At 33.2% G+C, this 64,174-nt stretch overlaps 1 long non-coding RNA gene across 1 annotated transcript; it reads right to left on the reverse strand.

Annotated features, from left to right (window-relative positions):
* Positions 1–5,627: 5,627 nt before the first annotated feature.
* Positions 5,628–12,791, reverse strand: LOC114337121 (uncharacterized). Its single transcript, XR_003653537.2, has 3 exons — positions 12,659–12,791; positions 7,002–7,199; positions 5,628–5,783 (listed from the first exon to the last, which is right to left on the reverse strand). It is a non-coding gene; the product is annotated as an uncharacterized LOC114337121 (long non-coding RNA).
* Positions 12,792–64,174: the final 51,383 nt, after the last annotated feature.

The raw sequence follows: 64,174 nt of genomic DNA on the forward strand, positions 1-64,174 counted from the left end.
CAATTGTCAATTCGGTCATGGCTTACTTAAAATTTAAATAAATTTAAACACCTAAAATAATTTGCTCTGAAAAATGAAAATATCTCGAAAACTAATAAATTTGGGCATAGGGAATGTTATATAAAAATTAAAGTACGTTAATGTTACTTTTCAATAGTGATATAAAATATAGGGTGTTCCATTTAACATTACTGAGAAAATAATGTACTTGCGTTTTGACTCACCCTGTATTTGATATAAAGAAAATTAGCAATATCAATAATTCTTAAAGATTTTGACAGTAAATAAAAAAATATGGCATTAATAAACCATTGCTGTTGTGCTTATTTTTATTTATACAAGGAGTTGAACTTGTTACGATTTTCATACAAAATTGATTATAACTTTGTAAATACCCTATATAACATTACAAACCTTTATATTTTTGTGATGGAGAAGTTAACAGAATTTCGAATATAAAATAAAATATAGGGTGTTCTATTTAAAAAAACAAAAGTTAGGTCTGTCACTGTGTTATCGAACGCCCTGTAACATTCTAACTGATTTTGTAATGTGAAGCTCAAAGTTGGCTAAAATTTGTGTTATTAACTTTTATTGCTATCTATTCCTATAGCGGAGCTATTGAGCTTTACCCTACTAATCAATCACTCTGTATTTTGAATTCAATAATCAAATATACACAAACAACAGTGCAGGACTTATTATGGGTACTCCTCTAAGCCCATCGCTTTAAGATATATTTATGAACCAGCTTGGAACAACAATTTCTAAACATCCCGTATTTAAACAGTTCTTACATTGGTGGAGATACGTGGATGATATCTATGATACCTATGATACTAGTATCTTTTACAGGAACTAACAGGCAACTTGACCAATTTCTATCATACATTAATTCACTTGATAATAATATTGAGTTTACAATAGAAACCGAACAGAATAAATTAAACTTTCTAGATGTAACAATTACCAGACTACACAACAAACATGAGTTCTCCGTATATCATAAACCTACCCATACTGACACAACTATACACAATTCATCATCCCATCCTACACACAGAGCCGTGCGGTACATATTTTCAATATGATGCAAGTCTTCGAAATGCCGCCCCTTAAGCAGCGTACTCACTGATAAAAATTTGCGACGCACTAGCTGTTCGTCGCAAATATTTGCGTGCTCAAGGTAAATTGTGCTAATGTAAACGTGTTCAACGCATAAATCGGACTCAAGAATTTTCGACGAACACAACGCATATGCTCCATCGGTTGCCGGTTTTTAAGCCGCGTCTACTAATGATTCGCGTTTTACCAGTGAGGGTGAGAGTCCGGCATTAAATATTATTGAAACACATTTTATTTTTATTAAAAGAAACTACACAAAATGAACGAAAATTTCATTTTAAAAACAGAACATACTTTAAATTAAATGAAATATCTATTAACACTACATTAAGTGGGTAGGCACAAAATTTGCTTACAATGCTTTTTAAATGCATTTATATTTTTTTTCGAATCCTGAGAAAATTAATTAGTATTTTCGAAATATTTAAATATAGAATAAAATATTATATTATTACCGAGGGCCGAAAGTCATTGAAAATCTCTATAAAAAAAAGAGAAAATTGAGTGTAATTTTTAATTTCAAATATCTTATTCAAAAGAAACCTTTTGTTTGTTCTTAGGGACTTTCGGCACTCGGTAATGTAATATTTCAATCAGCGTTTAAATTTTTTAAAAATATTTATTGGCTTTTTCAGGATTCGAAAAAGTGAATGCATTTAAAAAGTATTGCAAGCAAATTTTACGCCTATGCTCTTAAGGAACATTTACAAAAATTATAATTTCACCCTTCGAACTTTAATTTTGGAAGACTCGTATATCAGATTGATGTAGTCTAGTGGGGATAGATAGGTGTAACACCTAGTGAGAACTCTATTGAAATAAGTGTTAAATTTTTTAGTTTTGTTCTTATGGAGCTTTGTAAATAGTTTTTAATTTTGAAAAACTTCTTTCCCCACTAGTTACCGAGTGTTAATAAAATTTTTAGTTTACAACTACAGTTGGGTATAAATAAATTAGGTCATATTGGCACAAATAGTTTAAAACCTCTGGTTTCATGGAGTAGTTTGAAATATATACGCAATTCTTTTAGAAGATAATTATATCATCAGATTGTTTTCTTTTTGTATTCAAAGTATTGAATGAAAATTAATACACAACATTTTTCTAGTCCCTTTTCTTCACAAAATTTTTATTATGAGTTTCTAGAAGCCAAAATCGATCATTCAAAGAATTAGCTGCAATGTCTAAAATATAGATGAACAAATTTATTTTAAATTTAGCTTGATCTGTTACGAACTCGTCCACATATTTCGTAGTCAAATAAACGTTTTTTTCACCTGGCCCGAATTTCATTTTCAGCTTAAAATTGGGAACTTATATGAAAATTTTCTGCAATTTCATTAACTTTTCCTTTGGCCATTAACCATGTTGTCTGTAACTTTTCATTTTTTCTATAGTTTCTGACATTTTTACACAATCCGACATTTTTTTTATTTTACTGATTATGCCTCCCCCCTTGTGATGCCGCCTGATGCGACTGCCTCGCCGCATCATAGCACGGCACGGCCCTGCCTACACAACACAAACTAGCAGCCTACCATAGCACGATACATAGCAGTACATGATACAACCGAAAATCATTAAATAAATAGCAGTAAACAATGGCTATAACGAACAAACAATTAACAAAATTTTAAACCAAAAACTCCATAAGAAAGCCCTGAAATTAGTCTATCCACCACCACAGAAAGAACCCAGTACCTTCTGCTCTATCACATATACTTTCAAGATAACAACAAAAATAGCCAAATACATAAAAAAGAAAGGAATATCACCAGCTTTCAGAACTAACAACAACGTAAGCAAATATATTAAGAACAATAAGAGCCGAAAGAGAAAACAACTACAGAGTGGTGTTTACAAACTAACTTGTGGTGACTGTCCGAAAACTTACATCGGTCAAACTGGCAGAACCTTTGACAAACGGATAGCAGAACACAAAAGGTCTTTCAACAATAGAAAAACAGACACTTCTAGATCATAATAATTATTTTAATGAACAGTTTCAAATTCTGCATATTCAAAATAAAGGCCTTAAACTATATTTCTTAGAATCTATGGAAATTAATAAATTGAAAAATACAAATATAACTCTGAATGACCAACTCGAGACAAACAGCTCCCCACTCCTCAACCTCTTCAGTTAAATACTTTAAAAAGACAAACCCATAGTATCTAAATCACTTGAGAAAGGCACTTTGCCGAAACAGCTGTAGTCACATAGTTGTAATAAATGTTGTGGAAGTATAGAAAACAAACGTTTTCAGTGTTTTATTGTTAGATAAAATGAACTTCCGGTAACAAGTAATGGTCGAATCCATCGATGATCATAGTGTTGATTGACTGAGACTTGTTTGAGCAAGCTGCCAAAAACAACACAAACCATATATCGAATTTAAAATAACTATAACAATAAAATGAATAAAAAAATCTTTCTACATACCATTTTGACCGAAAACCAAAACACAGCCCAAGCATAAAACGGATAGTAGGACAAACTTTCCCATGTTTGCTGATTTTTTGTCCTTTGTTAGAATAAACGTCTTTATATACTAATAATTTTCAAAGGCAAAGATTTTGTTAACATATATTAACAAACTTAAATTGTGTGAAAAGCAAATACTGATGAATATTTTATATTTTATAGACATAGATACAGAAATTTGGCTTTTGCAATTTAGATTATTACACTAAATTTTAAATAATGCATAGATTAGGTAACCATGCATTACGCCTTATACTGAATATTCAATTTCATCAAAATTATCGTCAAAAGTAGGATTAATTAGTCCTTGGAATCTTGTAGATGTTCACAATTTTGATTTTCCAAGCTTGCGTGTGGTGAAGTGTACTGGTATCAAACATTCAAACAGCACAATTAAAAATAGACAATTATATATCCAAACCCGTACATATAAGAAGGAGTGTTCGACAGGGATGTGTGCTTTCCCCTCTTTTATTTAACATTTATTCGGAAGCCATATTTCAAGAGTCTCTGGAAGATTCAGAGATGGGAATCAAAGTTAATGGAGTATTGATTAACAACATACGATATGCTGGTGATGCTGTCTTAATTTTTGACAACATAGCCGATCTTCAACAACTTGTCACTATAATCGAAAAATACAGTAAGCGAATGGGATTAGAGATTAATACCAAAAAGACCAAATTCATGATCATCTCCAGAAACTTGGATGCACTTGAATACTCCACCATAACATGAATACCAAGTGCATTGAAAGAGTGAGCAAATTTAAATACCTGGAAACGTGGTTTGTGAAGACTGTGAATCGGACAGGGAAGTAAAATGTCACATTGAGCAAGCTCGACAAGCTTTCGTAAAATTCAGGAAGGTACTGACCTGTTCAAAGTTCGATATTCAACTGAGACTAAGGATTACTAAGTGCTACGTATGCTGCTATATGGCGTAGAGAGCTGGACACTCAAAACGAGGGATATAAGATGCCCCACTTCAGCTTTAAAGGCGCTGCTGAACCTTCCTCCCCTGCAGTTCTGCATAAGGAGGAAGGCTGAAACCACTGCCTTAAAGCTGCAACAGATACAAATAAGCGTCTGGATCCCGCGTATGAAAAAAAAGTTGATTAATAGCAAGCTGAAAATTTGTTAATAGCTTAAGGGTGTCTAGTCGGACAAACTTTGATATATAGGAACACTGGAACAGGGGCAGTTTTAATTGTGGAACAGGTTAAAAATTTGGAACGGTCAGACCACGAAAACGTCACATGTATTTTGTCCGACAGAACTTCCAATTGATTTGTCACCATTTCATTAAACTCTCATGCAAAAATCAGACTGCTATTTATCACCTGTCGTAATTCCTATCATTTGACATATTCTACACGTTCCACTCATTATAATTCCCATTTGGTGATAAATAGCAGCCTGATTTTTGCATGAGAGTTCAATGAAAGGGTAACAAATCAATTGGAAGTTCTGTCGGACAAAATACATGTGACGTTTTCGTGGTCTGACCGTTCCAAATTTTTAACCTGTTCCACAATTAAAACTTCCCCTGTTCCAGTGTTCCTATATATCAAAGTTTGTCCGACTAGACACCCTTAAGCTATTAACAAATTTTCAGCTTGTTATTAATCAACTTTTTTTTCATACGCGGGATCCAGACCTATTGTATTTACATAATTTAACATGTTTATAAATGAGATGAAAAATTTCCATATCATTTGTAAATATTAAAGTATTAAGGTTTATTGGGAAAAAACATTTTAAATCTTTTAATTCCTCATAAAGGTCGTTTATGTTATTTATGTGTAAATGACATTCTAATATGACATGTGTTAGATCTCCGATTTTGCCACAAGTACAATTGGGATATATTTATCTTATAATGTGCTGTTATATTGAATCTATAAAGAAGACGTTAGAGGCTATCCAAACAATAAAAGGGAAGCCTTTAGAATCATTTGAAAGAAAGATATCTTCACAATCGACAAGCAATGTTGTTGCTTTTTTAATAAAACGAATTTTAAGTATTAATAACAATAATTTAATGAACTGTATACATTATAATAACATATTAATTATTAAAAATATATATGTGTTTTGGGATGTGATGTTTTGTAGCTGTACTAAATCTGTTATAGCTGTAGTGTAGGAAGGTCACAGTGGCTAATATTAATCTAAAACAAATACAATGAACAAAGGTTTAAATTTACTTTTAAATATTATATACTGTATATGGTATTAGATTTCTTTCTAACGCATTAAATTGTATGTGACAGAAAAAAAGGCACGTCGGTCACTACAGACATGTATAACATAATTTATTCTAGTTGTCGATAGATTGCGCTATAGTCGAAAAAAAGTTATTTACGAATTATATAATATATCTACGAATATAATCTGTACAATTTATAAGAGTATACAAATCAAAGAAAATACCATTTTATAAATACAATAAACACAATTGATGTGTTTTTATGCCAAATTGCAAATAAAATGTGTCAGAAAAAACTACTGTTGTCAGATTTAAGTAAAATGTCATGCTAGAATAAATGTTATAAGTCTGTATTATCACGGACTTACCTTTTTTTATATCATTTGTGACACACTGAAAAATGCCCAGGAAAAAGACCATACCTACCTATTCGGAAAATTTAATTTTACATAATTTAATTACCATCAAAATTTCTACAGATATTCAACTAATATATTGTTATTCCACAAATATTCCTTTAATTCCACAAAAATCAAACGAATTTGATTAAATTCATATAAGTAATAAACAACTGTCAAAAAGTTTATGGTGTAAACGTTCAGTTGGTGTATATTCCCACATGACACATACGCGAAGGTGGCGCAATGGGAAAGAACTTCGAATTTCGATCGGTGGGATCGACGGGAAGCGGGTTCGATCCCCAATGCAAGTGAATATTTTTTATTTTTTTTATACATTTTATGATTGAAAGTATATTATTATATATTTTTTTCAGAAAATACGTATTTAGTTAAAATTTTTGGCAACAATTATTGTTCAGAAATCATTTTTTTTTGGCATTTTTCAATATGTTTGTGTGTGTTTCATTCTTTTATTATTTTAATTTTTGGTATTGTTTTAATAAAATTTTTTGGAAAGTAGTAAGTATTAAAATTAGTTTAATAGTTAAATTAAATATAAATAAACTGTTTAAAGTATACTGATTTCGTTGAAATCATATAATAGAAGTATAACTTCTTACGAGCGTACAAAGTACACACATTCTTTTTTTTTTAATTCAAGTCTCTATTTTATTTTGTTTCACTTGTTGACCAGTTCGCATTTCGATTATTTAAAAAAATTTTCTAGAATCCTGAAATTAATTACTACTAAAATTTTCTTAAAATATGTATTTACATACTTTTGGGACAATCTTTCTCTTTTACGCATTTATTATCCACTGTGTTCCTTATAAAACCATTGTCTATGTCACATTCGCATGTGGGAGAGCAGAGGCCTCCACAAGAAAAAGGTGGAGGTCGTGGATGCCTGTTCTGACAGGTTGGTACGGTATGGCAGGCACTGTTGCAGTAGATAGCTTCATTTGGAGGACATTTTTCTGTAACGATAAAGAATTAAATTATTCTAATTACAAATCCACAAGGAAAAAGGTCTTTCTGTAGCTGGCTGTATACCATATATTAAAAAAAGCAAGTAAAATTACCAGAGAACAACAGTTCTCGCCAGTGGCGCACACCCACACCCCCCTACACGCGACACTATATACACGAAATTTTCGATTTTCTAAATCTGACTGATTTGAAAATCGGGCCAACTCCCATCTCAGGAAAAGACTCACCCATTCCTATGTCAACCATCCATTTTGGTCCAAGAGTGTGGATTTTACGGCCCTTCCTATTTAGGGTCTGTTTTTCGTTCTCGTCCCCAAAACTCCCAAAAACTTCGAAAATTTAAGTCCAACCTTTGCGGCTTCTAATGGTACTGATCATTACCTTTTCAACGCATGTCTAATTTTGAAAATCGGTTATACCATTCAAAAGTTACCGAGCTCAGAAATATGACTCAATTTCTATTTAAAAAAGGGAAAATGTTTGTGGATATGTATATGTGACTGGAAAAGTTAAACCGATCTGAATTTTTTTCTGTGTTTGAAGACGGGTTCAGAGCCGATTCAGAACTGATGTAGTTTGTGACTTTTGACCACCCATAAGCCAGCTATAGGACTTGGTAGGTACAAAACGGCATATTTTTGGGGGTATATAGTATATAATATATCTTCGGTTCAAGAAGAGACAGAACTGCAAATACACCAAATCAATAGTGTTGAGTTAAGTTTTCAAATAGTGTGTAAGACGTAACGATCAGACGTACACAAAGCTCAGTATAGCCGAAAAACTGAAAAACTAAACTTTGAAAATTTTGGTTTTTCGACAATTACTCAAAATTTCAACCTACGCATTGCGCCAATAATTGAGCGTTTGTAGAAGGACTCTAGACAAATCTAACGGTGTATACCTCATATCCGGGAAAATTCGAATTTTTAAGTTATTTTTAGTATTTAAGGTGCTTCATAGGTATGATCAAATTTATTATCTATGGAAAAAAGGTTTTTTAAGCTCAATAATTCCTGTAATAGTTTCAGTTACCATACTTGACCTTAGATGCATCAGATACTACTTGTCCATACGTTTCAAACTTCGTTTCTGGTGAAGATACGACGTCGAAACGAAAGATATAATATGATTTTGGGCCCGGAATGCCAAATATGTTATCCATAACTTGATAAAAAGCATAGTTTGCTAACTTCGTTTCTGGTGAAGATACGACGTCGTATCTTTATGTTTAGCGATCAAAATCAGTTAAGCCGTTTAGAAGGTATTAAGCTACAAAAGTATAATCCAATTAACGATTATTAACGAAATGGTTTATGTAGTTGTAGTGGTTACGACGCTAAATTTGATCTGGCAACGGGCAATCCAAGTTTATCTACCGGCAATCCCAATATTTTTTTTCATTCTCTTTCGAATAGAAAAAAAATCTAGTGTACATTCGATGGACACTAGATCATTTGGGAGGTAATGCAACAAAGGCGATCATTTATAAAGCTTAACGTGTAGTAGAGAATAACTTTGAGAAACTCCTGATACAAGAATAAAAAACGGCTAAACGGCGTAAAAATGAGTGGCGCATACAATATTCCAGCTACAAAAGATCTGATATTCTTGTTCTCATGATCATTTTTCAGTGCGTCACAGTTTTTCGATTTCTCTCTAATGCATTAAGTTAGATGAGACGGAAAAAGCGGTAGCTCCGTGATTAAATACAAAAATAATGCAGCATTACAATGGTTATATACATAAGATGTCTATTCCTAACCTACGTTTGATTCGTTGATATTTAGAATGCGCGTTTTTTCTAGCCAATCAAATACACGTATTACGAACATTTGACGAAAACTTCGTTCATTTTGGCCATTTTTTAGAAGTGTCAAAGAGTCAAGTGACGGTTATTATTCAGGTCAGTATTTTGTGTACCTGTCATTTTGAAATTTCGAATTCGACTTCCCTTGTGTTTCACAACGTCTTTGTGCATTTTTTTGTGTTTTGGTTTAGAATTTAGTTCGTTAAAAGTTAGTCATTGGCGTGAGGAGACTAGAGACATTTGAGATGTACCGAAGAGTGCTAAATATCTCATGAGTAAATAGAATAGCCAACGTGGAGGTAATGAGACTTACGCATAAGGAACGAGAAGAACTAACAAATAAGAAGAAAACTGAGATATATGGGACATGTGATGAGAGATGTATATCTAATACTCCAGGTCATTATGCAAGAAAAAGATCTATAGTAAGGAGACGTAACTCATGGCTGAAGAACCTTAGGAACTGGTTTGGATGTAATAACAATGAATTATTTAGAGCCGCGGTTTCAGAAATAAAGATCGCTCTGATGACTGTCAACTTTTGAAGCGGAGACAGCACCTAGAGAAGGAGATAAAAATATAATTAATGGATAGTTTTGTGTCATTTTTTAATGTTTCCATATTTATAAATTTAATTAACAATATTGTTTACTTTTTAATTTTATTCCCCTTTATAAAAAATACCTACATGTTAACATATTGTGTAAAAATCAAATCTACTAAATTACTAATTAGTTTAATTCCACAAGCTTTTCACCTATGGCTAAGTACGATTGTGGCATCTGTCAGATTCGTCAATAATTACATGAAATAAGTCTCGACACACCCAATACAGTATATGACGTCATAATTAATGACGCACTGAAAAATGATCATGAGAACAAGAATATGAATATTACGTGACGCGAAAATGTATTTTCATTTTGATGCAAAACAAAATTCTAGTTTTATTTTAAAAGATTTTTCAATAATATTTGCTAAATTTGAAGTAAACGCGCCACACAAGAGATTCAAAATTCAAACTGTATCAAAGTTACTCTTTTGTGGCGCGTTTTACTTCAAATTAAGCAAATATTATGGAAAAATCTTTTAAAATAAAACTAAAATTTTGTTTTGCATCAAAATGAAAATACATTTTTGCTCCACGTATTATTCATATTAGATCTTTTGTAGCTGGAATATTGTATGCGCCACTCATTTTTACGGCGTTTAGCAGTGTTTTATTCTTGTCCTTTATAAAAGGTATATTTATTAAAATTTCTTAAAAAGGGCTACATCACAAGCAGAACTAGTTTTCAATCTGATAACAAAATGCTCAAAAGATGCTGACATGCAAACCACCAAAATGAAAATATTAGCCTAAAAACCCTTTAAACTTAATCAGTCGTGGATAATTATTATTATATGGATAATTATATCATAATTGTTAAATTAAACATGGATCCACAAGATATTACATATTATATTATGCCCAGACTACCATCTGACCTGAAATTGAGTTGTTCACATGTTGAACAGTTGCCAACTACTGTTCAACACCCTTTATTAATAATTTTAGGAACTCATATACAGGGTGTAACAAAATACAGGTTATAAATTAAATCACATATTCCGGGACCAAAAATAGTTCGATTGAACCTAACTTACCTTAGTACAAATATGCACACAAAAAAAGTTATAGCCCTTTGAAGTTACAAAATGAAAATCGATTTTTTCCAATATATCGAAAACTATTAGAGATTTTTTATTGAAAATGGATATGTGGCATTCTTATACCCCCCCCCCAAACTTTTGTGTACGTCTCAATTAAATTATTATTGTGGTACTATTAGTTAAACTTAATATTCCTAAAACTTTTTTGCCTCTTAGTATTTTTTCAATAAGGCAGTTCTTATCTAGTTGAGGCTTATTTTTTAATATGTTTACATAAAATTTTTATGGGGGTTTTGTTATTTTAAACCCCCCAAATGTTTGTGTACATTCCAATTAAAATATTTCTGTGGCACCATTAGTTAAACACAGTGCTTTTAAAACTTTTTTGCCTCTTTGTATTTTTTCGAGAAGGCACCTTTTATCGAGATATGGCTTCTTTTTGAATACGGTTCAAAATATACCTAAAAATGTAAATCATACATAAATTTTCATATTATTACCAAGTCTCCATAATCGTACTTAACCATATACAAATATGTGGTGGATTTGACAAATATTCAAAATATCTCGATAAAAACTGACTTTTCGAAAAAGTACTAGGAGCCAAAAAGTTTTAAAATATTAAATTATTCTAATTAAAAAGTAAGATTGTTTTTCCTTCGTATTGCAGCCGAATATATAAAAATGGTACACACATTTTTATTTTATTTTCTTATTACTCAGTAGAGTAACTATGGTGCATCTTTCAGTTCCTAACCGGCTGCAGACGGGGGATTTGAATTGCAAAGTTTAGAATTCCTTCCCTATCGTCTTTACTGCAGCATCCATATGACTTGCAAATTGTAGAAGTCTTGGAGGTGTATACATGGGGATGTACCAGTAAGTTTTCAATTTAAAAATCTTTTAGTAATTTTTGATATTTTTCAATATTAATTATTTGCTATTAGGATTGAAAGCTTGCTTCGTATTTTTAAAATATTGTGTTTAAGTAATGGTACTACAATAATAATTTAATTGGAACGTACACAAAAGTTTGGGGGGGGTTTAAAGGAACTAAACCCCCATAAAATTTTTATAGGGTGTCCAAATTTCACTATAATTTTTTCTGAAGATGCTACTGTCATAAGAATGCCATGTGTCCATTTTCAATAAAAAATCTTTAATAGTTTTCGATATATTGGAAAAAATCGATTTTCATTTTGTAACTTCAAAGGGTTGTAACTTTTTTTATATGCACATTTGTACTAAGGTAAGTTACGTTCAATCAAATTATTTTTGGTCCCAGAATATGTGATTAAATTTATGACCTGTATTTTCGTTACACCCTGTATATGTCACCAGGTGTTAGGTATATGACCCAGATATTGTAGGTTTCTTATTTTTATGGAATTCAATATCTCCCTGCTGATTTTTCTTAGTATTTCTTCATTGGTAATTCTGTCTGTCAAGGAGATTCACAGCATTCTTCGATATGTCCACATTTCAAATGCCTCCAATCTATTAAGACATTGTTTATTAAGAGGCCATGTCTCCACACCATACAATTTATACTTTGGTATATTAATGTTTGTCCCTAAATAGTTAAATTCTGAACGCTCTCTATCGTCTTATGATTTACGTGGAGATTGATGTTTCTAATATTTTTCTTTGATATTATAACCAGGAATTTTGTTTCCTTTATGTTTAGTGACAGACCAAATTCTTCACTCGTTGCAATAAGCTTATCTAAAATTCTGTGTAGATCTGTAATATTTTTTTCTGGATGAAAAATCAAATAATTGATGTTAAAAAATAAGCACAAAGCTGTATTTAAGATAAAAGTAGCAAAAAATTACATATTGTAATTGAAGTACGTGGAAAGACACAACAGAGAAGACTGAGAGTAGAGAGATCAAGGATGTCCAAGAAAGACATCCAGAAAAGAAAAAAAAAATAGGTTGTTTAGAAAAGATCGTAAAAATAAGATAAGAAACATATATTTACCAGTCTCTTCTCCTACCGACAACGATACGAGAACCAAAAGAGTAACAACAAAAACAATCTTCATGCTTAATACTTTTTAAAACAATGATTGTACACATAAAAACAAAAAATATCGTAGGTATATATTATAAAAGATTATCAGTAAATTTGTTTAATATAATGTAAAAATGTAAGGCATTGGCATTATTCACATTCACATTAACGTCATGATATATGTTGGAATTACCCAATGCTGACAAGTTCTATAGTAATTTATTGAGAAGTAAATATTTTTCTTTGTTTTCACCGATGACATTACTAGTCTTTTTTTGTTGAAAAATGGACATATTTACTCGCAAATAACTCAAAAATTATTAACTTAGAGAAAAAAAAAAGAATGTGTGTACTTTGTACGCACGTAAGAAGTTATACTTCTATTATATGATTATATGATTATAAACGAAATTAATATACTTTTTATTTATATTTTATTTAAATATTAAATTAATTTATACTTACTACTTCTCAAACATTTTTATTAAAACAGTGCCAAAAATTAAAATAATAAAAAAATAAAACACACACAAACACACTAAAAATGCCACAAATGATTTCTGAACATTAATTGTCGGAAAATTTTTTAACTAAATACGTATTTTCTGAAAATAAAATTATATAATAAATATACTTACAATCATAAAATGTATAAAAAAAAATAAAAAAATAAAAGTTTCTATTGGGATTCGAACCAACTTACCACGCGGCTGGTATTTGCGTTGTATTGGGATTCTCTCGCATTAAAACTGCGCCACAGAGACAACTTGTCATTATGTGCGAAGATCGTCTAACTAAACAGATTAACCTTTTGACATTTTTAACTTATGTAAATTAAATTATTTTGATTTTGAATTGAAATGATTTAGAATTGAAAAAATACAACAAAACATAGAGTAAGAAGACAATATATTATGTAAATATAAATATAAATTATGTAAATAAAAATATTACATACTACTTATGTATTTTGGTAGGTTCAAGGTAGGTATCGGAGCCCGTATAACGACTAATAAATTTCGCAATCACTTGCGTCGTGCAAAGTGGCTATGTTCAAATATCATAACAAAATTTGATCAACTATTTATAAAACACTTACCAGTGAAAGATTCTTTAGCTTTGAATAAGCGAGATCTGCGGCACTCATACTAGGCACAGTTTGATGAGCTTTCACATTGGCATGAAACAATCATCTCTTCTATGTAAATAAGTCCAAAAATATAATATGAAAACTATTTAAAAAGGCAGTATAACCATTAACTAACTTTTTGTTTGTTGTTTCTCTTCCTACAAATTTTAAAACGCAACAAGCATACATTATAACCAAACGCAGTCCCACAGCTGTGCCACAGCTGCCATATTGGATAATTTTTGTCATGTCATTTGAACATCCAATCAGAACAAAGTTATAATGCGCATGCGCCCGGTCGCTAGGTTTTCCCATATAAAATTTCACCGTCATTACGCCCGTAAAGAAGTATAACTTCAAAAATGCTGTAGAACAAACGTTGCATAGAATTAGTCAGTTTATCCATTTCCGGACTTTTTTTAACACTAGAAAGTCTGGCTTAGCATACCTACCTAGAAAGCCCAAAGGGATCATTTTGGCCCCACGTTCTTTAATCAATTAAAACTCAGTTTAAAGAAATCATATCTACTCTAGACGATAGAATCTGATTTTATTTTTTACTTTCATTGTTTAAAACATTCGCTGCCTATCAAAAACATTCGGAACAAGGAACACCATACAGTTTGCAGTTTTTGATATTTGCCACACATTGCCTTGTTACTGCCGTGGCAATGATTGGAAGTATGATTTCCTTGACAAAATATTTTCAACTGATATTTTTTTTATTTTTGGATAGTAACAGTGATAGTTGTTGGTAGACCTGGTGTTGTTAGGCGTAGTTTCAAATTTCGGGAAGCAGGGTATGGGACCCATAATTCTTCACACAGCCGAAGAATAAACTTACGAAGACTGAGTCTACTTTCAGTTATTTCTTTATAAATAATCCATGCATTTATTGCTTCCAAGTCATCCAAGTCTTCGAAGTCCAAGTATTATAAAACACGTACATAGGCCATCGTCTTGAATTTATTTTTGTAGTATAAATTTGGACCTCTACACCAACAATTGTATCTTTGTGTTCACTTGTGTTCACCAACAATTTTATCTTTATTACGTAGATGATCAATACCAGTATAAGGGTAACCATTTACAATAAACATACATAAATATAATTTTACCCATCCGACAGGAATTTGAAAGAAAGGCTCGTCGAATTTCTCAGAAAACGATAATAACTTACACAGGGCCAATTTGGCCCCTTTACACTTCTATGGTAGATTTGTTAGAAAAACCATTTAATAAATTTAGTAAACAATATTATTTTGTGTTAAATAAGGCTTTGTATCAAAATATCAAAAGTCATAAAATATGAAATTAATATTGCCTCAAATAAAAAAACTACAATAACTTCAAATCGCAACAGGGGCCAAATTGGCCCCTCCGACTTTCTAGTGTTAAACGTATATTTTGTATATGAGAAGGGATTAAACTCACCCTCAAGGCACAAGCACACATCAGCACAATATCACTTTTTTTAACATAGAAGCTATGTGTATGTCAAATTTCATATCAATTCATACCAAGTCGTAAGCGGATATATGTATAATACACTTTTATAAAAAAGAACTTTTTTTATAATAAAACATTTTTATTATTTACAGGAAAGAATATAAAATTATTTAACGATAAACGATTTAACAATAAAATGCTTAAAATTCCAAAAATTATACTCTAATAAAAATAGATATTTTATGAAACAGTTCGTTAAGTATGCTTTTTGCGAACGCACGCGATATTTAGAGTACGAGCGACAACGGAGTGAGTGCTATAAATCGCGTAAGTTCGCAAAAAGTACTTCACGTACAGTTTCATACAATATTTTATCTACGATAAACAAATATAAAAACTGTAACTCTTCGTCACTGGAATTCATTTCTATTCTACAATTTTTAGAAATTTGACATTTAAAAATTCTAACTACTTTCAAACCACAAAACTGTCAAAACTTTTGTTGTAATTCATTGGTCATACTGTCTTTACCATGACAACGCGAAAGATAAGGATTGCGACCATGACAACGCGAAAGTTAAAACAGTGCGAAAAAGTAAATCCCATTTAAAATACATTGTTACTTCACACACACAATGACAGTTTTCACAAACTAAAAACTTATACATATTATGACATAGAGTAGAAAAAGTACTTTTTATAATATCACGGTTTTGTTATTGTACATGTACATATTTATGTAGGGCACAACATATTTGAAAATAATAATTAACATATAAAATATAAATTTTTAGTAGATGTATTAACTGATATTTATAATTATGATTCCAAAAATTACACTAGTATAAAATAGTATTTTTTAAAATACCAAATACCACTGTTGTTTAAAACGGTATATATAATTTTAAGTATATAAAGTTTAAATTATTTATTAAAACAAGTAAAAAAAGATACGCAACAGCCGGGTTCCAACTGGGGACCTCTCGATCTGCAGTCTAATGCCACTTAGGCACCATCAATTTGTAGATATCGATTTATTAACGTACTTTAAAATATCATTGCAGTAGTCACATTTTTAAAATAGTTTGAAATTAAAAAAAAAATAATTTATCCATACAGCGTGATTGGTCAGTAAAGCTTTGTAGATCCATTATAAGTAATAGATAGTAATAAAAGTTAATAACAAAAATTGTAGCCAACTTTGATTACATATTGATAATCAATAATCGTAAATTGCAAGTTTTAGACAATTATTCAGTCATGGCTTACTTAAAATTTGGAAAGATTTAGACCCGTAATTATTAATAATTTTGCTCTGAAAAATGAAAATATCTCGAAAACTAATAAATTTACACATAGGGAATGTTATACAAAAATTATAGTATGGTAATGGTACTTTTCGATAATGATATAAAATACAGGGTATTCTATTTAAAATTACTGAGAAAATAATGTACTTGCGTTTTGTCTCACCCTGTATTCAATATAAACAAAATTATCAAAACAAACATTTACGAAAATTTTGACAATAAATAAAAAAATATGACGTCAATAAATCATTGACCTTGTGCTTGCTTTTATTTATACAGGTAGTTAAACTTGTTACGATTTTCATATAAAATTTGTTATAACTTTATAAATACCCCGTATAACATACCAAACCTTTATATTTTTGTAATCGAAAAGTTATGAGGATTTCGAATATAAAATAAAATACAGGGTGTTCTATTTAAAAAAAAAACATAAGTTTGGTCTGCCACTATTTTATCGAACACCCTGTAACATTCTAGCTAATTTTTTAATGTGAAGCTCAAAGTTCGCTACAATTTTTGTTATTAAGTATTATCGCTATCTATTACTATAACGGATCTACGGAGCTTCACCCCACTAATAATTAATCACCCTGTATAATAGCAGTTAAATATTGCATTGTTAGCTAGTTCTAAGCTATCCTGAATATTTCAGGTGTCTAGGTAGCCTAGAACTATTTTTAAAATGGATTACAAAATTTGCGGAGTCCGTGACACCAACCAAGCCAAGTATATAAAAAGATTTTAATAAAATCCAAAGATGGATTGAAAGATCAGGGACAACATGGGCTGGGAAGAGACTGATTGGCAGGAAAGGTAGATCTCTTTACTACACTCTTTTCTACTACTACTACTACTACTACTCAAAATGTACAAAGATCTAGTAAAATGTTATGAACAGATATTATTTTAATTTTCTTTTTAATAAAAGACGTATTTGATTTGCACCTCGTACAATAAGAGTAGATTCAGTTAAATTTATGCGTCATCCTCTCCTATTTCTTGTCGTATATACATAGGTACAGAAATTCAAATATTTCGATTTCCTTAGTTTTATCACTTTATGTTGGTATCATTTCAATTTTCTTTTTTTCTTATTTTTCTAAATTTGTTTTTACCCATAACTAAGGTACATTTATGAATAAAACATTTATTAATAAAATTAACAATAATTTATTGAATTTTAATTATTTATAATAAAATATTATTAACATAATATACCTATTTGTTTTGTGGTGTGATATTTTGTAACGATAGTAAGATTGCTTAAGGTCACAATGGTAACTAATGTTATTCTGAAACAAAAAAAAAGGTTTTAAATACACGTAGGTATAGAGAAAAACCACTTAATTATAATTTAAAACAACATGGAGTAGTCAAATTTTCAAAATAGATTATTTGGCAAATATTATTATTCGTTCTTCACGACAGTTCCTATTGTAACTATTAATACAACTTTTATCTTTATTTTAATTATATTGGTACCGGCCCTCGGTAATAATTTAATATTTCATTCTGCTTTAAAATTTTTCAAAAATACTTATTAGTTTTCTCAGTATTCCAAAAAAAATTAATGAATTTAACGAGCATTGAAGCAAGATTTTGCGCCTACCCCCTTAATAAAATTGATTAATCTCTGAAAGATAAATAAACGTATCACTTTTCGTTTTTCTAAATAGTATTTTTTGAAAAAAAATTTTAATTCAAAAAACGAATTATTTTCAAATCGATTTTCTAGAAAATGGTGTATTCTACCGACTTAAAGCAAGAGAATATTTTAATACTAGAGTACCCCACAATTTAATAATCCAGTGTCAAAAACGCTTAAAAGTTAGAGACAATAACCGTTGCCCTACCCAAAACGAACTCCTATAATCAGTACTAAAAATTAGCAATTGTGTAAATCGATTTATCTCTGGAAGATTGCAAATAAGCGTGCCAATTTTCGGTTTTCTAAATAGAAGCGTTCTGGAGGTATTTAATTAAAACTAATTACAGGACGCCATCTTCAAAGAGCTCTAGCTCCCTTAGGAATCATTTCCGTACTAGGTGACTTGGGTTAAATCGTTTTAAAATTATCTGAGGAACCTCCGGTTAACGTTTGTCGTGAGAGTTTCTGGACACCCTGTATATTATTCTGGTTTATTAGGGTCTTACGGTTTCTTTCAGTTTCTAGATCTGTAAGCATATTAGTCTCAACTTCCTCTCGTTTATCTTGTAGACAGATTTGTATTACGATTATACAGTGAGCACGTAAAGGTTGGTATAAATTCATTTTTTCATGAATGGGCAATTTTGGAAATAAATCCTGAAACAGGTCAATTTTTATTTTTAATTTACGACTTCTTGGCATATGTATCATACTAGTGACGTCACCCATCTGGGCGTGATGACGTCATCGATTATTTTTTTAAATGAAAATAGGGGTCATGTGAAAGGTAGATAAATTCTCTATTCAGCAATATAAATATTAACATAATTATTTATACAGTGTGTCCAAAAAATTTGTGAATTCAATTTATTGACATAAAAAGAAGAATGTGTGTAATTTATTTAATTCAAAATACATTTTACTGCTATCATAAAAGGGGAAAAAATGTTTATTTGGCAAATAAATATTGTTTTTTTTAATTCAATATTAAAGCAGCCACCCACCTGCATCTTGACAGTTTGAACATTTAATTTAAGCAAAAAGCAATGATTATTTTTCAAATAAACATTTTTTTCTGTTTTCTGAGAGCAGTAAAATGTATTTTTAATTAAATAAATTACATACATTCTTCTTTTTATGTCAATAATTTTAATTCAAAAAAATTTTTTTAGATACCCTGTATAAATAATTATGTTAATGTTTATATTACTGAATAGAGTAAATTCAATTACCTTTCAAATGAGCTATCGCACCACCCCTATTCTCATTTAAAAAAATCATTGATGACGTCATCACGCCCAGATGGGTGACTTCACCAATACGGTATATATGCCAAAAAGTCGTAATTTAAAAATAAAAATTGACTTGTTTGGGGATTTTTTTCCAAAGTCGTCCATTCTCGAGAAAATGAATTTATTCCAACCTTTACGTGCTCATTGTATAAAAAAATCTCTAGAATCCTTAAAATAAATATTATTAAAATTTTCTTAAAATATTTACATACTTTTGGGACAATTTTTTTCTTTTACGCATTTATTATCCACTGTGTTCCTTATATAACCATTGTCGATATCACATTCGCATTTGGGAATGCAAAGGCCTCCGCAAGAAAAAGGTGGAGGTGTTGGCTTTCTGTTCTGACAGGTTGGTATGGGGTGGCACGGGTTGGTGCAGTAGCTTCTTTCATTTGGAGGACATTTTTCTGTAAGGATAAATTAAATTATCTCTATATCTATCTTATCCCGTCTAGACCGACGGTCTAGACCAGTCATGTCAAAGATACGGCCCGCGGGCCGCATCCGGCCCCCGGGCCATACCAATACGGCCCGCGATCGCAATGTGTCACAGAAAGAAGAATCATGTTTTTTAGAGCTTTTAGACTTCACTCGATTGCTCTACGGAAGTTTTAAAATGCGTACACTACACTACATTTATAAGTCATTTCAAAGGCAGCGCGTGCCTAGACAAGCGAGAGAGATAGACAGTAACACCATCTCTTAGCGGAAACACCCTATTATTTTTGTTGAGAACAATAGAATCTTCCATGCGCTTCGAGTCTAGACTAGAACCTTCCTTATCGATATAAAAGAAGTGCGTCGACGTGTCACGTGAGTCAGTTGCGAAGTAGTGGTTGAGAAGGTATTGTACATTTGTTTGTGTCGTGCGTGTGCGATATCCATAATTGTGTCGAGTTCCATATTTGTTACGATTTCGGCATAATGTCACAAAAACGTTGATAGTTGATAGTGAACGTAGAGTTTTTCAGTCTAAATGGGAAAATGCATATTTTTTCATAGAATGGACAGGTAAACCACTGTGTTTGATTTGCAATCAAACAGTTGCTGTTTGTAAGGAGTTTAACTTGAAGAGACACTATGATACGAATCATAAATCAAAATTCGATTGTTACACTGAAAAAATAAGAATGGACAGATTGTCATCTTTAAAATCTAAACTTCAAGGTCAACAATCGATGTTAACTAAAGCTAATACTGAGAGCGAAGATGCCCTGAAATCAAGTTTTATTATTGCATTAGAAATCGCGAAGAGATCAAAACCTTTCACTGATGGTGATTTTATTAAAGACTGTATGTTGAAAGTTGCCGATGTTTCATTTCCATTTCAAAAGCCAATAATTCAAAATATTTCGCTGTCAAGAAACACTGTTGCTTCAAGAATAAATGATTTATCTCAAAACTTGGTTCTTCAACTGAAGGAGAAAATTAAGGAATTTACAAACTTTTCACTGGCTGTTGATGAGAGCACTGATACTGTTGATACAGCTCAACTTGCTGTTTTTATACGAGGTATTAACAGTAACTTTGAAATAACTGAAGAACTATTAAAGTGCGTTCCATTGACAGGTACTACAACAGCAAATGATATTTATTCTGCATTGGAGCATTTGATGGCAGAATATGGACTCGATTGGAATATACTTAGCAGCACAACTACGGATGGCGCTCCTGCCATGGTTGGCCAACATTCGGGCGTTGTAATTAAATTAAAACAGAAAACATCAGGAAATTTTGTGGGATTTCACTGTATAATTCACCAGGAATCATTGGCATCCAAACATTTAAAAATGGACCATGTCATGCAACCTATAATTAAATTAAAATTAAAATTAAAATAGTAAATTTTATAAGGAGCAGAGGACTAAATCACCGACAGTTCAGGCAGTTTTTACAAGATTTGGACGAAAAGTTTTCTGATGTCCCTTATTTCACCGAAGTTCGTTGGCTCAGTCGAGGAGTAGTTTTAGAAAGATTTTTTGCATTACGTGACCCTATTCAAGCTTTCATGTTAGAAAAAGGCAACCCAATTGATTATGACAATGACTGGTGGGTTGATTGTGCCTTTTTGGTAGATATGAATAAACACTTGACTGATCTGAATGTAAAGTTACAGGGTAAAAATCTGATTGTCACTCAAATGTACTCATGTATTCAAGCCTTTGAAACAAAGTTGAGGCTGTGGGAAAATCAGGTAAAACATCAAACTTTGGATCATTTCCCTCATTTAAAATCATTTGGCACAGTGGATCAAAAAAAATTGGATCAATATTCTCAACTTCTGCAAAATCTTATCACGGAATTCAACAATCGTTTTGAAGACTTCCACAAAATGAATGAAATGGAATTCCCAATTTTCAACAATCCATTCAATTTTGAAGCTTCACAGGCACCAGTTCATTTGCAAATGGAGTTGATAGATCTTCAATCGGACAGTATTTTGAAAGAAAAATTTAAAGAGGTTAACGCACTTACATTTTATACACAATATTTCAAGAGTTTGGATAACTACCCGGAATTAAAAAAGCATGCAGCACGCATTCTGTGCATGTTTGGTAGCACCTATTTATGTGAGCAGATGTTTTCCGTCATGAAAATAAATAAGAACAAACATCGCACAAGACTTACAAATGAACATATCCAATCAATTCTTAAAATAAATACAACGAATATGATACCTGACATCAATGAGCTTGTCAAAAACAAGAGAAGTCAGGTATCTGGATCCTCGAGCTCAAAATAATTACCCTCTTTTATAACTTTGATATGATTTTTAACAACCGTATATTATAAGTATACTATTAAATAAAATGTTATAATAATTCAGTACATTTTTTTTTTATTTGAATCTGGCCCGCCGACACATTCTGAATTTAACATATGGCCCTCTGCAAAATTGAGTTTGACACCCCTTGTCTAGACGGTCCTGTTCGCTGAGGCGCAGTCGATCGACAAGTTTAGTGGATTGACGATCGACGGTTCGAGCCTCAGCCCGGTCATTTAAAATTAATAAAAGGCTAACGTCGTAGCATAAAATTCAATAATATCTACGACTTGGTCTAAAATAAACTGGTGTCTGATCGGCCTATGGAGGAGCGGTACGGCAAGGGATAAGGGCTGGCAGAGGAAATTGAAATTAGATGTGTGGTGAGACAGGGATGCGTATTGTCGCCGGTTCTTTTTAATGCCTACTCGGAAGAGATCCTAAAGCTCTTGAGGGTGAGAGGGAAGCAGTACGCGGAACGGATGTTTTTCTCTTACAAATGCCGTATAAAGAGACAGGACAAGAATAAACACGTCAAGACCAAAAAATTAAACCTTGGCCATGCGAAACATGGACCATACGACAAAGAAAAGCGATTATGAGAAGAATTGAAGAATGGAATAAGATTAAGAGGTTAACATATCAAACTACTGTATTCTCTACTCTTCTCCAGAGTGTTCTCTACTCTTTTGTACCGTGCTGAAGGTTGGACTTTAACGGATACACTTCTCAAGAAACTGGAAGTCTTTGAAATCTGGGTGCATCGGAGAATCTTACAAATAATAATTGATGGATTCGACCGTTACTTGTTGGAAATTCATTTTATCTAACAATAAAACACTGAAAACGTTTGTTTTCTATACTTCCACACAATTTATTACAACTATGCGACTACACCTGTTTCGACAGAGTGCCTTTCTCAAGTGATATAGTTTACAATGTGTTTGCCTTTTTAAGTCTTTAACTGAAGAGGTTGAGGAGTGGGGAGCTGTTTGTCTCGAATTGGTCGTTCAAAATTATATCCATATTTTTCAATTTATTAATTTCCATAGATTCTAAAAAAGATAGCTTAAGGCCTTTATTTTGAATATGCAGAATTTGAATAGCTTAAGGCCTTTATTTTGAATATGCAGAATTTGAAACTCTTCATTCAAAGAATGATTATGATCTAGAAGGTGAAGTGCGTATGTAGAAGTGTCTGTTTTTCTATTGTTGAAAGCCCTTTTGTGTTCTGCTATCCGTTTGTCAAAGGTTCTGCCAGTTTGACCGATGTAAGTTTTCGGACAGTCACCACACGTTAGTTACCACAGTGTACAAACTAACGTGTGGTGACTGTCCGAAAACTTACATCGGTCAAACTGGCAGAACCTTTGACAAACGGATAGCAGAACACAAAAGGGCTTTCAACAATAGAGAAACAGACACTTCTACATACGCACTTCACCTTCTAGATTATAATCATTCTTTCAATGAAGAGTTTCAAATTCTGCATATTCAAAATAAAGGCCTTAAGCTAATTTTTTTAGAATCTATGGAAATTAATAAATTGTAAAATACGGATATAACTCTGAATGACCAACTCGAGACAAACAGCTCCCCACTCCTCAACCTCTTCAGTTAAAGACTTAAAAAGGCAAACACATTGTAAGCTATATCACTTGAGAAAGGCACTCTGCCGAAACAGCTGTAGTCACTTAGTTGTAATAAATTTTGTGGAAGTATAGAAAACTAACGCTTTCAATGTTTTATTGTTAGATCTTACAAATAAGTTGGGTGAAAAGAGTTCACAACGAAGTTATTTGGAATCGGATGGGAAAAGTTGCGGAATTCGTCAAAACAGTTAAAAATCGAAAACTTGAATATGTTGGCCATGTTATGCGACACCCAAAGAGATATACTATAGTCCATTTAATAATACAAGGCAAGGTAGACTAAAGAATAGGGTTAAGTGGAAGAAGAACGTCATATCTTAAAAATCTGAGAGAATGGTTTAACATATCCTCTGCATCCCTTTTCCGAGCTACCGTCAACAAAATTACTATAGCCATTTTGATAGCCAACGCTCGATAATCGAGTACGGCACATGAAGAAGAAGAACATATTAAAAGGCTACAAGAGTGATAGAAATTAAAACATATTTCCAAAAAGAGCTTTGGTTTAATGAAGAATAGAAAACGATGAAGAAAAAATACGATGACCAAATGCTAAAAATGGAAGAAAATTACAACTAAGGTAACACTAAAGGAGCATATAAATTCCTAATAAAACAACTTTTAGAGTAGTTTAATGCGCAAAAGCGGCAACACGAAACAAAAATATCAAATAGGAGCTAAAGGAGCTAAAAATCAAACATTGAATGTTAAAATATAAGCATAAGGGTGTATTCAAGATAAAAGTAGAAGAAAAATTGTATATTGTAATTGAAGTAAGTGAAAAGGCAGTCCAAGTAATAAATCCATAAAAGAAAAATAAATACTGTGCGTATAAATATGATAGCATGAAAGAACTAATAGTATAAGAGCTGTGAGACATTTTTGAGTAGGTATTTTAGGCAACCTGAAAATTTTTCAGGTGACTTTTCCATGATAGCTTAATACAAAAATGCCGGTCTGGCTGGAGCGTAGCGGTTATTTTCCCCAAAAATCCCCCCCCCAAAGTTAAAAAAGGGTAAAAATTGTTATTACAAAAAATATCATTGACGTGACTTTAAAGTAAATTTAAATATTCAAATATAAAGAAAATAAACAAGCCAGGCGATTTGAGGGCGATTTTAACTCTGCAAGATATTTGCATGGGCGTCCCAGGATTATTTTCAGGGGATGCATCTGAACTTCAGAAGATTTCATCTGAATCTGTACATATTATTAACGAGTATAAAATATACAACTATACATGCATAGCTATGTACATTCCTTCCGGACAGGGACGTGCAATTGTTATTTTGACAGGGTATTTTTTAATATTAAAAATAAATATTCTAAAAAAGACAGGTTTTTTTTGGTGAAATTTTCCAACTGCCATGTGATCAAACAATTTACGCGTGCATATAAATGAAAAGCGCTATAGGTAAGCACCAGTATGAGAAAGAGCGTATACCGATAGCTCTTTGCGTCCTCTGTTGTAACTGAGCGAGTCCGTTCGCTCAAGAAAAATCACGTGACGACCTGGCGATACCCATGTTGTTGTAAGTAATTTTTTTTATTAAAGGAAAATAATACGGACTATATAATAGATTTTGCAAATATGATAGAAAAAGACAAATTTATTATTATAAATATATAGGTAGAAAAGTATAAAACTATAAACTAACTTAATTCTGTGTCCGAATCTTGTACTTCTTCAAACTCCTCATCTGAGCTTAAATATTCGTTCTCTTTTTCTTCGTCAGACTCCACTCGAGACTCAGATTCCTCTTCTACCTGATCTGTAAATAGTTGTAATATGTATTTAGAGTTAATTAAAAATTAATTAGTGATTAATTAATTGAGTCGCTACGTAGTCTTACTTATGTAACCAATACTTATCATATCAGGTTTTTTATTTCTTAATATAAGACCAAAGTAGCTCATTTTTTTCCTTCATAGTGTTGAGTATTTCTTTTTCCTTTTTCATCTTTCTTAATGTTTCCGTGTTTGCTATGTGTTGTGTCCATGATATTTTTTACATTATTCGATAACACCACATCTCACCAATGGCAAGTCTTTCTTCAGATGCGCCCGTGATTGTGCAGGCTTCGACTGACGAGTCTGACGAAGAAGAAGAGAATGAATATTTAAGCTCAGATGAGGAGTTTGAAGAAGAAGTACAAGATTCGGACACCGAATTTATTTAGCTTATAGTTTTATACTTTTCTACCTATATATTTATAATAATAAATGTGTCTTTTTCTATCATATTTGCAAAATCTATTGTATAGTACGTATTATTTTCCTTTAATTAACAAAAAGTTACTTAAAAAACTATAGTATATAATAGTTACTCTAACGTTTCGAGGCACAACAACATGGGTATCGCCAGGTCACGTGATTTTTCTCGAGCGAACAGACTCGCTCCGTTAGAACAGAGGACGCAAACAGCTATCAGTATACGCCCTTTCTCACACTTCTGCTTACCTATAGCGCTTTTCATTGATATGCACGCGTAATTTGTTTGATGACATGGCAGTTGGAAAATTTCACCAAAAAAACCTGTCTTTAGAATATTTATTTTTAATATTAAAAAATACCCTGTCACAATAACAATTGCACTTGCCTGTCCGTAAGGAATATACATAGCTATGTATGTATAGTTGTATATTTTATACTCGTTAATAGTATGTACAGATTCAAATGAAATCTTCTGAAGTTCAAATGCATCCCCTGAAAATAATCCTGGGACGCCCATGCAAGTATCTTGCAGAGTTAAAATCGCCCTCAAATCGCCTGGCTTGTTTATTTTCTTTATATTTGAATATTTAAATTTATTTTAAAGTCACGTCAATGATATTTTTTGTAATAACAATTTTTGCCCTTTTTTTAACTTTGGGGGGATTTTTGGGGAAAATAACCGCTACCCTCCAGCCAGACCGGCATTTTTGTATTAGGCTATCATGGAAGAGTCACCTGAAAAATTTTCAGGTTGCCTAAAATACCTACTCAAAAATGTCTCACAGCTCTTGGACCATAATGAATGATATCATAAATAGAGCAGAATTACCAAAGGACTGGAAGAAAGACATTATATTACCAATACACAAAAATGGAGACAAGATAAACTGTAATAATTACCGAGGTATCACCATAGCAAGTATCCCTGGGAAGGTATTCGCAAGAATAATAGAGACAAGAATAAAAACCCAAATAGAAACAACTATGGAAGCCACACAGTGTGGATTCAGGAAGGACAGAAGCACGCAAGACCTAATATTCACATTAAGACAAGTAAGTGAGAAGATAAACTAGGAGAATATAGATAATACATATGTGCTTCATTGACCTGGAAAAGGCGTTTGAGAGAATCCGAAGAAAGGACGTATGGAAGACACTAAAAAAAGGGGAGTCGACAGACACATAATAGAAGTAATAAAGGATATGTACAAAAATAATACAAATACAGTAAGAACCAATAACGAGGAATCCAGAGAATTTACTACAAGTCAAGGCGTCAAACAGGGATGCGTGCTGAGTCCACTGCTATTCTTAGTGTTACTGGATGAAGCTATAAGGAAAGCCAAGAGAAGAATGAGAAAACTAACATTAGGATACTGGCAAATGAAACGGACTCAACTATCGGAGCTACTATTTGCAGACGACATGGTATTGATAGCAGAAAACAGAGAAGACTTACAGAACAATCTTGAAATCCTAGAAGAAGAACTATCAAACATAAATATGAAAATTAATACAGAGAAAACAAAAACAATGATAATTTCAAATACGAGGAAGACACACGCAATAGAATTAGACGGGAAACAACTAGAGCAAGTGAAATATTTTAAATACCTAGGAGTAATAATCAAATCAAATGGTAAACAACACATGGAAATAAACGAGAGAATGGGACGAACAGGAAGCTTATTTAACGCTATGAAAACAACATTTTTGGGGAAAAAAGAGATACCGGAGAAAGTAAAAACGGCAGTCGTTGAATCAGTAGTTAGACCAACAATCATGTATAGCAGCGAGACATAGACATTGACGGGGAGACAAAAATCCAGAGTCAATGCTATGGAAATGAGGTTCCTGAGGAAAATAGCAAACAGAAAGAGGACAGACAAAATACGAAGCGAAACAATTTGACAAAACTTAAAACTAGAACCAATTAATGAAAAAATAGTGGAGGGACAACTTAGATGGTTCGGGCACGTGTGTAGAATGTCGAACGAGAGGCTTACAAAACGAGTGTTCGAAACGAGAGTGCAGGGGAAAAACAAAAGAGGAAGACCAAGAGTTATGTGGGTAGATGAAATCAGGAAAGAAGTCGAGAAGAAGGGATTGACATTGGAAAGTGCAAGAAACCTAACGCAAGATCGGAAAGCATGGAGACTACAATGCCAAACTCAACTCCACCATAGCCTTACACCTAAAAATAGAAAGGCTTAGGACTAAGTAAGTAAGTAAGGTATAAATAATGACAAGAGGAGAAAACAGGTTGTTTGTGACAGTTTCTAAAAGTTAAGAAATATATTTACCATTATTTTGTCCTGCCGACAATGATACCAGGACCAACAGAGTAACAACAACAGCAATATTCATTCTTAATACTCTTTAAAACAATGATTGCGCACCTAACAACAAAAAATGTCTTATATATAAAATATTATCAGTAAACTTTTTTAATATAATGTAAAAATGTAAGACATTGACATTGTTTATATTAGCGTCGTGAAAAGGTTGGAATTACCCATCTTTAACATGTACATTACAAATTTATTGAAAAATCATTTTTCCATATATTTCATGTATGGTAAACAAGTATATGGTAAACAAAAACAATTCAACACAGCTATACTAAAAGATAATATGACACAGAAGAAGTACGAATAACCAGCAGACTAAACGAAGAACCAGAAACACTAGACCCGGAAGAAAAGTGGGAAAGCATAAAAGAAGCAATTTTAAACACCAGTCAAGAAACATTAATTAAAGTTAATAGAAAACAAAAAGCCAAAGAATGGTATGACGAGGAATGTCAAAAAATAGCAGAAGAAATTAGAAAATAAGAATAAAAATTAGTATAATATAAAGTGAAAGAGGAAAATTTCCGACGGGGAAGATCGACACGGGATCAAATATTTACAGTCAAACAGATCTTGAGAAAATCATGGGAACACGATATTGATGTTCACAACGTGTTTGTAGACTTCAAACAGGCATACGACTCAGTAAAAAAGAACAGACTATACTATATATTGGCTGAATTGGCAATATCACAAAAGCTAATAAGACTCATTAAAGCTAAAATGGATGAAACTCAGGCATGTGTACGAATACAAAACCATCGGACAGACTTTTTCAAAATTTAGCAGGGACTAAAGCAGGGAGATGGGCTGACCCCAACATTATTTAACCTGGTACTGGAGTATGCGGTTAGGCAAATGCAAACTGGATGAGGAAACCTACTGACCAACCGAACGGTTCAACTGGCCGCTTATGCCGATGATATTAATATTATGAGTAGAACATCAACAGGAGCACAGGAAACATACGCAGAGTGAAACACACAAACAAAAATGCTAGGTCTGGAAATTAACACAGAAAAAACAAAAATAATGACTCAGACGAGAAGAAATATAGACCCACAAAACATTATACATGAAGATGTCATTGAAACGGTTGGAACGTTTACATACCTGGGAGTAGAACTATATGCGGACGGATCAGAAGATAGAGAAATACGAAAGAGAATAACGCAGGCAAACAGCTTATTTTGCCCTCTCCCACATATTTCGGTCTAAAATGTCAACCGAAATACAAAGATGAGAATTTATAAAACCTTAATTCGACCATTGGCAGTGAAGCCTGGGTCCTGAAAGAAACATCCAAAAACAAACTCGACACATTCGAAAGGAAAGCACTGAGGAGAATACTAGGACATGTGAGGGAAAACGGAATCTACAGAAGTCGATACAACAACGAGCTTAATCAACTTTATAAGTAAACACCCCTGTCAGACTTCATTAGAATACAAAGATTGCAATGGGCCGGACATGTGATAGGAATGGTAGAGGATAGGCTACCAAAAAGAACACTGAATGTTAGAATGCAGGGAAAGAGACCGGTTGGAAAGCCAAAAAAGCGCTGGGAAGACACAGTAAACAGCGACGCACAAGCCTGTTTAGGAGTCCGTGTATGGAGAAGAGCAGCCACAGACAAGCAAAGGTGGAGGAGGCAAAAATTAAAGGTGGCTAAGGCTCAATTTGGGCTGTAGTGCCGTAGAAGAAGAAGAAGCTTCAGAATTAAACACAGCAAAAGATCTCTAAGAAGTAAAAGAAGAGGAAGAAAATATGTTGGTATAAAGAGGACTACTAAAGAAGCTGATAGATAAAGTCAGAAATCATGAGATTATTAGACAGCTGAACCAAACAAAACCATTAGTATGATAATACATAAAAACTGGAATATTACGGTCACATTATGAGGAACTGATTTGATTCAGGGAAAGATCTGAAATCAACGTGGGCCTAGCAAAAGAAGAACTTCATTCTCTCTCCTAAGGCGGTACAGCGTAAGTCGGGCCCTGGGCTCCCCCAGCATCCGTCTCCATGTATCTCTGTCCCTGGATGTTCTGTTCCAGTTGTCCACCCTCCATGAACTTCATTATTTAAAGTTAACACAATCGAATGGACAATCGATTAATCGAATAATCTAGAAAAATATCTTTAGGATGGGCAGCGTATGGCAAACTAAGAGACGTGTTTAATGAAAACAATCCCAATAAATGTAAATAGAAAAGCATTTAACTAGTGCGTACTTCCGGTTCTCACTTATGGAGCTAAAACACTGACCTTGACTAAAGCACCACTAAGAAAATTACAAGTAGCATAACGAAAAATAGGAAAGATCCATTCTTGGCCTAACTTTGAAAAACAGAATACGAAATGATAAGATATGGCAAGGAACTGGAGGAGAAGACATCATAAAACGCACTACGAAGTTGAAGTGGAAATGGTCAGAACACGTCGCAAGACAGAGAGGCAACAGATGGACATAGAAGATTTTAGAGTGCCGGCCAAGGGCAGACAAGCGAAGTCGTGGAAAACCACCTACCAGATGGACCGACGACATTAAAAGAATAGCGATAAACTCGTTTGCAGCTGAGCAGGATAAAGAAGGATAGAGACATCTTGAGGAGGCCTATGTCCAACAGTGGACAAATTTGGCTGTGTAATGATGATGACAAAAAAAAATGTGTGTGTACTTTGTACGCACGTAAGAAGTTATACTTCTATTACATATTATGTGATTTTAACGAAATTGATATAATGTACTTTAAACAGTTTATTTAAATTTTATTTAAATATTAAACTAATTTTAATACTTACTACTTTCCAAACATTTTTATTAAGACAATACCAAAAATTTTAAAAAATAAAAGAATAAAACGCACACAAACACATTGAAAAATGCCACAAAGAAAAAATGATTTCTGAACGGTAACAACTGTTGGCAAAAATTTTAAATACGCATTTTCTGAAAAAAAAATTATATAATAAATATACTTACAATCATAAAATGCATAAAAAATAAAGAAATAAAAATTTGCATCGGGATTCGAACCCGCGAATTTGGGAACGCTTTGATTTGTAATCGAAGCCTAGACTCACTCATCCAATTACTCATTATTTGTCATGTGGAAAAATAGGTCAACTGAACGTTTTACTGTTTGACAGTTATTTTGAATTTAAATCAAATTATGTAGTTTGATTTTTGTGGAAGAAAATATTAAAATATAACAAAACAGTAACAAAACAATATATTAGATGAAGATTGGTAGAACTTTTGTTGGTAATCAAATTAAGCATGTAAATCAAAGTATTACATACCTACTAGATAAATAAATCTACGCCAAAAAATCATAATTTAAAAATAAAAATCGGACCTAATTTCGGATTTCTCTCTAAAATCCCCATTCTTGAGAAAATAAATTTATTCCAACCTAATCCAAATGTATAATTACAATATGATTATAATAAAAACTACTTACCAAATTATAATGAGTCCTTGTCCAAAATAGCCCAAAAATATATATGAAAACTATTTAAAAAGGCAGTTTAACTATTAACTAACTTTTGTTTGTTGTTTCTTTTCACACAAATTTCAAAACGCAATAACCATAAATAATCTAACTACAGCTGTACCACAGCCGCCATATCGAATAATTTTTGACATGTCATTTGAACATCCAATCAGAACAAAGTTATAATGCGCATGCGCCCGGATCGTAGGTTTTAACATATAAAAATTCACCCTCATATCGCGCGTAAAGAAGTATAACTTCAAAAATCGACTACAGTATTAGTTCGTATGTATTTAATAAAAATTTATACAAAAAACGCAGTTTTTCAATAAAATAATTTTATTAAAAGATCAATGTCTAGATCTTTATTCACTCTGGAACGCACTGTCCTTTGGTATCTCTGCAGTAACCAGGAGAACATCTACAATGGCTGATGCATATCTTGGGGCACATGTTTGTACATTCAAATTGACCCGATTTATTTTCACATGTTGGCTCTTCTTCGGGACAACAGGGCAGACATCCGACGTACTCGTTTGGACCACATTTCTCTAAAAATAAACGATAGATGATAAATATATGTTTTACTTTATTAATGACGTAAACCAAGAGAATGAACAAAAAAGGATGCTGCTGAACAAGAAATAAAGAATTCTTTGGAAATTAATATTTTTTCTTAAGAGCACACAGTAGCGATCAACAGGTAGCAACAAACTCGGTCCAAGATTGCGAAAGTTCTGAGAACTTTCAAAAGTGAGGCAACAGTGCGTCGGTAATTCGACACTGACAGTGACGTTTAGACTATCAAAAACAATAATTTTTATACACATAGGCGCGAAATGTTGCCAAGTCAGTGACGTCCGATTTCTTGTTATAAAAAAATAGATTTTTAGTAGTTCCAATGTGACACAAAATCTAGGCACGGGATAAAAAAGTTTATTTGAAGAAAGTGTATTTTTTGTCTTTCTTAATGGTGGTACAGGCTCCTTTTTTCAATATTTTGTTTAGTTATAGAGTAATTTCCACATACTAACATATTTCTGAAATTGGGCTCTGTACCGCCATTGTTTATTATATTACGAATATGTGTGCCAAATATCTCGACAAAATATTCAAAATTAGAGTCGCAATCTTGGAACACGTTTGTTGCTACCTGTTGATCGCTACTGTTTGCTCTTAAGTCGCTATGGCACAAACCATTTCCGTTAAAATTGTGCAAGAAATGGAGTGACAATCTTCCAAAAACTTCTTTGTTTTTTATGTGTTTACCTCAGGCGCGCTGTCCTGGAAGCTATATAAATAGTAGCAAAAAGAAATTGTGCAAAAAAACGCAGATTTTTGAACTAATTTTATTCTTCAATCTAGCATTAATTCACATTTCATGTCAAGGTAGTTATTAAAGATATTAACAATCTTGGACGCATTCGCCCTTGGTGTCTCTATAGTAACCAGGTAAACATCTGCAAAACCTTATACAGATTCTGGGGCATTTTTTGTTACATAACTGTGGCAATTTATTTTCACAGCTAGGCTCTTCTTCAGGACAGCAAGGTTTACATCCAAGATGTTCATTTGGACCACATGCCTCTAAAAATAAACGGTAGGAGATAAATACAAATAATTTCAAAAGTTATGTATCACCTAAATTATGCTCATTTTCATAGTAGTCAAGTAATGAAGCTTAAAATAGGATAAAACCTCGCAATTTTTACAGAATGAATCAATTTGCTTGAAAATTTGAGAATAAGTAGTGGATAGTCCAAGGATCAAAATCTATATGATGCTGAAAGGCGCTTTTACAATGGGAGTGGTTGCCACCCCACCTCGGAGGTGGAAATTTTTTATTATATTTTGACCGCAAAAGTTAGTAAAAACATTCATTCTAAGCAAAAATCGTTCTATACACTTTTTTGATAAAATTAACAGTTTTAGATTTATCCGCTATCGAAAGTAATAAGCCGGACTCAAACGACTCGTGTACTTGGCGAATAATCGTCACTACGTATACTTGCCATGTCGTCTGAGTGGGTTACTCGTACAATTATTTGTCACTCGTTGCCACTCGTTCGTCTTCCCACTGTTATCGGTAAAAATGACCCGAGTCAAAGGGATCACGAGTATTCGCACACTTGCGAAGTACATACTTGTCTATACTTGCAGAGGCGGTCAAACGAAATGTATAAATAATTGGCATTTACTGCGACTATTCATTTAGACCAGTGCATTTAGCACTAAAAACACCGGAATAAAATCGATTTTTAAATACACCACCTAGAGACTTGCTAGTTTTGCATTGTGTTCAGGATGATGTCAGGAAAAAAGTCTACAATAGAAAAATGGGTGGAAATGCCTAATTAATAATTGCTTTTTAAAGTTCTTAACATGCACTAAAAAGTGCATAAACATGTCAAAATAAGCATATTAAGGGCCAAGTTTTGTTACTCGCGAGGTTTTTGAGGTCGCTGAACATGACTACGCTATCAGAACCTACCCCCGGAGCACCTGGTGCCCAGGGTCACTGCTAGGGCACATCATCTCTGGAGGTTCGAGTGCTAACCCTAAATTGATGCAATGAGTTTATATGGAGGTTTGTGGAGTCGCTGAAGTTGGCTGAATACGAATATGCCATCAGAACCGACCCCCGTAGCCCCTGGTGCCCAGTGTCACTGCTGTAGCACGTCATCTTCTGGAGTTTCGAGAGGGATTTTGGTACTAAATGAATGCAAACGGATTATACGGGAGTTTGGGTGCTGCTGAACACGAAGACTCCATCAGAACCGGACCCCCAGAGCATCTTGTGCCCGTGGTCACTTCTAAGGCACGTCATCTTCTGGGGTTTTTAAGGTTTTCGGCACTGAATGCATGCAAATAGATTAAGTAGGCGGTTTTTGGGGTCGCTGAATACGATGAATACGCCATCAGAACCAACCCCCCAACCACCTGGTACACAATGCTAAGGCATGTTATTTTCAGGACTTTGGAGGATTTTTTGGCATCAGGTGCAATGGGGGGTCGGTTCTGAAGGCGTATTTTTGCTTAGCTATCCCAAAAACTCCCGAGTAATCTGTTTGCATAAATTTAGTGCCGAAAATCCTCTAAACTCTAGATGACGTGCCTTACCAGTGAACCTGGACACCAGGTGCCCCGATGGTCAGTTCTGATGGCGTATTCGTCCTCAGAGACCCAAGAACCCCCGAGTAACAAAATCTGGCCCTAATACACTTATTTTGACATGTTTATGCATTTTTGGATGCGTATCATGCACTTTAAAATACAACTATGCATTTCCAGCCATTTTTCTATTGTTGACTTTTTTACTGGTGTCATCCTGAACACAATGAAAAAAGTTGTAACTTTCTACGTGCTGTATTTAAATATCGATTTATTTTTTCTCAAATGTCCTGGTCTATTTATTAGTAATCACACCACTGATTAATTTGTCAAGGTTGTTAAGTCAAATGTTTACGCTCGCGTACTTGTAAATTGTACACGTCGTGTGAGTGCCCTGTTTGTCATTGCAATCGCAAACTCGTATACTTTCCAAGTAGGCGAATAATTCTGTACTTGCGAAGTACACGAGTCGTTTGAGTCCGGCTTAAGCTTTATATCGAAAAAATAAATGTTTTTAATAAGTTTTCTGCTAATAACTCCAAAAGTTTTCGTTTTATCAAAACAACTTTACTTAACAAAAATGTACCTTTTGAAAAAGTAAGCTAAACGGTTTTTTTTTTATTTTCTTTAAGACCAACAGTAATCGAGCGATACTTTATTATATGCTAGCTCTTCTTCGTCAAATGCTAAATATTGTAGTTTCAAAGTCAAAAGACGGGAAAACTATGCATTTTTCGAGGATAACTAATTTAAAGCATTTATAAATGTATAGCTCCAAAAATAAAAAAATCTCTAGCTCAAAAATTAAGTGACGTATAATGAAAAGAATGTCAGTACCTATTTTTTTCAGCGAAAAAGTGATTGGAAGCAACTCCCTAATTACTACCCTAATTAAAATTAGTCGTTGAGCTTTGTTGGTCTTCTTTATTTATGTATTATTAATAGGTTCTAGAAGTTTGACAGGCTTAGAATGATTTTGAAAAATGTTGTTTGGAAAAAAATGGCCTTTTCTTCGGAATAGAAAGATTAGCATCAGAGATACGAAAAAATGTTTAAATAGGAAATTGTAACTCGTTTAATTCACAAGAACTTGGTTTGCAAAAATTTTTTCTACATCTAAAATTGAGTAAGCTCTTGACAATTAAAACTTGTAATAACGTGCAAAAACCACCTTTACAAACCCTTTCAAAGTCACCTTTTTTGCGACTATTAATAGTCATATAGATCTTGTAAAATACTACAAAATTCTGTTTTACAAAACTTTCTAAGATAAAAATTAAAAAGTTAGGGTAAAAAAATCAATATATATTTTTGAAAAAAAAGGAGAAATCCAATTGGGAGCATAATAATGTAAGTTAGCGGTGTTTTTATTCATTGGCCTTATTCATTCTTCTTTATCTATGTATTATTAATAGATTCTAGAAGTTTGACTGGCTTATAATGATTAGTTTTTAAGAAACTGGAGATACAAGCGAATAACGAATTTTTGTAGTTTGTTAAAAAATGCCATTTTGTTCAGAATAGAAAGATTAGCATCAGAGATACGAAAGAATATTTAAAGTAATAGCCTTGTTAAAACCAGGAAAGGACGCAGAAAATCCCAGTAGCTACAGACCTGTTTCGCTGTTGTGTCACTTTTTCAAACTATATGAGAGACTCATCCTCGCCAGAACAGAAAAGAATGTCGACAAGCACCTCATCCCAGAACAAGGAGGATTCAGACCCGGCAAATCTTGCACCGGCAAGTCCTCGCACTAACAGAATACATTGAAGTGGGCTTTGAAGAATAACTTATAACAGGGGCTGCTTTCGTAGATCTGACAGAGGCCTATCACGCAGTATGGCACAAAAAATTGCTCCGCAAATTATACGACATTCAACGACATTCAAAATTATACAACATAGACAAAATTAAACAGATTGCGGACGAGCGACATGGCCTATACAAAGCTCGAACACCACGAAAATGACTAAAATCCAGGAAAAGCTTTCTTGGAACAGTGCAGGATGTATTTTCCCCTCCCTCAGGTTCAATGGGTCTTCCAGTCTTTAGACTTTAAAACGTGGAAAACTATGAATAGGATTAGAACGTGGGTCGCTCTAGTAAAACCTAACATGGTAAAATGGGGGAAAATAGACCAAGATGATGTGAACTGTGACTGAGGAGAAACATTTTCTCTGCAGAAACTGTCCTCATTGGTGTACCCTCGAAGATTTGTGGCTCGCCAACAAAGATGGAACCGACGTAGTCGGATTTTTGGGCCGAAACTTTATTAATGACACGTCCGGACACGATAAAGGTTAAGTAAGTAAGGCATACCAAATGAAGACCCTGGTGAAAAAATTCCCACATCAATCCGTTCATCTGACACAGGATCGCAGCCAATCGAGAAACAAGCTAACAATTTGAGAGTGTCACCACAAGGATGAGGAAGAGGATCTTCTGCAAACATGTCTGTGTTTCGATCAATCACTATCTAGCAGGAAAGCTATTTAGTTCAAATGTTTCTTTATAGTTTTTAAATAGATCTTGTAAATCAAATTTAGTCTGTACTAAGAACCACTATTCTGCACCATCTGCAGATTGTCGAATGAATGAAAAAGGTCCAAAAATAACCAGGGAAGAGATTGTTCATGTAGTAAAGGCTCAGAAAGACGAAAAAGCCACCGATACAGACAATATCAATGTCGAAAAATTTAAGTTAATTGCAGACAACGAAAGTAGAACCCTTGATTTGAAAACGGCACTGTTTAATACGATATATGACACATGTATAATACCATCAGACTGGCTAAATCAAAATTGGTAATTAATACACGAATTTACAAGAAGTGTGAGTTCCAGATAAGTGACACTCGGATTGGGAACACAAAAAGTTCTTTTTGCCTTAAATGTGTCAACACATCGATGCAGAGACATGAATGTAGATATTTATGCATGTTTTATTGATTATCGAAAAGTATTTGGCTGCGTTAACCATCAGAAGATGATCGAAGTTCTAAGAACAACTAGAATTGACGAGCAAGACTTGCGAATTATTTCAGAAATACATTGACACCAACCAGCAACAATTGAAATAGAGCACACAACATCCGAAGATATACAAATCCGACGAGGAGTGCGACAGGGTTGCGTCTTATCACCGCTATTATTTAATCTGTATTCGGTGTCTATATTCAGAGAAGTATTAGTATTAGACGATGTCCAAGATGGAATCAAGATTAACGGAACCAGCATAGTAGTCCAGGGTAATAAGGTTTTTTCCATGACGCTTGAACAGGCATGCTACTGAAGCGTTTTTTCGACAGGTAATACCAATAAGAGCAAATTGTAACTATTTCCTGCGTAGAATCTGGCGGCCATTTTTATTTATAAACAATTAAGTGTCAAAAAATATCATTTTTCATTTTTTTCAAATCAATGGAAAACAGGGAAATTTTGTTTGAAAAACTACAGGGTTTTTTTAGTACAAATATCTTCGAGATTATGGAAAAAGCTTTAAAATGATGTATTACAAAGTTTGATATACTCATTTACTGTTAATATAATTGCGAAAAAAGTTCGGAATTGCAAAAAAAAATATTTTCTCAATAACTGTTGTACAAATTAGTGTACAGCTTTGAAATTTTTGTCAAAATTTTTGTCAAATGAGGGTTCTTTGGTGCTTAATATGTGATAAAAATTTCCAAGCGATTCATTCAATTGTTTAAATTTTGTTTAAATTGTTTGTCCCAGGGAGAATTTTTTTTGCAATAACATAAGTCAGAAAAAAATGACCTTAGAACCATTCCACAGGTGTCAAATGAAAGAGCATGAGCTACATTTTCAACATGGTTTAAAAAAGTGAATAAAAATGCATTTATTAGTAACAAATAATTATGCAAAAGTATCGTCAATTATTCTTTATGAACTTTTTGAATAACTTTTTCCAAAAAAATTAACTTTTTTACCCTGTTTAAGTGCACAACTATCAAGTAATGTTATTTATATCATAATTGATAAAAATTTGTAATAAATACGTATAATTTTTTATATAACAAAATAGAAAGTTTATAAGGAAAGATTTACGATACTTTTTCATAATTATTTATTACTAATAAATGCATTTTTTATTCACTTTTTTTAAACCAAGTTGAAAATATAGCTCATGCACTTTCATTTGACATCTGTGGAATGGTTCTAACGTCATTTTCTTCTGACTTATGTTATTGCAAAAAAAATGCTCTCTGGGATAAACAATTTGAATAAAATTTAAACAATTGAATGAATCGCTTTGAAATTTTTATCACATATTAAGCACAAAAGAACCCTTATTTGACAAAAATTTAAAAGCTGTACACTAATTTAGTTATTTATTTAAACAGTTATTGCGAAAATAATTTTTTTTGCAATTCCGACACTTTTTCGAAATTATATTAAAAATAAATGAGTATATCAAACTTTGTAATACGTCATTTTAAAGATTTTTCCATAATCTCGAAGATATTTGTACTAAAAAAACCATAATTTTCCTGTTTTCCATTGATTTGAAAAAAAAAGTGAAAAATGCCATGTTTTGACACTTAATTGTTTATAAATAAAAATGGCCGCCAGGTCCTACGCAGAAAATAGTTACAATTTGCTCTTATAGGTATTACCTGTCGAAAAAACGCTTCAGTACCACGGCTGTTTAAGTGTCATGGAAAAAACCTTATTACCCTGGACTAGAACTATTTCAAATCATATTAGAAGATAAAGTACAGGGCAAAAGATCAGTAGGAAGGTGCCAGAATTCGTGGCTGAAGGACCTGAAAAGATGGTTTGACCGCTCATCTACAGAAATTTTTCGTGCGGCAGTTTCCCAAACTACAATTGCCATTTGGATCGTAAATTTTCGAAAAAAGACGGCGTAACAAGAAAAAGCAGGACCAATTGTTTTATAAAATGTAACATATAAAAAAAGAACAGTATAAGTTATAAATAAATATATTTACCTTCTGCAAAAATCTGGGATACAACTATAGCCAAAACACAAATAACGAAAATAGTTTTCATCGTGAAGTTGTTGTTCTAGGCGTATTTTTTTAGAATAGTTTTGTTAGACTTTCAATATTTCATATTTATATAAATGCCTTCGAAATTATTTGTATTTATCTTAATGTGATATTTATTAGTTTACTAATTACAGAAGGATTTGTTTCTCGTTACTTTACGAAGAAAAATTGCTTCAGATGATGATTTATTAATGCTTCATTAAAAGGTTGTTAGTAGAAAGATTATTTCTTTTTCTATTCTTTGGCGACTTTATTATACAAAGATTGTACACACATCAAAATTGACTATTTAGATGAAAAATAAGCCACAATTAAATTGAAAAAAATAATTTTATTCAATTTAATTGTGGCTTATTTCCCATCTAAATAGTCAATTATAAAAAATGCCACAAGAAAATAGCTTCAGAACAACACACCAAAATATTCCAGGGGACAAAAACAAAATGCAAGATTACAGAAGAATTTGAAGTAATTTATTTCAAATGTAAAAAAAAAGTTATAAACAAAATGTTCTGAATATAAAATAAACAATGGTAACAAAAAAACATCTAATTTGTTGCCCGCCACAGTGGCGTAACCAGGAGGAGGAGTTTGGAGGTTGTTTGAGCTCTATACGCTTAACACCATTACTATTCCATACCCCTAAAGACCCTCCAGTAGTTGTAACCCCCCTTAGGATCATCCTGGTTAGACCGTTGGCCCCCCAACTTCCAACAAATTAGTCTTTAGGATAAGTTGTTAGTCTAGTGTAAGACCTCCACGGTTGTTGATTACTGTCCTAATATGTTAGCAAACTCATGATCACATGGTCAAAGTCTTACTGCGATATTCTGTTCCACTCCATTGGAGGGCCCTCAATGAGTTGCTGTCAATATATTGAACAAAATATTTTGTAAAATGCGTCTGCCCAATATGTCCCATACATGCTCAATTGGGTTTAAATCTGGCGATTGTGTAGGCAATGGTAAAAGTTCATTATATTCGAAGAATGTTCGCACATTCCATGTTCGTTCTTTGACCCTGGTGGTATGCAAACACGCATTGTCGTGCAATTATTGAAATTGGGGACCAGCTTGTTGTGCAAAGAATACAACATAAGGTTCGAGAATATTATCGGGTGGTTCGTTGCATGCATCGGTATTCGGTTTCTAATCTTTTATTGTGTTTTATTACAATATTATTATTATTATATTAACCACATTTTATTGAAACATTTAAAAAAATTTTAATAAAAACACAAATATTATAATGGTTTTTATTAAATTTTACATCTAATTTGATTATAAGTATAGAATGTAATCAAATACATTACAGCTGCAGTAAAATTGTTTTGGTTCCCACTGGTTATGATTTTTTCTGAAAGAATTAAAAGAATTAAAATATATAAATGTTATAGGACACCTTGTATAAATAATTATGTTTATGTTTATATTACTGAATAGAGAATTGAATAAACTTTCAAATGAACTAGCACACCACCCATATTCTAATTTAAAAAATCTTCGATTACGTCATCATCTGAGATGGATGACGTCACTGGTATGGTATATTTATATGTCAAAAAATAATAATTTAAGAATAAAAATAGACCTGCTTCGGGATTTATTTCCAAAATCGCTCTGACTCTGACACACTATTTATACATAAATTATACATAAAAGACTCGATTACCTACCACACAAGTGACTGTAAATTACATTTAGAAAGAAACAGCATTTATAAAACTAAGATCTGTTTGATGTTAGGAAAATTTGATTGAATCGCTCTTAATAGGGTGTTAGAAAAGGTACAAGCACCGTGGAAGCAATCATGGGATTGTTGCTGATGGCAGAAAGGTATCTTGAGGTTCAAAAATGGCTGGATGTGTGCCTTTTTGATTATACACTCACCGGCACAAAATTCCGCCACCCAAAATTTTTGATTAAGTTTGACAATCTATAACTTTATTATTTGTACTCTTGTACTGTGATTTTCAAGATTCTTGCATCAGTTTGTAGGTACGTATATTGATGTCGTTTGTTATTATTCCGTATATACTATATAGTATATTATAGTATATACTATACTATAATACGTCACTTTTGGTTAGAACTTTTTAACCAGAAATGATTTTCTAAGGCACTTCGAATAATATATTGCTTATACTATTTCAGTGAGTTTAAAACGGTACTTCCATTTACTGCTCAAAAACTTTATTTTAGAGATTAAAATTCTAACGGTTTTCCATACAGACACCAAGCCGAATAAGATTGGCCATGTCCACCCTGTATAATATAGATGGCGTGTTTATTGTATTGAATTCGTCTATATTTGGTCTAACTTTCAGGTCAGCTTATACCAAATTCGCACCCCTTAAAAATACGAAAGTACGCCAACGACATAGTCGAAATTGGCAAAACCAAATCGTAAATAATTCAAAAAGCCTTAAATTCGAAATCACAAACCTCATATTGCCCTCCAACACCTATATTAAACTCGCAGTCCTTAAAGAGTACTAAAATACGCCCCTGACAGGGTTTAAATCATCACGAAAAAATTGCAAAAAATTTAAAAAGCTTATGTCCAAAAACACAAATCTCCTATTGTCCGCCACACTTATACAAAACTCGTAGCCCTTAAAAAATACGAAAGTACGTCCCTGACAGGGTTGAAATCGGCACAAAAAACTCTCAAAAAATTTAAAAAACTGATATCCAAAGGTAAAAACCTCATATTGCCCCCACACCTATATAAAACTCGCACCCCTTAAAAAATACGAAGGTACGTGCCTAAAAGGTTTGAGATCGACACAAAACAAATTTAAAAAGCTTAAGTCCAAAATCAATAACCTCATATTGCCCCCCACACCTATAAAAAACTCGCACCCGTTAAAAAATACGAAAGTATGCCCTGGCAGGGTTGAAATCGGCACGAAAAAATCGCAAAAAATTCAAAAATCTTAAATGCAAAAGCACCTCTCTGACTTTGTGTTTTTTTAATTTCACACCTATGCAAAATTTGCACCTCTTTAAAAACCCGAAGCCACACCCCTGATAGGGTTTAAATCGTCACGAAAAAATTGCAAAAATTCAAAAAGCATAAGTCCAAAAGCACCAACCTCATATTGTGCATGTACCTACAAACTGGTGGAAGACTTTTGAAAATCGGAGTACAAACAATAAAGTTTTCAAACTTAATCAAAACTTTTGGGTGGCGGAATTTTGTGCCGGTGAGTGTAGAAAGGCCTTCGACTGCATCAAACACGAAACATTGATTGAGGTGCTAAAAAAAGTAGGGTTGGACGGACACGACATAGCTATCATAAATACTGGAGCTACATAGGATGCGTTCGAGCAGACAACTGAAACACCAATTACATAAACATACAACGAGGACTGCGTCAATGCTGCATTCTATCCCATCTGCTGTTTAATGTCTATGCCGAACATATCATCGGAGTTTCTCTCGAAGACCGCCATGAAGGTGTCAAAATCAATGGAATCATCATTAACAATGTAACTTATGCCGATGACACCGTAGTATTAGTGAAAACCAGACCAAATAAAAATATTGATGAACATGTTATCAGAAGAAAGTCACTGGCTGGGCTTGGACATTAACTTTTCCAAAACCAAATTCATGGTATTCCAAAGAGTTCCCAACCAAAATCAAAATTAAAAAGACGTCATATCTAGCACACATAATGCGCCATAGGGAAGTTGAGCAGCTCTAGGTAATATTAGAAGGCAAAATCGACAGTGAAAGGGGTATACGAAGAAAGAAATAATCGTGGCTCCGAAACATCAGAGATTGGACCCCTACAACAGGGAAGGACTTAATTCATCAAGCCCAAAACAGAACGAAATTTGCCATATTGATCGCCAACTTCAATAGAGAAGCCACAGAAGGAGGGAGGAGGAAGTCTTGCTGAATACTTACGTTCTTCTTCCAACAATCTTCTTCTTTAATACAATCCCCGTTCAAGTCTCTTATTAAGCCCTTGGTGTAATCACAACGGCAGTACGGTTTGCAATCTATCTGTAAACAAGCTTTAGGAATAACTGGACCAATATAAGTGTAGCAGTTTGGCTCCTTGTGGCAGGTTGACCGTAGGCAGGATGGAATTTCATCAGGAGCGCATTTTACTGTAATTATTAATAATTATTATATCTAAGGCTAAAGATAAGAAATATAAATTCTAATTTCTTATCTAAGATAAGAAATATAAAAAGAGAATATTTGACATGCTTTACCAAGTTTTATGACAGAGTTCCTCGAGAGATTCTGTGGTGGGCACTCAATAAGAAAGGAGTCGCATATACAAATCATGTATCAGGGAAAGTACGCATATACAAATCATGTGTAAGACCGATCATGACGTACGCGATAGAAACAAGATGCAACAGGGCAGAAACCAAGAGGATACTGAGAACATCAGATATGTACTCAACGAAAAAGGTACGTAATATCAATAAAAATGTTAATTCAGACAACAAACGCAATCCTTAAAATTTGTCCAATTCTTGGTTTTATTGGGACAACAAAACGATGTTCAACATTCGTTGAGCCAATGTATTACGTTTATTGAATGGATGAACATTCATTATGTATACCATAATATCACTTTATTGGTATTACGAACTCTGTTCACTGAGTCAACGAACACTATTTATTGAAACAACAACGTCGTTAATTGACCAACGAAGACTATTCGGTGTGTCAATAACAGTGTTATTTCTCCTAACGTATTTCGTTTATTTCTACAATTATTTCCGTTTCTTGTTACAATTAATTCCGTTCATTCCTACTATGAACGTATTTTATATTAATAATTACTGAATGCAATAGCCCAATGTATGATATTAATTGATTAATAATAATTTTTTAAATCCCCCTTTTTTGTCCTTAACCTAAAGGACTTTACACTGTGTGATTGTTCATATGGTTTCACTTATACAGTGTACTGGAATAAGTGTTACACTCCCCCACTCCCTTATTAACTTATTTATTTTTAGCACATAAGCAAAACGCTCGTACAGGTCGATTTTTAAAATAATCAAAGTATATTATAACATCAATGTTTCGAACTTTACACGATCCCTCTTCAGGTGACAGACGCGGCGTAACTTTGATTTTTTTAACGTGAAAGTACGTCATGTGACAGCTTATTTAAAAGCGTTTGAAATAGTGATTCCAAAAATGTATAACACTTTAATCCTTTTTGAGAGCGCAGGTGCAAAATTTCGATCGAATTCTTTTTAAGCGCATTCATTTTTTTTTGGAATTCTGAGAAAACTAATAAGTATTTTTGAAAAATTTAAACGCAGAATAAAATATTACATTATTACCGAGGGCAGAAAGTCCCTTAAAATAAACAAAAAGTTTCTGTTGAATGGTATGCCTAATTGAAATTAAAAATCATACTAAATTTTCTCTTTTTCACCCCTGTGACTTATTAAAATAATCATTATAGAGGTTCTCAGGGACTTCAGACCCTCGATAATAATGAAGTATTTTATTTTGCATTTAAATTTTCAAAAATAATAATTAGTTTTCTCGGGATTCGAAAAAAATGAATACATTTAAAAAGAATTCGACCGAAATTTCACGATAATAGACACACAAAAACTTCCTTCTACTACGGACTACACTTGAAAACGAAATGCAATTATTATTCGGCACTTCGGTAACACAGAGAAGCTAGGGGTATCACAATAAGGAAAAGCCGTTAACTTTCAAATGGTCAAGCAAAACATTTATTGTCTCAACAACTACGATTATTGTCACAATAAACGCATTGATTGTGGGAATTAAATGCAGTAGTAGATTGATTAATGCATTCGTTGTCACAACAATCAATTTACATCTATTCAATAATCATATATTACTCTATATTAACGACATTTGTACATTGTTTTAATGAAATCTGTACGTTGTCACAATAAACCAAAGTAATTGCTTGTCATCTACGAAATCAAGAACGTGAGTTGCTGCCAGAATTAACAGTATTTATTAAATATACGAAACTAAGTTATTGGCTGAATAAATTGAGTGTTATTGATTAATGTACTCTAGTTATTCTCACAATTATTATTCAATCATTGTGACAAATACATTCGTCAATGTCTAAAAGTTAGTTGAAACAACAAATTAAATTGTTGTGACAACGAAATACTATTCAGTAATCACTGTTAATCAATATTACGAACTAAAATTTTTTGAGTGTGAGAACGTTGAGGTCAATAACTTGGAAAACACTGAGAGACAAAATACCGAACGACAGAATAAGATATTTCTGTAACATACAAGATATAATACGGTGGGGAAGACAGAGATGACGAGAGTGGAATCAGCATGTAAAGAGAATGGACAGCGAGAGAATAGCCCGTATAGCCAGGGATTCGAAGCCAACAGGCAAGAGACCAATAGGAAGGCCCTTTAAAAGATGGCGAGATAGCTGGCAGTCAACATCACAGCTACGAATACAAGCTCAAAATCGGTTAAGAACAGGCCAAGAAGCCTAATATAAGAAGAAGAAGAATAACAAGAAGAAGAAAAAGAAGAAGAAGAAGAAGGCTTAACAAATGAAGGGTACAGGCAAAGAAGGTGCTACTTCAAAATAATTATTAGTTTCGAGAAAAATGGTTTTCTCTGGTGTTTTGTATTATTTATGCACTGACGAAAACTCGTTTATTTACTAAATTTGCTGGAATTATAGAATTAGGCTGGAATTGCTACGTATACAATATGATTTACCACTTTTTTCGCCGGGACCGCGCGGACTTGCCACCTTCTTAGCCTGACAAGAGAAATTAAAATGTTGTTATTCCTGACTGAACACGTTCATAGCGGTAATTGATTTATAGAATGGTAGTCGAGATCGCTGGCTAACAGAGAAGACCTTCTTTGGATAGCACCTTCTTTGCCTGTACCCTTCAAATTAAAGCAGAGGGTATAACTCATAGATAAATAATTATTCAGACAGTGTGTATAAGAGATTTCGAGATGCCCTTATTAAAACAGAATATAACCGACTCTCGGCTTCAATCAGGCTGGAGGTTAACAAGCTGAAACATGAGCAGTGGATGCTAGTTACTTCACTCCTAGAATACCAAAATTCTGGACAATTTCAAAATCCTAACTATACTTCCCAGGTTGGTGTCCACCAATACAACTATAAATGGCATTGCTTAATTTTTTTATTTTTTTTTTGTATTTTCATGGAAGTTCATGAAATTTTTTTTTCGTTTTTTGGTCGGATTTGGTTGTTTTTTCTAGATAGGTAGTGGGATCGTTGTGGAGAGACCATACCAACACAAAAGACCCAGAGGCAGAGCTCCTATGAGATGGATAGTGATCTGAAACGGATTTCCGGGAAAAATTGGCAACAAGTCGCGTACAAAAAGGTAGAAAAGCTCCAGGACCCGATGAAATACCAATTGAACTATTAAAGATAATTGATGAAGATAATATTGATGTCTTGGTAGACCATATACATTTAACTCCATATACAAGACGGGACACATACTCAAAGAATGGCTTGTCTCAACTTTTGTAACGATTCCAAAAATCACAAATGCTAAAGATTGCAATGACTATCGGACAATTGCATTAATGAGCCACACATTGAAAACCTTCCTTAAAATCATACATAACAAAATCCACGTGAAATTAGAACAAGAAATAAGTGATTCACAGATGGGTTTTAGAAAGAGTCTAGGAAATAGAGAAGCATTGTTCGGAGTCAATGTTCTGACACAACGATGTCTGGATATGAATCAGGACATATATGCTTGTTTCATAGATTTTAAAAAAGCTTTTGACAGAGTTTTAACTATTCTTAAGACCAAAAACATAGATAGTAGAGATCTACAAATTATATCGAATCTGTATCAAAATCAGAAAGCAAGAGTAAGATTCGAAGGAGAACTGACAGAGGAAGTAAGTATACTTAGAGGAGTTCGACAAGGGTGCATACTTTCACCACTCTTATTCAACGTCTACAGTGAAGTGATATTTCAAGAAGCTTTATTGGATATTGTGGAAGGTAATTTGGTCAACGGAAATAGCATTAATCATATTAGATATGCGGACGATACGGTCATATTTGCAAGTGACATGGAAGATCTACAGTACATAATACAACATGTATACAATGCATGTGAAAGGTACGTACTGCAAATGAATCTCAAGAAAACGAAATCAATGATATTCTCAAAAAAAACCATAAAATGTAGATAGCCTGATCATCAATAATACAACGATCGAAAGAGTAACAACATATAAATATTTGGGAACGTGGCTAACCGAAGATGGAGATTAAACAAAAGAAATCAGATCTAGAATAGAAATGGCAAGAAACACGTTCATAAAATTGAAGAACTTACTTTGCAACCGTAACCTTAATCTAGAAATCCGCGCAAGAATGCTACGTTGTTACGTTTTTTCTACTCTACTATACGGCATGGAAGCGTGGACAATAAAACAGTCTGAAATCAAAAAATTAAGCTCCTGTGAGATGTGGTGCTACAGGAGAATCCACAGAATATCGTGGACTGAAAAAGTAACTAATATAGAGGTGTTACAAAGAATGAAGAAAGAATGTGAAGAAAAATTAGAAAGATTTGATATCTGGATCATGTAATGAGTGGCGAGAAGTACGTATTACTTAGGTTAATTGTACAAGGGAAGATACAAGGGAAGAGAAACCCAGGACGTCGCAAAATGTCCTGTCTAGGAAATTTGAGAGAGTGGTTCGCTTGCAGCTCATTAGAAGTGCGGCCAATAAAATTAAAATAGTGATGATGATTTCCAACCTCCGATAGGGGAAGGAACCTGAAGAAGAAGAAGCGTACAATAAAAAACAATGGAAAGGAAGACTTGAAGAGGCTTATGTTTAGATGTGGACGTGAATGGCTAGACGAAGAAGAAGAACAACAAGAAGAAGTGAAATCCTTTGGGACGCGTTTGTATTTTGTGGAAGAAAAAGTTTGAACATTTTGTCGAAATAATTGGAAGAGTTGAGAATGACGTTACCTTTGTCAACCGGAAGGATGACAATGTCAGGTGTTCAATATCAAATATCCAGAATTCATATCCGATATTAAACAGTATAATTTTATCACCCGCAGATCACATGAAATAATTTGTTATTATATTTACACATGTGGACTACTAATTTTCGATAATGATTTACCAATCGTAAACAATATAATTTGGAAATGATACAAAATCGCTGACGAAAGTTAAACTAATTACATTTGTTAGATGCACGAAAAACGGTGGTCTCGTGTCAACGATGACCAAAATTTAGCTTCTATAAAACTATTATATCTCAGCGAGAGAGGGAGCCTCAAGTTAATTCGCATATGAGCCACATATCGGTACAGCTACGTTCTCCCGGGGGTTTAGGTACCCTAGTGTCAGTCTCTATCAATAAATTATCAAAGTGCTTTTGGTGTTTCAGAGCCGATAGATCTACACTCTACACTGAGCCCGAAGATTAGACATCAGGGTTGTTATATAGTTCTTTAAGGGCACTTTAAGGTCTTTATGAAAGACTTATATTTGTTGGTGGAGATTTGAAAGAAGGTACGGAGAATTCTGGCGACATCTTATCTAGCAATTTCGACTTGGTCGGAAGGAAGATGAGAAATAAATAGCTTCTTCAGTTTGACAAATAATTTTCTCCATTGTGATCGAAAGAGGAGTGACAGAAAAGTTTAAAACTTTTGACAGAGGCTTTAGTAGCTGACTCGGATATGTGAATATCTGAGAAATTGCTTACAACAGTAGAAGGTTGATGATTTTAAGGAGTCAGTGGATTTTGTTGAGAGAGAATTTGGACCAGTTGACAAGATCAGTTGAACTCTTAACCATCTAAACATCAAAATTATCTTCACTACTCACTCCAAGTTGTCCATTCTCGTCAGATCCGTAAAAGACCAAATCCCCAATGAAGTCCATGGTGTCTACGAGATACCTTGTTCCAGTTGCCCACGAACATACATAGGACAGACAATCCAAAACCGTATTTACGAACATATATTATATATTATATATTATATATTATATATTATATATTATATATTATATTATATGTATATATATATATATATATATACATGTGTGTATAAAAAAGATTTGAATTGAATATAATAAATATAATTACCAGCGTACGCTCTATCGAATAAGGACACGAAAACAGAAAGAGCAACAAAAACAAGTTTCATCATTGTTACTCCTTAAACAATAATTGTTTAACAAGTAGTAAGGAAATTGTTTTCCTATAAATATATGAAATATTATCAGTAAAATTTTGTATTGTAATTTAAATTAATTGTTTTCATTTTATTGCATTGTGTCATAAGTAGCCTACTGGATACCTGTCAATAAAAAGTACCTACTATAACACTTTATTTATAATTGAAGTTTTTTAATATATATTTCTTTAATAATGTTTTTATAACTTAATCCTACAAGACGCAATTTTTTATTTTGGCGAATTAAAAAATTTGTAGGAGGCACTAAAACAGGTGTTATATTGAAAAAAGTTTTTAAATTTTTTAAGGTTTATTTAAAAAATAGTTGAATTATATTTGAATAACTACGAAATTGTAATACCTACGATAATAAATTTTATTGTGGAAATCTGAAGAGTAGTTCTTATTCTTGTTAAAACATAATGCTGCCTCATATTTTTTACCCACAACATAAGTTTACTTGGTTCCTGGCCATAGCAACCAGGAAATTTGCAGCAAACGCTTTTGTTATTCAATTTGGGAAAATGGTTTGTCCACACTGATCAGATGAGCAGGTATGGCGAAATCGAAATTTTCAGCTATAGGTTTTGAACGTTTATTTATTTAAAAGCTTTATGGAACCTTCATTGCCTCATACTTCATTGCGGTAAAATTAAAAAATTGCATACGCCAACTGCACTATTCACCTTTAAAATTCATTTCGATTTTTTGTCAGTAAGGAAACTCTGGTCAAAGGATATCGAATTTTTATCGTCGAGTTGATACAAATTTTACTAAAAAATTGATTTCGCACGCGTAACTGAATTTAAAAATCGCCGGTGGCTTCAAGTGTTGCTTCTCAGACAATAGTTTATTCTACACAAAAAGTGCTTATAAAAATTGTTGTTCAAAAGTGTCTCAGCTATTTGAACCATCTAAGGTACGCTGACGATATCATATTGATAACCGATAAAAAAGAAGAATTGTTTGAAATGATGAAAGAACTGAACATAGAAGCTGGAAAGATAGGACTTAATGTAAATTACAGCAAGACCAAAATACAGATTAGGACATCACAATAAGGATCGGACAAGATGAATAGAACAAGTTCAACAGAACAAGGGACACCAAACAGCAAAGATCAAAATAGACTGGCATGGGTGGCATTTGGCTAAGCTACATACTTAAAAACAAAATATATCCACATCTTAAGACCAAGGTATATAATCAATGCGTACTCCCTGTTCTCACTTTTGATTCCCAAACGAGGACGTTTACAAAACCAAACGTGGACAAAATCATAAAAACGCAAAGAGCAATGGACAGACAAGTGTTGCACATAAGACTAATGAAAAAAAAAGAGAAACGAGTAGATAAGAGAGAAAACAAAAGGTAGGGGTATTAGACAAAAAGATGCAAAATTGAAATGGAGATTTGCCGGACACAATATAAGACAAAAAGAAGACAGATGGAACAAAATTCTTATAAATTGGAGACCGTGGGAATATAAATGAAGCAGAGGAAGGCTCCAAATGAGATGGGTAGATCATATCAAGAAGCACGGAGAGTCTGGGTGCATGACTGTAGCGACATACAGAGAAGAAAGGAAGATAATTGGGGTGGCCTATGTCCAAAGATAGACCCAAGAGGGCTAATCAGATAGATAGATCTCAGATTCTTGATAAATCGATGTTTTTCATTTTCGCTCCACCCCCTTCGAAGGGGGTTTTAAAAGGAAAGCCAGGAATAGAAATGTCAAACTTTTTGGTACCTTTTTTGGGGTTCCAAAAAGCTGTTCCAGCCTATTTGTCTAGTTTTTGGTGATCAAACTATAACGACTGGACTAATAAGGTTCCAATTGCTTGTAAATCACCAGTTGTAATTTTTAAAAAAGTTTAACGCCCGATTAATAAAATATTTATAATTTTCTATAAACTGTCATGCATATTTTATATTACATACATAATTAGAGATAATGTTTAATATATAAAGGAATACTTCTTTCATTTATTATAACCATTGTTAAAATTAATATTAACAATGAAACTCATTTTTGTTGTAATTGTTTTGGTTGCTATTTCGTTCACAGTGGGACTACCTGCTCCTGGTAAATATATTTCTCCCAGTTTTATAACATTTTTAATGTCATACTTGTTCAGGGGTAGCCAAGCTCCTTATAGTCGAGCCATTTTTCAAAATTTGAAATTTTTCGCGAGCCACAATTAAACAATTATTTAAAAAGTGTAACAAAGTATGTATTACAATTTTCTCTCACCATTTAGTGTAGGAAACAAAGGTTGAACCTTGCAAAATGGACACAAGTCCGGTTTTATTTTTTTCTGGTATATCAAGGGGTGCTTATTATAAGACTAACTTTTTCTGAAAAAATTTCGCCCCGGAACCCCCCTTTTCACCCCTTTAAAAGGGGTAATTTGTGGTTTTTGCGGAACGTAGCCCTTCCTGTACCTTTTACAAAAAATTTCTTTTATAGAAATAAGAAGAGGACTATATTTTCTACGATTTATTTCCTGACAGCATCTGTCTATCAGCAACCGTTTAGCGGGGGTGGCGCCCCAAAATTGACAAGTTTTTAAAAAAGATGTTTTTAAAAAATATATATTTTTCCCTAACTGTAACGGAAATTAAGAAGAAATCTTGCGGCAGTTGCTCATAAATAATTGCTTGATTTTTTGGTATAGGTTCCACTTAAGGGTAGTTGCTCTTTTTTTAATTACAGGGTGTTACATTTTAAAAAACCCCTTTTTATACCATCTGAACCGTTTATGCTAGAGTAAAAACACTTTCAGCGATTACCCATGTGCTGGTGCTATTTACAAATTTGTATAATTCACCCCCATTTTTTCCCCGGAACCACCCCAAAAAAAAGAAGAATTAATAAATAAAGTGATTTTTTTGGAATCCTTCACTCACAATACCCTTTATTAATATGCCTCATATATCATTTTGTGTAAGTTATTATTACCCATGCATGGACACCAAAAGCGATTTCCTAGTGCAACCCCTGTAGCCAAAAAAAGATAAATAAAATGGGGGGTTAAAATTTTTTTTTTGTTTTTTGCTTTTTGATCCATATGGCCATATGCTTCATCAATAGTGCTTTTCAAAAATATATATGGTTATTGCAACATCCCTGCGGAAACCACCCCCATCCTTGAAAATATACTGCAGAAACTACCCCTATCCCTTGACGAGGATGTTTTTACGATTTTCTCGTTACCTATGCATTCTTTTTAAACAAAGCTTATACAAGGTTAAAGACCACTATTTACTCTAAAAGTTGGTCCTATTCATTTTTTTCATATAAGCAACCGTTACGGCACAGTGGCGCTGTAAACCTCATATATGCTTTGGCGGGCTCCAGTTTTTGTTTTTTTTTTTTTTCGTTATCTGTTCGTTTTATTGATAAAGTACTTATGTAAAATAAAACAACACAGTGTAACCTACAAATTATGACTTATGCACATTTTACAATCTTTGCGCCCCAAAGCCACAGTGATGGCCCAAAATCAATTTTTGCATATTTTCGCCACCTACACGCATTTTATTGCTTTAATGCTACCTTAATAGCACAATATTTACAATTAGGTGGGCGCTAAGCAGTGGCGGATCCAGGGAGGGGTGATGGGGGTGATCACCTGCCCCCCTCACAAACCAAGCGATATTATATTCAAAGATTATAAAAATATTCTTTCATTTTTATAGAAATTTAGCCAATTGGCACCCCCCTCTTAATGATGCTGGATCCTCCACTGTCGCTAAAGCATAAAAAGTACGCCATTCTTATAAAAATAATAATATAATATAAGTATTTCTATTATAATTTTTGAATATAATATCACTTGGTTTGAGAGGGGAGGAGGTGATCACCCCATCACCCCTCCCTGGATCCGCCACTGCTTAGCGACCACATATTGGTAAATATTGTGCTATTAAGGTATCATTTATGCAATAAAATGCGTGTAGGTGGCGAAAATATGCAAAAATTGATTTTGAGCCACCACTGTGGCTTTGGGGTGCAAAGATTGTAAAATGTGTCTAGGTCATAATTTGTAGGTTACACTGTGTTGTTTTATTTTACATAAGTACTGTATCAATAAAACGAACAGATGACGAAAAAAAAACAAAAACTGGAGCCCGCCAAAGCATATATAAGGTTTACGGCGCCACTGTGCCGTAACGGTTGCTTATACGAAAAAAATGAATAGGACCAACTTTTAGAGTAAATAGTGGTCTTTAATCTTGTATAAGTTTTGTTTAAAAAGAATGCATAGCTAATGAGAAAATCGTAAAAACATCCTCGTCAAGGGATAGGGGTAGTTTCTGCAGTATATTTTCAAGGATAGGGGTGGTTTCCGCAGGGATGTTGCAATAACCATATATATTTTGAAAAGCACTATTGATGAAGCATATGGCCATATGGATCAAAAAGCAAAAAACAAAAAAAAAAATTTCAACCCCCCATTTTATTTTTTTTGGCTACAGGGGTTGCACTAGAAATCGCTTTTGATGTCCATGCATGGGTAATAATAACATGCACAAAATGATATATATGAAGCATATTAATAAAGGGCATTGTGTGTGAAGTATTCCAAGAAAATCACTTTATTTATTAATTCTTCTTTTTTTGGGGTGGTTCCGGGGAAAAATGGGGGTGCATTATACAAATTTGTAAATAGCACCAATACATGGGTAATCGCTGAAAGTCTTTTTACTCTATCATAAATGGTTCAGATGGTATAAAAAGGGGTTTTTTAAAATGTAACACCCTGTAATTAAAAATAGGGCAATTACCCTTAAGTGAAATCTATACCAAAAAATCACTCACTTATTTGTAAATAATTGCCGCAGGATTTCTTCTTAATTTCCGTTACAGTTAGGGAAAAATATATATTTTTTAAAAACATCTTTTTTAAAAACTTGTCAACTTTGGAGCGCCACCCCCGCTAAACGGTGGATGATAGACATATGCTGTCGGGAAATAAATCGTAGAAAATACAGTCCTCTTCATATTTCTATAAAAAAAATTTTTGTAAAAGGTACAGGAAGGGCTACGGTCCGCAAAAACCACAAATTACCCCCTTTAAAGGGGTGAAAAGGGGCGGAATGGGACGTTTCGATGCCGCCGGTTCATCGCCGGCCGTTTCGATGCCGCCGGTTCATCGCCAGTCCATTTCATCGCCGTCATATCTCGCATTTCCTAGAATTCCTAATTAATACTAAAAATAACTAATAATTGTAACTGTCGAAAATTCGGAAATATATCAGATAGCCACTAATTGACTGGCGATGAATCGGCCGACATGGGCATCGAACTGGCGGCATCGAAACGGCGGCGATGAAACGTCCTAGACGCGAAAAGGGGGTTCCGGGGCGAAATTTTTTCAGAAAAAGTTAGTCTTATAATAAGCACCCCTTGATATAACAGAAAAAAAATAAAACCGGACTTGTGTCCATTTTGCAAGGTTCAACCTCTGTTTCCTACACTAATTTGGACTACACTAATTTTAAAGTGAAATAATAATGGTTCACATCGTTATTTCAAATATGCATTCTATAAGCAGCCTTTACTAATTCAGGATACTTCAATTCTTCATCATCCTTCCATCTTTTTCTGGGATGGCCTACTGATCTTCTATCGTCTCTCAAAAAAAACTGTCTTTAACACTCCAATTCAGTTTTACGGCGCATTCTCCACTCTACTGTCAATTCATCTCTTTGAGGGCAAAATATAATTCTGGGAACCTTCCTTTCAAATACCAGCTGCTTATTTATTTCCCGCTGATGTAGAGTCCATGTTTCACTTCCATATGTAACAATTGGGCGAATAATTGACATTTGGCTATCATGTTATTTTATTAAAGCGTTTTTATACATGGCTTGGTCGGTGTCACGGACTCCGCAAATTTTGTAACCCATTTTAAAAATAGTTCTAGGCCATCTAGGTACTTGAAATTTTCCGAATAGCTTTGAACTAGCTAACAATGCAATATTTATCTGATATTATACAGGGGGATTGATTAGTAGGGTAAAGCTCTGTAGATCTGTTATAGTAATGGATAGCGATAAAAGTTAATAACAAAAATTGTAGCCAACTTTGAGCTTTGCATTAAAAAATTAGTTAGAATTTTACAGGGTGTTCGATAACATAGTGGCAGATCAAACATAAGTTTTTTTAAATGGAACACCCTATATTTTATTTTATATTCGAAATCTTCTTAACTTCTCCATTACAAAAATATAAAGGTTTGGTATGTTATACAGGGTATTTACAAAGTTATAACAAATTTTATCGCCAACGGTCACTAAAGGCATTCATTATTGTACTCATTTGCCCTCATTTGCGGCAGTAAAGTAACACTTTATTGTACTGAAAGAAGAATTTTACTTTACCTGCCGCGATTAATCAAATTAACCGAGATTGAATGTAAGTGGTCGATGGCAGTAATCGAATTGCGAGTATTTGAGTGGACTTACAATTTATTTACTTTAATTATTAAAAATATTGTACGCAATTTTGGATAATATCAATTAAATTTATGTCAAAAAGTGAAATTCTGTAGTATTTTGTAATTATATTCATATAAAATAAATTAAAACTTTACCGATTTAGTAATTATTCAATATTGAAAACTATCGATTAAAATTCGAAAGCGGCCATCTTGCAAGTTATCTGTCATCACTGTCATGAAATTATTATGACGTCTAAAATTTAAAAAGTTCTTAAATTGTAAATTGCAAATACGTAATATCAAATTATGTTAGCAAATATTATTTTATATCAATAAAACATATCTTAACCGATTGTCAAATATACCAGCAAACGAGAAGTAAACTCAACCTTCCCAGGGACATATCTGAGCTTCTTAGAGACAATACAAATATCAACAATATCATACAGTTTTTAAAGGAAATAGGAATAAAAGACGTTTAATTGTATCACAAATTTTTCAGGTATACTTTTTGTTAGTACATATGTATTTACTTAATATTACAATCTCTTTTTATTTTTAATATGTATTCTCCATTGTTGTCGTTTATGACCCCAGTGGTTCGGACGACATTAAATTTAAAAAATATATGTTGGCGATAAAATTTTGTATGCACCACGTCAGTAAAGACTCCTTATCGAACTCGTCTGTTACTCGCCTCGCTCGCTTCGCTCCCTCTGCTCGTAATATCAGACTCGTTCGATAAAGAGTCACTTTACTGACTTGGTACATAAATAACTATTATATGAAAATCGTAACAAGTTCAACTCCCTGTATAAATAAAAATAAGCACAACGGCAATGGTTTATTGATGCCATATTTTTTTACTTATTGTCAAAATTTTCATAAATGATTGATAATCCTGATTTTCTTTATATTCAATACAGGGTGAGTCAAAACGCAAGTACATTATTTTCTCAGTAATTTTAAATGAAACACCCTGTATTTTATATCACTATCGAAAAGTAATATTACCTTACTTTAATTTATATACCACATTCCCTATGTCTCAATTTATTAGTTTTTGAAATATTTTCATTTTTCAGAGCAAATTAGTGAATGAATTATCTATTGACTGACAATTTATGATTACTGATTATCAATCTGTAATCAAAGTTGGCTACAATTTTTGTTATTAACTTTTATTGCTATCTATTATTATAACGGATCTACGGAGCTTTTCCCCACTAATTAATCACCCTGAATGGATAAATCGATTTTTTTTATTTCAAACTATTATAAAAAAATGGCTAATGCAATTATATTTTAAAGTACGTTAATAAATCGATATCTACAAATTGATGGTGGGTCAGTGGCATTAGACTGCAGACCGAGAGTTCCCTAGTTCGAACACGGCTGTTGCGTATCTTTCTTTAATTTTTTTATTAAATAATTAAAAGTTGATATACTTAAAATTCGTATTTTATAAGTTAATTATTATACAGGGTGTCCAGAAACTCTACCGACAAACGAAGACAGGAGATTCCTCAGATAACTTTAAGACAATTTAACCCAATTCACCTAGTCCGAAAATGCTTCCTAAGGGAGCTAGACCTCTTTGAAGATGGCGTCATGTAATTAGTTTTTCTTAAATACCTCCAGAACGCTTCTATTTAAGAAAAAAACGAAAATTGGTATGCATATGCATATTTACTTTCCAGAAATGAATCGATTCCATCCATTGCGAATTTCTAGTACCCGTCATAGGCGTCCGTTTTGGGTAGGGCAACGGTTATTTTATCGCCTAACTTTTTTGTCTTTATTTTTTAAGCATTTTTGACTCTAAATTATTAAATTGTGAGGTATTCTATTACTAAAAGGTACTCTTACTTTAAGTCGATAGGACACACCGTTTTCTAGAAAAATCGATTTGAAAATTTTTCGTTCTTTGAATTTAAAAAAAAAGATTAAAAAAAAACTATTTAGAAAGATGAAAACTGGTACATTTATTTATATTCCAGAGATTAATCGATTTCATTAATGGCGAATTTCTAGTACCAGTCATAGGCGTCCGTTTTGGGTATTTTATAGCATAACTTTATTGTCTTTAATTTTTAAGTATTTTTGACACTAGATTATTCAGATTATAGATAATCATGAGATATTCGAGTACTAAAAGTTACTCTTGCTTTAAGTTGGTAAAATACATCGTTTTTTTAAATTTTTTTCAATTTTTTTTCAAATTCCTAAAACTAAAAACTTTCAAATTGATTTTTCTAGAAAACGGTGTGTCCTACCGATTTAAAGTAAGAGTACCTTTTAGTACTAGAATACCTCACAATTTAATAATCCAGTATCAAAAATGCTTAAAAGTTGAAGACAAAAAAAGTTATGCGATAAAATAACCGTTGCCCTATCCAAAACAGACGCCTATGACCCGTACTAGAAATTCGCAATGGATGGAATCGATTCATTTCTAGAAAGTAAATACGCATACCAATTTTCGTTTTTCTAAATAGAAGCGTTCTGGAGGTATTTAAGAAAAACTAATTACATGGCGCCATCTTCAAAGAGCTCTAGCTCCCTTAGGAAGCATTTTCGGACTAGGTGAATCGGGTTAAATTGTCTTAAAATTATCCGAGGAATCTCCTGTCTTCGTTTGTCGGTAGAGTTTCTGGACACCCTGTATATAAATATTATATATACCATTTTAAACAACCGTGGTATTATAAAAATTACTTTTTTATACCAGTGTAATTTTTTGAATTATAATTTTAAAAGTTACTACACCTACTAAAAACTTATATATTTTATTTTTTCGAAACATGTTGTGTCCTATATACAGTGCTAGTCAAAAGTCCGTACTCCCCCTCGTAACTTTTGAACGGTTATACTTATAATAGTGAAATTTGGAGGAAGGAAATGAACTGACGTATGCTTCTTAACTAGTCATGACAGGTGACGTAAAAGTGACAGATGACTTTACAGCGCCACTGTGACAGATAATTTTAAATGGTACCCTATGGTAAGCGATACCTCGTTTGATAGGTATTGAAAATACCCATTCAGCTATACTAATTTTGTTTGAGTTTAAACTCATTTGTATGAATAAATGAAATAATATAAAATTGTAGTTTCGCATTTAATTAATAAAAATTCAAACCTCCGCCTATGGTTCCTTGTCAAAAAGGTTGACGTTGACGTAAAAACTACTAGAGAGCTGAAAAATGTCAACTTTTGACAAAATGACCATGGGCGGACATTTGAATTTTTAATAATTAAATGCGAAACTACAAAGTTATATTTATTTCATTTATTCACCAAAATCAAAATCAAATTAAACCCAAAAAAATTAGTATGACTGAATAGGTATTATCAATACCTTTCAAATGAGGTGTCACTTGCCATAAGGTCCCATTTAAAATGATCTGTCACAGTGGCGCTGTAAAGTCATCTGTCACTATTACGTCACCTGTCATGACTAGTTAAGAAGCGTACGTCCGTTTATTTCCTCCCTCCAAATTTCACTATTATATGTATAACCGTTCAAAAGATACGAGGGGGGGTACGGACTTTTGACTAGCACTGTATAACAAAACCGTGTTTTATAAAAAGCACTTTTTTATTATAGTGTAATTTTTGGAATTTTAAGCATTTCATATTGTCAAATTATTTTATATTTTCTCCTATAATTAATAAAAACGTTTTATTATAAAAAAGTCCTTTTTTATAAAAGTGTAATTATTCGAATTTTATACTGTAAATTTTAATACTATCTTAATTCTTACAGAAAAGTGTCCTGCCAGACAAGCTAGCTTCTGCACTAATCCGTGCCACCCTATACCAACATGCCAAAATAGAAAACCAACTCCACCTATAGCCATTAGTTGTGGTGGTCTGTGCATTCGTAGATGTGAATGTGATATCAACAAGGGTTACATAAGAAACACGGTGAATAACAGTTGTGTAAAAGAAGCAGATTGTCCGAAGAAATGATTTTTAGAATATCTATATTAGATTGTATAAAACAGTTGATTAAATATATAATTAATAAAAGTAGAACTAAATAAACCTTCACACATAATATGTCCTTACTATCTCTCTCCCATCCATCATTTTTTTATTCATCGGGTGATTATTATTGAACTTAACCTAACCATATTAACCCTTGGTACACAGTGCAGTGCGGTATTAATCATAGGTACACAACTGTTTTTAGGAATATTATATAGTAACGCAACAGCTGCAGTGAAGATGTTGTATGTCGATATAAACACATTTCCCTTTGAGAGGAGTGTCAGGCAGTGCCGGATTTAGTTCATGGACCGTCGGGGGCTAAGTCATAATATACCGCCACTCTCTAGTAGGTAAAGATGCGTCTTAGGTTAACAATGCATTAAAACTACTTTAATATTATTAGGCAATTTATTACAAATATACAAAAAAGCCACAAAGACACAAACTCACAAAGTAAATTAACATAATTATTTACAAACAAATTTTCCTGGACTTCCTACTTGCAAACAGGTCGATGATTTTATTAAAATCTAATTTTGTAAGCTCTTTATTGTAAGATCATTATTATTAATATTTAAAACATCGAACGAATTTAATGTTTTTTCCGTCATTGTATTTCTCAAATAATTTTTGACCCGTTTTAAAGTGGAAAATGATCTTTCACCAGTTGCGTTAGTAACCATCAACGATAAGATTCTTAGTGCTATTTCTACGTTTGGGAAGGTTGCAATTATACAGGGTGTCCAGAAACTCTACCGACAAACGAAGACAGGAGATTCCTCAGGTAATTTTAAGATCATTTAACCCAATTCACCTAGTCCGAAAATGTTTCCTAAGGGAGCTAGAGCTCTTTGAAGATGGCGTCATGTAATTAGTTTTTCTTAAATACCTCCACAACGCTTCTATTTAGAAAAACGAAAATTGGTATACATATTTACTTTCCAGAAATGAATCGATTCCATTCATTGCGAATTTCTAGTACAGGTCATAGGCGTCCGTTTTGGGTAGGGCAACGGTTATTTTATCGCCTAACATTTTTGTCTTTAATTTTTAAGCATTTTTGACTCTGAATTATTTAATTGTGAGTTATTCTAGTACTAAAAGGTACTCTTAGTTTAAGTCGATAGGATACACCGTTTTCTAGAAAAATCGACTTGAAAATTTTTCGTTCCTTGAATTAAAAAAAAAAGATTAAAAACAAACTATTTAGAAAGATAAAAACTGGTACATTTATTTATATCCCAGAGATTAATCGATTTCATTAATGGCGAATTTCTAGTACCGGTCATAGGCGTCCGTTTTGGGTAGGTCAACAGTTATTTTATAGCATACCTTTATTGTCTTTAATTTTTAAGTATTTTTGATACTAGATTATTCAATTATGAGATATTCGAGCTCTAAAAGTTACTCTTGCTTTAAGTTTGTAAAATACATCGGTTTTTTAAATTTTTTTTTAACTTTTTTTTTCAAATTCCCAAAACTAAAAACTTTCAAATCGATTTTTCTAGAAAACGGTGTATCCTATCGACTTAAAGTAAGAGTACCTTTTAGTACTAGAATACCTCACAATTTAATAACCCAGTATGAAAAATGCTTAAAAGTTGAAAACAAAAAAGTTATGCAATAAAATAACGGTTGCCCTACCCAAAATGTACGCCTATGACCGGTACTAGAAATTCGCAATGAATGGAATCGATTTATTTCTGGAAAGTAAATACGTACACCAATTTTTGTTTTTCTAAATAGAAGCGTTCTGGAGGTATTTAAGAAAAACTGATTACATGACGCCATCTTCAAAGAGCTCTAGCTCCCTTAGGAAGCATTTTCTGACTAGGTGAATTGGGTTAAATTGTCATAAAATTATCTGAGGAATCTCCTGTCTTCGTTTGTCGGTAGAGTTTCTGGACACCCTGTATATTATGTTTGTGCAAAAGCTCCATCACAAAAGTAACACTGTCAGTTGTTGGATTTTTATACTCAACTTGGCCACAGTATAAAGAGGGACAGTAAAACCTCTTCCATGTCGGCACTTTGATCTCAAGAAGAAGTAATACCGGCAGTACGCAATTGGTAATTCACCAGTGGTGGAGGCGGGTTTTCCCTGTTAAAACCCGTACGTTTCTATGCGACTAGCAATGCAAGAGTGGGCCAAAAACGACTGCGAATATTGCGCGGTCGCCATGCGCGACTAAAGATTTTCGGAGAGTGGTTCTACTGTGACTTGGCCTAGTAGTGACATTATAAAATGTTTTAATTGAATACACTCACTTGCTAGAGACGTTATCCAAGTCATTCGAATAAATATTCACTAATACCGACGTTTGTCTGAAATCACGTTATCCTCTGAAAGAGGTAGAGGAAATAAAAATGAGAAAGTGTTGGCAAGATCTTCATAAGCTTTTCCTCTAGATTTCAGATTATTTGCCAAATAATATTTTGCTTTACACAACACTTGGGTTCTAATCTTATTTTGCGGTGTAAGGATCTCTTCTGTATTCTGTATCTGCTTCGTAAAAACTGTAATTTTCTTTTGCGACTTCTAATTTCTTTGCTGTATTCCGTTTGTTGTGATAAGAGCCTGTTGTTGTGATAAGCCTTTTGTTCAAATAAATTACATTTATCACGAAGAGACCCGTAAGAATGTTGTATATGAGCTATACAAAGACGAACATGTATGTAAGTACATATTTGCGCTTTGTAAATAAGATTTACTCGCTAGGTCATTTCTTTTCAGTATTTCGAACCTAAATACAACATCAATGCCAAATTCTAACGTAGCCATCTTTTCGTGTAAATTGTTTGCTTGACAGCAAACTGGCATCTTCTGGCGCTGGCCGATTTCCCGGAAACATGAAGCTTATCGGCTAGGAGGCGAAGTTTTATTACGGTGTTTATTCAGAAAATCAACCCCATAAATTTGAAATATCCACATATAGAATTAAAACGTAATGGGAGCGACGTACCGCCGCTCAAAATTTACCGCCGGGGGCTAATAGTCCCATAGCCCCCCCTTAATCCGGCACTGGTGTCAGGCAAGGATACATTATCTCTCCTAAACTATGCACCGCTTTATGCTTTATTACATAGTGCTATGAGCAACAATAATTGGGACTATTGGGAAAATATGAGAACATATTATGTCAACATAAATGGGAAGTGTATGAGTAACTTGAGGTTTGCAGACGGCATAGTCCTCATTGCAGACCGGGTAGATCATGCCTGGCATCTGTTCAGAATAATATCATTTTTTTAGATAGTATCATACTAAAAATACCCAATATTACTGTGATCATCCACATATTGACAACATTGTAAAATTTTAATATCTAGCCAGTGA

This window comes from Diabrotica virgifera, chromosome 8 (assembly GCF_917563875.1).
Source record: "Diabrotica virgifera virgifera chromosome 8, PGI_DIABVI_V3a".
Classification (NCBI taxonomy): domain Eukaryota; kingdom Metazoa; phylum Arthropoda; class Insecta; order Coleoptera; family Chrysomelidae; genus Diabrotica; species Diabrotica virgifera.